General features: G+C 42.2%; 1 long non-coding RNA gene across 1 annotated transcript; it reads right to left on the bottom strand.

The window, feature by feature from the left end:
- Nucleotides 1-41399: 41399 nt before the first annotated feature.
- LOC133369069 (uncharacterized) lies at nucleotides 41400-52540 on the bottom strand. Its single transcript, XR_009758821.1, has 3 exons — nucleotides 52318-52540; nucleotides 51587-51679; nucleotides 41400-41479 (listed from the first exon to the last, which is right to left on the bottom strand). It is a non-coding gene; the product is annotated as an uncharacterized LOC133369069 (long non-coding RNA).
- Between the last annotated feature and the right edge of the window lie 19549 nt (nucleotides 52541-72089).

The following is a 72089-nucleotide window of genomic DNA, read 5'->3' as shown; positions in this document are numbered from 1 at the left end:
TTATATTTCTTGGTCAATAGGTGGCAGCGTCTACAATATAACATTCCTTAGCATAGCTGTTCATGCTGGTAGTTGTCTCAGAGGTTTATTCTTACAACTAGGATGAGAAACATTTGGTTGGTACAGTTCAGCTGGTAACATAGATTAAATCGACCCTTTGTAAAAGAGAGTTAAATTGCTCTATCCTTCATTTGATTGAAGTTCTTCTTTCAGTTTCTCAAAACAAATAGGAAAAAAAGAAAATCTCAGATTATTCTACTTGAGGTTTTTAAACTTTACATTTACCATAGTCCTCATTCAATACACTTAAATCATGTTTACTAAATCACGTTTATCAAGAATATATGAAATATGCCCAACAAATGAACACTTGAGAAGTGTTTAGCCCCCTCCCCATCACAGCTTACTATGAAAATCATTGTGGTTTTTTTAAAAAGCATTCAGTAGGAATAGTTGAGGTTTCCATAGCAACTGATTAAACATGCTGCATACACATATCCAAATCGTAACTGTTCACTGAAGTGACTCCTTCAATTACCAACAGATGAAATAGAGGGTTTTCCTTATATGTAAAGAATTGCTGTTATAAATGACACAGAAAAGATTACTAAAGTTGTTTCTCTTTCTCTTTTTGTATAAACAAAAACATACAACATTTCCACTATTTTCCCAATGAACATGCTGTCTGTAGGAAGCAGTCTAATTTCTGTCTCTGTGTGCAAAGAACATGAGTAACAGCAGACTTCCCCATCCTTGTGCATTCCAGATGTTGTGCAATTCTCATAATCCTTGATCATTGGCCATGCTAACTGGAACTGATGGGATCTGGCATCCAACAACATCTGGAAGACATCAGGTTGTAGAAGATTGAGGTAGACCCAGTTGAAATCTTAAAACTTTATTTACAGGGGAAGAAAATTGAAGTAGTTAGCTTTGGCCTGCTTGTGCTAGGGTAATTCATTAGAAACTATGCCAGAAACTGCAAGTGACTACAGAAGGAACCAACAGAGAGTACCTGGGATTTGGTGCCTGTAGGATTTGTTCATTGCTTTGGTGCCATTTTCCTTCTGGACATACTGTAATGAGAGCTGTCTTGCAAATGTGGAGCCAGAAGACACAGGTTAAAATCCTGATTTGGCTGTTTGCTCTTTGGGTAATCCAGTGAGAACTCATTATAACATGTCTCGTTGTACCACAGATCCAGATATACCATGGGTGTGACCATGTCCCCCAAGTAAAATATTCAGTACAGCAGTTCACACATCTTTTAACTCAGAAAAATGAAAAACATGATAGATTCCTGTCCTTCCAAACAATTTTCCACACTTCATTGCCCATCTAGGAACCAGTCCTGTACTGGCTGGCTTACTTAAGGATGAGCCTGAGCTGAAATGCAACCAGGGGAGGTTTCTTGTTCGGTCTTTTATCAGCCTCACTTTCTACTTTATTTTTTCTGTTTGTTCTGCTTTGTCCATCAACCTCAGTGTTCCTTTCCCTGGTGAATCCTTCCATTTGCTTTCCTGGGTATTTTTGAGCCATTTTTTTCTTGCCAGAGTTCTTTAATTTTTCTCCTGACATCCCCTCCCCCACCCATTTCTCACCCTTTTTCCTTCCTGGAAGCTTTTATCTAGGGGTCATTTATCACTCAGGTCTTCTCAGTTTTGGTTTCTTCTCAAGCCCCTTTGTTATTGTCTGTGGAGTTTAATTTTCTAATCTGTACTTCCCCCAGTGTTACTCTTCCCATTTCTTCCCTTCCCGTTCCATCTCTCAGCTTGAATTTTCTATCTTTTTCTCCTCTGCCATCCCATATCTGTTCCCATTTTTTCTTTTTGCTCCCATTTACTGTTTTTATTAGTTTTGGTTGCTTTTTCTGCTTCTGCCCCAACCTCTCATCCGTTTTATTTTTTAAAAAATCATTATAAGTGTGTTTCAGTGCACTTTTCATTATAATGTGGAAGCCCTATCACGTGGGTGCATACTTTATTCCCCGCATTATAATGAGCTTTCACTGTGTAGGAAAAGTCTGCTACAGATTAAAGAGTCTCTTTAAATGGACACAGCAATATAGATGCAATGTAATCTCCCCCTTTTGCCAAGAAAGGGGCAGGATCATATTCACAGTAATCTCTTTTAAAATTGCTGTTGCATCCACTTTATAGGAGATGATCCACAGCACTATGATTCTTCCCCTCTCTTAGTATCCAGTTTGTGTAGAAAACAGGAGGATCACATTGTACCTCATGATTCACTGGCTCATTTAAAGTAGTAAGAGCCAATTAAAAAGAAGCAATCCATATTGCGATAGCCTATGGGATCCCCACCCATCCTGGCAAATACTCTGCTCCAAATGGATAGCTATAGCCTATTTCACAGCAATAGAAAAACTTCACAGGCATCTAAAAGATGACTAAGATTGTCTGCACTAGCATAAAAAAATACAAGTTTCCCAATCTGATGCACCAGACAGGGGAGGAGGGACAGCCATGGAGATTTCCACAGTGACAACAAAAAGGCATCTGTGGGCAGGCCTTTTGTTCTGAACCAACTGGTCTATCTAGCTCAGTCTTGTCTACACTGACTGGCAGCAGCTCTCCAGTGTTTCAGACAGGGTTCTCTCCCAGTTCTTTCTGGAGATGCCAGGAATTGAATCTGGGATCTTCTGCATACAGAGCAGAAGCTCTGCCACTGAGCAACAGCGCTCCAAGTACAATTGTTTCTCCAGTTGTTATGTGCAAAGAGCTTGGTGCAGTTATAGTAAAGCATATTTAAATCCCTTTATTTTAGGGAAAGAGTTAAAAGCATTTTTGCTGCTAAACATGAATCTTGTAAAAAAATTAGTACATATCTATTTTTATCATTGTAAACCAGTCTTCGATTCTCTGGATCTGTGCATGTACAAGTATGCTCAGTTGGGCTCCCCATTTATTTGTACAAGACAATTATTAATTGCAGCAGTTAATAACCATACACTATTAAGGATGATATTTAGATATTTACTATGTGAACCTTTTTACTATTTGTTATTATCATTTGAAAATTAATTCATAGAGCTATATAATGGGTGAAATATTCAATAATGTATAATTGCCTATTAGAACTTTGCAATGGATTCAAGTCAGAGACAGAAAGCCAATAGTGAGAACAATCTGGTTAATCAGTGCAGGCAATAAGCTGTCATTCCTGCAGAGTGTAAATGAACCCATTGGAGCATTGGAATACACCAGTCTTGCAGTAACTATTGAAGTCTCACTGATCTACTAACTAGTAAGAGATAATGGAACCCCATATATAATTAATTTATACTGACTGTTCTTTTGATGGATGTAGTTGAGCAAAGGCCTGTAAAGTTCTGTAAACAGTGCAAGATGAGAGACAGATGTACTTATGCACAGACTTTGAAACTGATAGGGGATGTTTTGCAATAGATCTAAAATTCTATGTACACATTGCTCCATCAATGTGATCTGGAAAAAACACTTCCAGCTATATTGTGACTGTTTGGACATCATATGAAAATAAACACACACACTCACACTAAATGCTCTTCAAGGAAAATTGCATCCAGTTGAGTCCTACTCTGAGTAGATCCACTGAAATTAATGAACCTAAGTTAAAAATGTCCATTAACTTTAATGGGCCCACTTTAAATAAGACTAGCATTGAATACCACCGTATATATATATATATATATATATATATACTGTATATGAGGTTGTAGTTTAAATTTCAAGAGGAAAACATGATGGTGAGATGCTTCTGTCATTGATGGGTACTGAATAGGTTCACTTTCATATGTATCCTTGATTCTCTTCTCATTTTGAATTAGGAGAACACACCATTTTTACACCCAGCATACCTTCTCTATTTAAGCTGAGTGGTCATATCCAGAATTTCACTTCAAGGAGCTAAGTGATATATTCGACAGAAAGAGGGAGAGTTTTCCATTGTCAGTCATATGTACTAGTCCCTAGTTTCTCAGAACTTTCCCCAAGAGTGAGTAATAAAATGAGAAACAGTTTCCTTAGAGCTTTATTCAGAGGCTTAGCTATTTCTTCTTATATTTTTGGTGTGTGTGTGTGTGTGTGTGTGTGTGTGTGTGTGTGTGTGTGTGTGAATGATTAAAACCATGAAGTGATGGCAAAAACATGTATCAACAACTAGACAAGAAAGACAATTTTCCTGATGGCTTTTCTCCTCAAGCACTCATCTCAGTCTGCCATAGTGTTAATAATGTTGTGTGCTTCCTCCTTCTCTGAACAGTGAGAAGTTCCAGGGGTAGTGCTAGCCAAGCTAGCTCATCATTATGAATGGAAGCTAAATTCAATTCAGTTCACATTTAATTCATACTTTCCTAAACAAAATGTGAATCAAAACACAGCCATCCTTTGAAATTCACATTTCTCATTTTTTTCGGTGTAGTTCTCCAGCCAAGCAGTGTATACAAAAATGAATATATTAGGGAAAATATGCATAAAATGCATGTATTACTGAAAATAGGATACAAAAATGCATTATATTGTGGAAAAGGCTTTGCAAAAATATGTTATCTTAGGCAAAATTGCATACAAACCTGTGTATATTAGTAGAAATTTGCACTAAAATGCAGCAAATTTTCATTAGGACTTTTTTTATTTTATTTTAAAAATCACACTGATGTGAAATGTGGAGAATTGAACTAAAGACTGAAAAAATGAGAAACTGAGAGAAACTAAAACTGGCAGATTCACCCATCTGTTGTCATTATGCTGTAAACTGCCCAGAGAGCTTCAGCTATGGGGCGGTATATAAATGCAATAAATAAATAAATAAATAATAACAATATTACCATACTGTACTAAGTTTGAAAAGAAGCAATGCATATTTTAACAACACATAGAAATATCTGACTGCTGTAATTTACATACATGAAATTGATTAATGTGTTGTTTTTAAGCCACTTATTCTATCGCAAATATCTTAATGTCAATATTTGTGATAGAATAATTCATTCTTGGTTGATTTTTTACAGACCAATCCAGCTCATGGGAAGCCGGTGGAAGGGGTGCTCAGCTGGGGGTCTGTGTAATGTTCCTCCCACTGGCACCACCTGTGGCTCCACCAGGGAGAAACGTAATTTTTATTTTTCTTCAGCTCACCCTAGCACAGATCTCATAAGATCCCACTGCTAGGCAGCACCACCAGCCACTCCCTGTAACAATACTGCTAGAGACTTCGCCTAGTCTCCCTATGGCTTATTGTAACTTTGTGTCTGGGTGCCCTTGCCGTCCACAACCCCCCCCTTGTATCTTTGTCTATAAAGCATACAATCCTGGGTTGCCCTGGATACTTAACGATGTTACAATATCTCCCTTCACCGCTGCCACCATTTATTTGATACTGTTTCCCTCCAGCCTTGGTAATTACCCTGCCCTCCCTTCTGGTCTGTGTATCCCCAGCCAAGGATCAGGCTTTTGGTAAACCAATAAAAGTATTTATTTGATAACACCAGGAAATAACAAGATTACTTTAGGAATGTTCAGCAAGTGTATGGTTTCATATAGTGTCACTCTTTATGTTTCCAGTCATATATATTCTGCCTAAATACCAGCCAAATATAATCCAACCCACAACCAACTCCAATCCACACTCTACAACCAACCAACCACAACTCCCCCACAAAACAGAACCCTGAATCAACTGTCATCCTCTCATTTATACGTTCAGCCACTCAAACGCTCAGCCAATCATCATATGGCATTCTCCAACATTCCAGCCCATGTACTCCCCCCTCTCACTCAGTCACTTACCATATATCGCCTAATAAACCCACACGTACTATATTTACAGATATTAAAATACAGAGACATCACAGTCCGCCATATCCTACTCCCCTCAGCTGGAGTAAATATGAGTTATATTGCACCCTTAAATTGGAAAATACATTATTTCAGTAAATCACTCTAAGGAACACAGGCTGCATTAAGATTCTAAAATGGTCACATATTGATAATATTCCTACTAATTAAAAGTAAGACTATGTAAAACCATAGAATGGATCCTAATATAAGGGAATGGATGAAGTTTACCGAAGGAATGTTTCCTGTTTCTTCTACCTCCTTGCAGCCTCCTGTGACCATCTTTCCAGCCCTCCTGGGCAATGTAAGAATGTGTATGGGAGGCTGCTAGGGGAGGGGGAAATCAATCATCAAAATATCTGTGCTAGTCATTCTTCACAAATACTTGCTTTGATTTTATTGCAACCCTCCACAGGGATCACAAGTAACCTATGTATGACTTTGCAGACAGGATTTTTAAAGATCTAGACTTCCATCAACAGCTTTGGAACACTCCTGCACAAGTATTCTATCAGAAACTCTAGACCCAGCTTCCTGCTGAGCATTTGTTCAATATTCTGTCCAGCAAGTTAGTAAAGCATCTCTTTCCTCTTCTCAGCAAATTATGTTGGGTTTCCAAAAACGTGGACAGTCAGCATTGAAAACAATGTGGCTCACTAGAACTCCCAAGCAGCCCTTCTGGCTCTACTGGGACTATGGGACATGTGAGTGCTTACTTGCCATATGCTATAGCTACGTACAAGTGATGGATTAGTAGAGATCTGAGTCTCCAAGAGGAGGAAATGTACACTGCTTCACTGTCAGAAATTGCAGGCCTGTTTATTTTTTTGTTATGCAAACCACAACAGCAGCTGCAACTCTCAATAAGGGGGAAATTATTCATATTTTTAAATGTCTTGACAGAAAAATACTAGGAGAAGAGGTTGGCTGGTGGACCTCTGAGGCATATAAAGCATGTTGCTTCCATACATCATAAAATAATGGAAGGTCCAAAAATAATTACAAACCAGCATTAAAATAAAACCAGAAACCACTGAATAATATCAGGTAGAAATGAAAATGCAACTATTTAGGAGAAATTAACTTCAGTGGGTCCACTCTGAGTTGGACTAGCATCTAATATCACTCAGAATGCCAAAGATTCCACCTGACCATATCTGCATATTATCTGCACCTTACAAATCCTGAATTATAACCATTTGAAGACTGCAACTCTATACCTGGGAGTACGTCCCATTGAACTCAATTACTTTTTACATGCATATGATTGTGCTGTAAATATGGTTTTAATTCTCATAGAAAGTACATCTGACACATTCCACAAATATTAGAGGCACTGTTAAAATTGTTTTTACAATAGGATTACAATTTTGCAAGAGGTTAATTTTAACCAATCAACTGTCAAATGCAATATAATTTGTATTATTAGGTAATGTGGAAGGGGGAAAAATCAGCACATCCATCTTAATGTTTGTGCAAGCTATAATGGGGTTTGTTGGCAATTATTTTCTGTGCCAAAGCTGTTTATCTAAACAACAGAATACAGAATTACTAGACAGTTGTCTTAGAGGAAGCTTTGATGATGATAGCAGGTTTATACAGTGAAAGGCATTTCCTTCACCTTTTCTCAGTTTTGTATGATTTAAGTACAAGAGTCTGTAAGAACACAATCATTAAGGCTAGGACAGTTATCAAGAGAAATCTGTAATAATAATGTGATGTACTTACAGAAAAGTATAATGATGACTAGCACCTTGAAGACAAACTTAGATAAGCTTATACAGGTAGTGTTTATGGGACTGAGTATAACTATCCTAGGGATTACCAACATGGCACATATGGGTGCAATGGCACCCATGAAGCCTTTGATGCTTCCCCTCACTACCCCCATGGTCATGATGTAATGAGAGTGGTTACTTTTTTTTCTCCACTGACAAGTACATAGTGCTGAAGAGTAAGTTGGAAGAGTAACACTCTTTCCCACTTCCTTTTGCATCTGTATGTGTTTTTCAAAGCTGAGATTAATTCTACAGGATCCAACTTTTACCTAGTGTATATGCATATGCATATGCTCTCTCTCTCTCTCTCTCTCTCTCACACACACACACACACACACACACACACACACACACACACACACACACTCACACACTCGCTCACTCGCTCTCTCGCTCTCTCGCTCTTGCTCTCTTTCTCGGGAGAAGTGACCAGAAGGGCTGATGTCCACTATATTCATTCAAAAATCTGAAAGTGCCTGTGGGCATAAAAAGGTTGACAGCCCCTGATCCAAGGGGGGAAAAGGGCAAGAGGTCAAATACGAGTATGGATGATGATCTCAGGAAACCTCCAGAATGGTGACTGGTTGTATCCAATAGTTGTCCAAGTGGAAGTCAGCTCATGCAATCAATCTTTTCCTTTCACTCCTATCACCAGAAGCCTCCTATAATCCCCAGAAATCTTCTTCAGAGGTTCTTGGAGACCTCCTGAAGAGTGTGGACTGTCTTAACAGAACTGCAGTACAAGAGGGAGGGGGTCATCTGAAATCAGGTGGATCTTACATCAGCAGAGCACCATTCTGTGCAATGCTTTTCATACTGCAGTGCCATATCTATAGAACAGTGAATTACAAAGGGTAAACACACAAATAATGATAAACTTTCAATAGCAAATTAGAACTTGGAAAATAATTTACAAATGGAACTACATTGCTGCAATTAACACATTTGGTTTTGTAGTGCCATAAAACCGGACTATTGTACTTAGTTTAGGTTGAGGCACCACACTTGCTCCTTTCATGCCTAGAGATCTTTTCTGGGCCAGAAGGCATATAATTGCTTAATGACTTCTTATAATACTCATTAAGTGTAGAATATTCTCTGACTGATTGTATTGCCATGTAAGTGATATATACAATGTTCCCTATAACATGCTTAGTATAGCATATTTAGGGAGCTTGAACCCATGCTTGTTAGAAGCTAACCAATGCTAGTAAGTAGAATGCCTTCCTTCAGGAGCTAAAACAGACTTCTTGTAGTTCTTATAGTGCTAGGCCATGAACTGTGAGATCAGCACTTGGCATGAGAAGCTGTGCTGGTCAGGTGGCTTATTAGCCATGTTATAACTTGGGCAATGCGAGAACTTGAGATTGTAGTAAACAACCAGGGAATATCTCCCTTTAATGTAGACTACTTGACACTTTCACAGAGATGAGCTCATTATCTCATGCTCTTTACTGTTGCTTAGAATTGGGGAAACTCACTAGACAGCTGCAGATCTTAGCCACTTTCCATGAGCTATCTGTCCCAGCTGTCTACTAAGTGCTGTCTAATCCTTGTGGAAAACATAAACTTTGTCACAATAACCCAAAAAACAGCAGATCTGGCATATTGGCATTTAAGAGTATAAAAAGCCCTGCAAAACCGTTCCGTATCGGAAATCAATGACAATCCATCCATAGTTAAACACTTTTGAGTCCCACCGATTTCAATGGTACATGCTTAAATCTCTTAACTGAAACAAAAGTGAAAGTGTTTAACTTTGGATGGATCATACCTTGCATGTTCTGTAGAAAAGCTATATATATTGTTTGCTTTGAAATATTGTTTTTGCTTAGGATGCAATGCCTTGCTAGGGAAGTGAGGGTGGAGGAGCATTTGTGTGCTTCTCTATCCTTTTCCAGTGTCATGGGAATGAAAAGATGTCAGATCCTTTGGTTCTATGCTTTCCCCTGGCTCACTTGTGCCATGCTCCCAAATTGCCCCCAGCATGCTCCCTTTCTAACCTACTGACATCAGAGCTCCAGTGTCAGTAGGTCAAGACCTGAACATTTTTTTTCTGGAATGGAGAAAAGACATCTGACATTGGATCTCCTCTTAAAGGTCAGGGCAGTCTCTTTCTGCCCTCAGAGACAGAGATTGGATGTGATGATGCCCTCCCAGGAACTATAGGACTGAAGGGTTAGAAGTCAAACCTGATTTTAAGGATTATTTGCAATGCCAATACTGAGCCAGAAAAACAAATAAACCCTAAATCAATTAAAAGGGAAACTTGTCAGCAAATTGGCTGTGTGATCCAACTGTAGCCTGCTCACATTTTAACTTCCTAATTATATAAAGTCATTTTATATTTCTGACCATGTTACTGTATTTTAAGTAACAAGAACAGCTGGTCATCTACATCCATATATTCTAGATTTCATCCTCTGATCAACTCTGGGGCCCTAAAGATTAAAAGCATTTGCCAACATAGGCTGTAGATGTCTGTCTGATATACTAATGTAACAAACCACTGAGAAGAACCAGAGCCATCTGCAGATAGGGGTGGAAGGATCTGTCAATTTTGATTTTCACTTTTCCCCAATCTTAAATTCAGTTCTTCGTGTTTCTGCAGCAATTTGTGTGTGTATGTGTGTGTGTTTTTTAAAAAAACTCATGAAAATTCTTCAGCGTTTTAGTGTGACTTTCTTCTAATAAACACATTTTTGTATGCAGTTTTAATTCATGTACACGTTTGCAAGCAATTTCTTCTGATATAGTGAATTTTTGTATGTTATTTTCATTAATATATGTATTATAATGTACATTTCCTTCTAAAAATATGCAATTTTGTAAACACTGGTTGGAGAACTGCACCTCAAAATTCAGATAAGTGTGAATTTCTAAGGATGGCTATCTTGTTTCTCATACTGGTTTGGAAAGTTCAAATTTTATAGATTTGGCTTTAAATGTGAACTGAATCAAGTTCCTCCTCCATCTCTGTGTAGATATTATATTGAAGTAAATGCAAACACTGCATGATGTTCTATTTTCTCTTTCAGTTATTCCCCACTCCTGGCAGTGGCTTGAATGCTTGCATTAGCTCTTGCATCAGTTTCAATTTTATAGCTGTATGAGAGAGGTAAATAGAAGAAGATGAGCTCCATTTTCCATATAGGTGTCAGAACATTTTAGAAGAGAGAGAAAAAGAGCCACCACTGCCATTATGGATAGTGCCCCCCCTCTCATACACACACCTGAACCACTTTGGCTTCATTTCTTCCAAATGGTCACCCCTGGGTTTTTTTTTAATGGGGGGGTGAATTCACAACCAGTTTTGGAGGCAAACCGCAACACTGGATGGGAAGGAGTTAGGTAAAGACATCCCTGGTATATATTACGGCTGGGTGAAATGGCAAGGTTTTTGATAACTGTGCAAAACATATCTAGTGATATTTCAGTTAAAATGCTACTATATTGGGAAATTGCAAAAAGGTATTGTATGTGAGAAGATTAGGTGTCTTTCCTCAAGATCCCATCATATGTCTTACTTGGGGTCATCACAGGGCCCTGAATTCTCCCCTCTAGAGCTATTGATTATTTGAGACCCCTGTCTGTTGCATCAGACAGGGGAACCATGAGGTAACTGTGAGTAAGGAGGCCATGTTCAGACTTGCCTCTATGGCCAGCCCCCTGCTGTCTTTTGAAGCTGTGGGAATAAGATGACTCATTCACAAAGTATACTCTTGCCTTTGAAGTCTTAGAAAGAGAGGTCAACTGACCTAGCACCAGCTGTGGCTAGCATGTTGGTCTGCTGACTGACTCACTGCTTGTCAGCTATATTCCAAAGAGGAAGAAAAAAGGAAGACATCGGAAAAAGCCAATGTGGCTACATGGAAAACTGGTGGAGGAGGTAAAAGTAAAAAAGAGCATGTATAAAGAATGGAAGGAAGGACGCATCACCAAGGAAGAGTACCGACGAGCGGCTCGGGCTTGCAGGAATAGCATAAGGAAAGCTAAAACCCAGAATGAGCTGAGGCTGTTGAGGGAAGCGAGGAACAACAAAAAGGGGTTTTTCAGATATGTTCGAAGCAAGAGAAAGACCAAGGAAACGGTGGGACTGCTGCTCAATGAGGATGGCAAAATGTTGACAGATAACAAGGAAAAGGCAGAACTGCTCAACGCCTATTTTGCCTCCGTTTTCTCCCAAAAAGGGAACAGTGTGCAACCTTGCATCGGTAGCAATCTCAGTAAGGGGTCAGGATTGCAGTTCGAGATTGATAAGGAGATAGTCAGGAAATACCTAGTTAACCTAAATGAGTTCAAATCTCCAGGGCCTGATGAACTGCATCCCAGGAAGGAACTTGCTGATGTACTCTCGGAACCTCTTGCCATCATCTTTGAGAAATCCTGGAGAATGGGAGAGGTGCCGGAGGATCGGAGACGGGCAAACGTCATCCCGCTCTTTAAAAAGGGTAAAAAAGAAGATCCGGGGAATTACAGGCCGGTCAGTCTGACTTCAATACCGGGAAAGATATTAGAACGGATAATAAAAGAGTCCATTGGCAACTATCTAGATGACAATGCTGTGATTAGTAGGAGCCAGCATGGATTTGTCAAGAAAAAATCCTGTCAAACTAATCTCATCTCTTTTTTTGATCGGGTCACTAGCCTAGTAGATGGTGGAAATGCTGTAGATGTCATCTATCTAGATTTCAGCAAAGCGTTTGACAAAGTCCCCCACGACCTTTTGATTAGCAAACTCGTCAAATGCGGACTACATGGAAATACTGTCAGGTGGATTCACAGCTGGTTGGAAAACCGTACTCAAAGAGTGGTCGTCAGTGGCTCTGCTTCGGACTGGAAGGAGGTTTCGAGTGGAGTGCCACAGGGTTCTGTCCTGGGGCCGATACTCTTCAACATTTTTATCAATGACTTAGATGATGGGGTGGAGGGAAGCCTTATGAAGTTTGCGGATGATACGAAACTGGGAGGGATAGCTAACACAATGGAAGAAGGAATTAAATCCAAAGGGACCTGGATAGACTAGAAAATTGGGCTGAAATTAATAAAATGACATTCAATAAAGAGAAATGCAGGATTCTACATTTAGGCCACAAAAACAAAATGCACGGGTACAGGATGGGAAATACCCAGCTTAGCAGTAGTGCGTGTGAGAAGGACCTTGGAATTGTAGTGGATCGCAAGTTGAACATGACCCAGCAGTGTGATGCTGCGGCAAAAAAGGCAAATGCGGTTTTGGGCTGCATAAACAGAGCTATAGTTTCCAGGTCGAGGGAAGTAATAGTCCCACTATATTCTGCATTACTCAGGCCTCATCTGGAATACTGCGTTCAGTTCTGGGCGCCTCATTTTAAGAAAGATATAGACAAGTTAGAGCGGGTTCAGAAGAGGGCGACAAGGATGATAGCCGGTATGGAGAACAAGTCTTATGAGGAAAGGTTGAAGGAACTTGGCATGTTCAGTCTGGTGAAGAGAAGGCTGAGGGGTGACATGATTATACTCTTTAAGTACCTGAAGGGCTGTCACATAGAGGAGGGTACAGATTTGTTCACTGCTGCCCCAGAGGGTAGGACTAGGTCTAATGGTTTTAAGTTGCAGGAGTGTAGATTCAGATTGGACATTAGAAGGAACTTCTTGACAGTAAGGGCAGTTCGGCAATGGAACCGACTGCCTGGGGAGGTGGTGGGATCCCCTTCACTGGATGTCTTCAAGCAGAGGCTGGAAAGCTATCTGCAGGAGATGCTCTAGCTGTGGATTTCCTGCTGTGAGCAGGGGGTTGGACTCGATGGCCTACAAGGCCCCTTCCAACTCTATGATTCTATATAGTAAAGCAGAGCCAAGCAACATTCATTCATTGATTTATCAATCTTCTTCTTAGGACAAGGATAAGAGAGAAAGACAGGAAAACCCCAGGCTCAGACTGTAGTCCTGCAAAGCAGTGCTGAGTTGCCAGGGCTCACAACCAGGTTTGGGCTATGTTTGCAGGGGCTTTCCGATAGCCACTGAGACCTGATTTATGGGATGAGTATAAGATCGTGCAGCATGACTGTGTAACTGTTTTACCACCTGTCAGTTAACCTGTATAATTGCATAAGGGCTTATGACTTTATCTGTTTAAGCTCTGAGTAGGCTATGGTGTATATTTCTGCCTGCTGTCTGTTATGCCTGCAATAAAACTCTATTTCTTCAGTCACAATTGTGTTTATTGTCCACAAGATCCAAAAGATTCTCTGCTCAGGCTTAGCTACCCTGGGCAGAATAACTAGACATAGGTGTGATGTTTCACTCATTCAGGGTCTGGAGGCATTGTTAACTCCAAATCGGATTTGTAACATAATCACGTAGCCAAATCTCTTCCATTTCATTGTGTTGGGGTATTTCTCATGCTTACTATGTGATTCCTGATTACATAGGATCACTTTCAAAAAAGATGTCCTGGTTTCAAAGGCTGTGATTTCAAAGAACAGTGCTGAAGAGGTTGCTGTTTGGGTGGTGAATATATGTGACAAAGGCCAGTAGTGAAGATTAGCAAGTAATAATTTCGCTCACACAAACCAGTTATTTTCTTATTTCATTTTTAAATGGCGTCAGTGAAGATCAATTAAGATGTCAGGGTGGTCTTAACTGCACTACTTTCATGTCCAAAGTGTTCATGGGCAAACGTTCAGGGCAGCCCTAATATAAATGTATTAGTATTATGGTTTTAAATTATTGTTATTTTATTATTATTATTTCAATTTATATACCGCCCTTAGCAGAATAGCTCTCAGGGCGGTGAACAAACAAGATAAAATATCATAGTAAAAAAATCACAAAAACATGTACAAACAAACAACAGAAAGCACAACAAAAACGAAATACAACACAAATTAAGGATACATGTTAAAAGTAGAAAGATTAAGAAAATTAAAAGATTAAAATGCCTGGGAGCATAAAAAGGTCTTTACCTGGCGCCGGAAAGATAGAAGTGTAGGCGCCAGGCGTACCTCTTCGGGGAGGCTGTTCCACAACTCAGGGGCATAAACAGGAAAAAAATAATAGATACATAAGATACTCTTTTAAAAATCCTCAGGACAAGATACCATGTTGTGCCTGCTGAAGCAAAGTGATTTCCCTTTCCTCTTCTCTCCCTCCCCCATCCCCCAAATCTGCTTGAGAGGGTATCCCAACCATCCAGAACAGATTGTGGGGATGGATGATGGGCTGCAGGATAGAAAAGATGAAGGTAAAGCATATTGTCCTAGTGGGATAACACAAGTGAATAAGACCTTTCAGTGCTGACAAACTTGATGGAAACAGAAGTTACTTGAGCTGTCTCTAAATAACAGTTTTTCAACTCATTATTTATTGACAAATTCTTATTGTAGGTGTGGTTTGCTACGTATGACATTTAATTAGAGACTTCTAAAAGAAAAAAGAAAAAAAACTTGTGTTCTTGCTATAGAGCAGCTCATTAATTTCAGCCTAGGGAAAAATATTCCAGGTGCCATTAATATTCTTCACTACAAATAAAATATTATGGAATTTGACATTTATCCTCACAGCACCATAGGCGCTTAATGAGAATATCCACCTCATGCCAGACTATTGTGGCGTCTCTCTACCAATGAAGGATGTACCTTTAATAACTGATCACCCAGAGACCTTTCACAAAGTAACAAGCACCTTGTCCTTTGGTGATTCAAAGCTGTCTTTGTGCACTCCAATCAAGTGATCTCTTGCAGGCATTCAGCTCTGAAGTGCACACAGAGTAGCCATGCATGTGGGACAGTGTCTTCCATGGCAGAGGAAAAGGGAACAATGCTGCTGCATCCATTGAAATGAATGGGGATGTTTCCATGTGCATGTTCTCTGTGTGCATACAAGAAAACCAAGCAAAATTATACAGCTACAAGAGTGGCTGTATACTATAGTCAGCATGGATTTTTCGCATTCCGCAATGCTAAATTGAAAATACCTCACCATGCCATTCTGATGCTTCCCATAAGCTCATTTCAAACCAAAACCTTACAAAACATAGTCCTGAACTCAGAAATGGTTGCTTAACCACCCTCCAAATTTTCATGGTGATACACGAAACAGTCAGAGAGAATTGATAGTTCAAAGGGTAAAAAGAGAGAGGAAAAAACCAGACCCCTTTTGGACCCTTTTCTGTCAGTGGTCTCATAATCTGTTGAAATTAATTAAAAAATCAGCCATGTTCACAGAGTGCTGGTAATCCTATTACTGACTTTGCCCCATACACTGACCTTCATCTTCTGCAGTTTAAAAGTTAAAAAATGCCTGGCTGATTTTTAATTAATTTAACAAATTTAGCACTGAACTCTATGATAAGGCTGGGCATAGTCAGTAAGAACCAACTGTCAGTGTTCTAAAAGCCAGGTTTACAGCTGCTGGACTTGGCTAATCAGGGAGGCACACTTATGCTAGACCTTTATTTCACTTTAGATAGTCATGGCTTCCCTCAAAGAATCCTGGGAAGTGTATTTTGTGAAGGGTGCTGAGAGGAGACTCCTATTCCCCTGAGAGAGCTCCAGTGGCCAGAGTGGTTTAACAGTCAGCCACTCTGATTGAAGGTATGTGAGGGGAACAGAACATTTTATAGCAGCTCTCAGCACCCTCACTAACTATACTTCCCAGGATTCTTTGAGAGAAGCCATGAAAATCCAAAGGAAAATAAAGGTCTGGTGAGGATGTGACCAGGGACAGCTTCGGTTTAAATTTGGGTGGGAGGCTATATATGCCTGCAGTAGAATAAAAAGATGGAGAGAACACTGAAAAAGAATTACACTATTCACAATTGAATCATTTCTTCTTGGAAAGGAAAGGGGCTTCTCCTCTACCGAGTGCCTGCCCACCCAATCTCCTCCACTCCCCCTTCCTCCCTCCCCCTCCCCCTCCCCTCCCAGGTCAGTTTCACCTATCCTAAGGATGATTACACAGGAGCAAATCCTACAGAACTCAAAAACATGTAAATGATTGAACCTGCCCTCCCATTCTCCTCCCTCCAATCTCCTTCCTCTTGCCCCTTCCCTCCCCTTACTTCACCTCTCCCCTGCCCTTCCCATTCCCGCCTTCTGTGAGGCATCCTTCCCTGGCTCTCCCTGTCAGGTTCCTACCTGCTCGTGGTTACTGCCTGTCACTAGGCACCACCAGGGACTCCACCAGTCCAGACCGCTCTCTCTTATGGTTTCTCTCCCCGCTCTAGCACAGATCTCAACAGATCCCCCTGCTAGGCAACCACCAGTAACGTCCCAATACTAGTATTCCCAGAGACTCTGAATACTGGTATTGTTATTCTCTTCACCGCTGCCACCATTTGTTACAGTTCCCCTTCAGCCTTGGTCATTACCTTACCCTCCCTTCTGGTCTGTGAAACCCCAGCCAAGGATCAGGTCTTTGGTAAACCAAATTAAGTATTTATTACAGATAACAAAGCTAACAAGATTAACAAGATTTCTTCTTAAGGCACATAAGCATATGGTTTTACTCAATACTAATCCGAACTCCACCTCCCTCCTGGCAAACAACTCTCTAAACCCCACCAAGCAATCCACTCTTTCTCTTCTCCCCCCCAGATTCCACTCTCACTCTTCCTTTTAAACATTCAGCCATTTTAAACACTCAGCCAATCATCTCGCATTCTACTGCCCATTCACTCCCCCTCTTTCACTCCACTTACCATGTATCTTCTAAAACAACAACACTTACCATATATACATTAATATAGGAACATCACATTTCCCCCCCCTTAAACAACAGCAGAGTATTATTCCTGTTCCAGGATTTATACGTCGCGTTAACAAATAAAAGTCTCTATGGGGAAAATGTCTTTTTTGTTCCTCTGTCTGGTCACGTCACTGCAGTCCCAGCCACTTGCCTGGAAAGTCCATCGGCCAGTACATTGTCCTTGCCTTTGATGAACTGGAAGTCCACTTGATAGTCCTGTAGGGCCCAGGACCACCTCTGCAGCATAGTGTTATGGTTTTTCATAGTCTGCAACCATAACAAGGCCCGATGATCCGTAGTCACTGTGAATCTTCGTCCCCACACGTATGGGCGCAACTTGTTCAGTCCCCACACGACCGCTAGGCACTCCTTCTGGACCGACAAATAGTTTTTCTCCCTCGGCGTCAGCTTGCGACTCAGGTACGCCACAGGATGTCTGGTGCCTTCTCTCTCCTGTAGCAAGACGACTCCCAGCGCGAGGTCCGACGCATCTGTAGCCACGATGAATGGTTTCTCATAGTCTGGTGCTATTAATATGGGTCCTTGGCACAAGGCTTGCTTCAGTAGATCAAAAGCCTTCTGACATTCATCCGTCCATACCACATGCTCAGAACACTTCTTCTTTGTTAATTCATGCAAGGGGGTTGCTATTTCCCCAAAATTTCTCACAAACTTCTTATAAAATCCAGCCACACCTAGAAATGCCCTCACTTGCTTTTTGGTTAAGGGGATCGGCCACGCTTGTATTGCCTCCACCTTGCTCCATAAGGGGGTGATTTTCCCACTCCCCACCTTATGTCCTAAATAGATTACTTCCTTTAGTCCAAACTGGCATTTCTTAGCTTTTATTGTGAGGCCTGCTTTTCTTAAGGCCTCCAATACTGTTGTCAGGTGTTGGACATGCTCAGGCACCGACTTGCTAAAAATGGCCACGTCATCGATATAGGCCACTGCAAAATCTGACATGCCTCGCAACACAGTATTGATTAGCCTCTGAAATGAACTTGGTGAGTTCCTTAGTCCCATGGGTAAGGTCACAAACTCATATAACCCATCTGGTGTACTGAAGGCAGTTTTGGCTCTGGATTGCTCGTCTAGTTCCATTTGCCAAAATCCTTTACAGAGATCTAGTGTAGAGATAATGGTTGCTGCCCCCAATAACTCTAACATTGCGTCTACCCTAGGCATAGGATATGCATCTGGGACAGTAATTTTATTGATTAGCCGATAATCAATGCAAAACCTTGTCGTTCCATCTTTTTTCGGAACCAGGACAATACTTGAGGCCCAGGGACTGATGGATTCCCTGATCACTCCTAATTCCAGCATATCTTCCACCTCCTTTTTGATCTCATTCAAAACTTTCCCATTCACACGGTACGGAACAGATCTGATTGGGGCATGATCTCCAGTATCAATGGAATGTATAACAATACTGGTTCGGCCAGGTTTGTTGCTAAAGAGATTCCTATAGGTTTTCAAAACTCTCAGAATCTCCTCTTTTACTTCCTCCTTCACCTCCTCTGACCATTCCACTTGATCAACCCCCCCTTTGTCTTTGCTTTCCTGTACCAAATCTGGAAGTTCAGGCCCACTTCCCTCAGGGAATAAGGTAACTTGCAACACCTGTGCATCCCTGGTATGGTAAGGCTTCAACATATTTACATGAACCACTTTGCTTTTGTTTAATTGGTCTGCGGTAATTACATACGTCACTGTGTCAAGCCTTTCTCTGATGGTATATGGTCCTTCCCAGTTAGCCTGTAATTTGTCATGTTTCCTGGGTATGAACGCCATAACCATATCTCCCACATCATACACACGTTCTCTGGCTGTTCTGTCATACCAGTAACTTTGCTTCTCCTGTGCATGACTCAAATTCTCTTTCACTACTTCCATCATTGATGTTAATTTATTGCGGAATTCCAATACAAAATCTACTACAGAAGTTTTGTACTCTCCCAGAGTTCCTTCCCATGATTTTTTTAGCAGTTCCAAAGGTCCCCTCACTTTTCTAGTAAACATTAGTTCAAAGGGTGAGAAGCCTGTTGACTCCTGAGGGACTTCTCTGTATGCAAATAAGAAGCATCCCAAACGTTCATCCCAGTCTTGTGGGTGATCTTGAACATAGCTTCTGATCATGCCCTTCAAAACTCCATTGAATCTCTCAGTTAGCCCATTAGTGGCGGGATGGTAAGTAGTGGTCTTTAGATGTTTTAGACCACAACATTTCCACATACATTGCATCACTTCTCCCATGAATACACTGCCTTGATCCATCAGCACTTCATGAGGGAAACCCAGACTCATAAAGGTTTTTAATAAAGCCTCTGCCACTACAGGGGCTTCTACAGATCTCAGTGCTTCTGCGTCTGGGTACCTGGTGGCAAAATCCACCACCACCACTAGATATTTCTTGCCATGCCTTGTGGGTTTGGAAAAAGGGCCCACCAAATCTATTCCCACTCTATAAAAGGGTTGTCCAATTATAGGAAGGGGCTTTAAGGGTGCCTTGGTCTTTACCCCACTCTTTCCCACCTTTTGGCATATTCCACAAGATAGACAATGTTGTTTTACATCCTTGGAGATATTTGGCCAATAATAATGTGCAGCCAATCTCCTCTTGGTCTTTTTTATTCCCAGATGTCCTGGACATGGGACATCGTGGGCTACCTCTAGCAATCTGGTTCTGTATTTGCTAGGTACTATCAATTGCTTCACTGGTTCACATTCATCCTTTCTCTCAGCAGGCATCCACAGTCTATATAAAATCCCATTCTCACACACAACTTGATTCCTCAGTTTGTCAGTGAAAGGAATCTGTCGGGTCAGGGCTTGTTTCTTTATCTGCTTCAAACTGATATCTTTATGCAGCTCTTCCCTGAATTGATCTGCTTCTTCCCCAGAGACCACTTGATACATTTTGTCTTCTTCAGCAGGTCTGCTAGTGGTTGCTATGGTGACCTGAGGCTGGTTAACAGATTCCACCCTGTTTGTTTCAGCCCCCCTTAATATGGCTTCTTTTTCTCTGCCAATTTGCTGTCTGGTCACTACATAGATCTTTCCTTGGGCGCCCATTACATCCCTTCCCAGTATTACTGGTTCTTGTTGCTGGGCATTAATGCCTACTTTATATCGGCCCTCTCGGCCTCTCCAAGTCATATCCACCAGGGCCACAGGCAAACTCTCTGGTTGACCTCTCACTCCTTGGATAGTCACAGTTTCCTGAGGTAATATTACCTCAGATTTTATTAAATCTGGCCTCAGTAATGTCTGAGCGGCACCAGTATCAAGCAATGCCCAATAATTTGCCCCTTGTACACTCACTTCCTCTCTCAGACTTGAATCAAGGTCTGTTACTTCTGTCCAGTTTATCTGGCAGAACTGAACCTTTTTCGCTGTTTCTAAAGCCTTGGGCTCTGTTTTCACTGCCCTTGTCTGAGCAGGATTACTAATGGGGTTGGCAACCTCACATTGAAAACGTAGGTGCCCCGGTCTACCACATTTGTAGCATAATTTCTCCTCACTTTTAGGGTACACAGATCCACTCTGGGGTGTCCTGTGCCCTTCAGATTTTACTGGAGGACTCACTCGCTGTGGTACCACATCCCTTCTGCCAGCACTATATGGTCTGGGTTTAAACTCTCTTGATGTTTTCCCCACCCAGCCAGTTCTATTGGAGGTGAAGTGATCCGCCATCTCTGTGGCCTCCTGCACAGATGTAGGGGAACGGTCTTTGACCAGGAGCCTTATTTCTGGTGTTGGCTTTTCACCTCTTCCACTGACTGAGCTTTGGCACTACTCATCCACTTTCCAAATATATCCATCAACTTTGCTCCCAGTTCCACAAAAGACCTCCCTGTCTGTATCTGGCAGTTTCTGAAAAGCTTTCTAAAATAATCAGGCCTCAGTCTGAATCTTTTAAACACTGCTTCTTTGAATTCAGCATAGGTGATGGGCCTGTCTGAGGGGAAATATTGGTATACCTCAGCCAATTCCCCTTTAATCAGGTTTGATAAATACTGCATGTATTTATCTTCAGGTAGCCCCCACAACTGAGCTGCTTTTTCAAAGGTGCTGAGGTAAATTTGAGGATCTTGACCAGGCTCATAGATAGCAAAGTCCTTTGGAGTAATTTTTATTTTTGCTCCATCTCTGTCTTTCCTTGTCTCCTCAGAGTGAAATTTCTCTCTATCAAATTTTAACTTTTCTACTTGTAATTCAGCATCCACTGCTCGTTGCTTCTCCCTCTCCTCAAACCCAATTCTCATTCTCTCAGTTTCCATCTTCAACTTCTCAGCTTCCATCCTCAATATCTCAGCTTCCAACTCTCGCTGTTTATCTTTTTCCTCAGCCTCAAAGACCCGCTGCTTTTCTTTCTCATCAGCCTCCCATCTTAACTTCTCTCTCAAGTACTCTATATAAGCGGGATTGCTTAAATATCCTTCTGGGGTCTCTTCCCTGACAGGTTGTTTTTGCTGGGCAGTTGCAAATCCTATAAGTGCTACCCTCAATTCATCTACCCCTTTACCCCCGTGAGGTAAATTGAATGTTATGCACTTCTCCACCAGCTCCTCTCTTTTCATTTTTATGTATTCAGCCATGGTATTTGAGTTCACTCACTCTTTGCCACACACTCTTTTCCAGTCACTCTCACAAGTAATCTTGTTTTGTTATTTCTGTTTGCCACACCACTGTTAGGGATTTTCTGTTGTTCGTATCCCACCACTGTGCTACCACATGTGAGGCGTCCTTCCCTGGCTCTCCCTGTCAGGTTCCTACCTGCTCGTGGTTACTGCCTGTCTCTAGGCACCACCAGGGACTCCACCAGTCCAGACCGCTCTCTCTTATGGTTTCTCTCCCAGCTCTAGCACAGATCTCAACAGATCCCCCTGCTAGGCAACCACCAGTAACGTCCCAATACTAGTATTCCCAGAGACTCTGAATACTGGTATTGTTATTCTCTTCACCGCTGCCACCATTTGTTACAGTTCCCCTTCAGCCTTGGTCATTACCTTACCCTCCCTTCTGGTCTGTGAAACCCCAGCCAAGGATCAGGCCTTTGGTAAACCAAATTAAGTATTTATTACAGATAACAAAGCTAACAAGATTAACCAGATTTCTTCTTAAGGCACATAAGCATATGGTTTTACTCAATACTAATCCGAACTCCACCTCCCTCCTGGCAAACAACTCTCTAAACCCCACCAAGCAATCCACTCTTTCTCTTCTCCCCCCCAGATTCCACTCTCACTCTTCCTTTTATACATTCAGCCATTTTAAACACTCAGCCAATCATCTCGCATTCTACTGCCCATTCACTCCCCCTCTTTCACTCCACTTACCATGTATCTTCTAAAACAACAACACTTACCATATATACATTAATATAGGAACATCAGACCTTCCCTTCCACCTCATTCTGCTCCTTTCTCCCCCCTTCCTCCTTCCCTTTACTGTCCCCTCCCCCTCCTCCTCCCCCATGGTCAGTTGTACCTATCCTAGCCTTGATTGCATGGTAGTAAATCTCACTGGACTCAGTAAGCATGCTAATAATCAGACCTGCCTTTCCCCTCCTTCCCCTCTCCCTTCCTTCTTCCTTCTCTTCCTGCCCTCCCTCCCCATTGTCAGTTTTACCTATCCTAAGCATGATTGCACAGGAGTATATCCCACTGAACTCAATAAACCTGCAAATGATCAAACCTACCCTCCCCCTCCCCCTCTGGCCTGCTCCCCTTCCTCTCCTTCGTTCCTCATCCCCTGTGGTCAATTTCACCTATCCTAAGCATGATTGCAGGGGAGTAAATCCCACTGAACTCAATAAGCACACAACTGATCAATGCATTCTAAGCAAACTTGGATCCCATTTCTTACCTCCCAGATTAAAAAGCAGAGAAATTCACTAATAGGCAAAAAAACCCCTTGCGGTTTAAGGATGTACCTATAACCAACAAATATTTCTATCAAACTTTAAAAAGCAGGGAAATTGGGCAGCTCTAGTGAATGCACCAGGGGAGCAGGAGACCTGACCTCCTCTCTGAGATATTGTATTGCCCTGCAAATTTGTCAAAATGCAAAGATAATTTCACAGTCCAATCCACTTCCTGTGTAGCTTGGAAGAATTTGTGCCTCTGAGCATATGGTGAGTGGTGGCAACACCTGCCATCTCCAAAGATGGAGAATCATATTTTTGTATGTGTGTTACTTCTTAGTTTGCTTCTTTTATGTGTTACTACTGTTTCTACATGTCTTGTTTCTGTTATTTTTGTTGATTGCAGGTGTTGCCACCACTCACCATATGCTCAGAGGCACATGTTACCAAATTCTTCCAAATATAATTTTCTAGGTTAGATTGTCAGTAGAAATTTTGAATACATTTTGTATGGCAGCCATTTTGGAGCACATTTTGCTCCGTGTAGGCAGCCATTTTGAACACATTTGGAATGGGGGCCATTTTGGAGCACATTTTGCTCCTTCGTGTGGGCAGCCATTTTGAATAATTTTCTGCTTTGTGCAGCAGCTGTTTTGGGATGGTACATTGAATTACCTGTTATGCCTCCCGAGAAGGGCACAAAAGGGAAGGGGAAGGCCGTGAAGTATCCAGCTCCGAGGCCGGCAATGCCACCTCAGGAATCCTCATACTTGGAGGATGAGGGCCTTGATATGGCTTCCATATTGGCTCGCATTGAGTCGCTGGAGAGGTGGAATAAGTGGCCTCAGGAAGTTAGTGGGGCAAGAGTTAAAGCAGCTAAGGGGCCGCAGAATAAGAAAAGTCAGTATGGCACTGATTGGGATTCTGTTTTAGGCTGATTGGTGGCATTGGAGGGCCCCTCATGTTGGTTTGCACCTCCTTGTTCGGCACCTGAGGTGGAGGCGGCAGCTCCTGAGAGTGCTGTGGTGGAGAAGGCTGTGGTTCATCCACATTATGGTGAGTCTACACCTGCAGGTAATGTGTGGGGAATGCCTGGGTGCCCTGGGATGGGGCCTGGGGGCATGCCTTGGGGAATGCATCGGGGGTGGCCTTATTCCCCTTATGCAGGTGCAGTGGTTTCTGGGTATGGAAGGGGGATGTCTCATCCAGTCCAACAGCAGCCTGCGAGTGAGGCTTACAAGCAGGTTTGGACTTCTGTGGGCGGCACTACCATGGGGCCGCCTCAGATGCCTGCTGATCCTTTGGCTTATGTTCAGGCTGGCTCTTTGCTGTTTGGGGAGGCATCCTCTCCCCTGGGGGCTCATTTGTTGCTTGCAACAAAGGAGCATATATGGAAAGGGGAATACTTTGACGTGTTTTCCTTATTATATCGAGAGCCTGAACAGAAGAAGGATAGGTAGGAAGAACGGGATAATGAGAAACTTAAAAGGAAGAAGGTAGACAGGATTTGGGGCAATTGGTTGGCAGCGTTTTTGATCTATATAGGGGTAGCAATCCAGCGCCAGCCTATGGGGGTGGTAGCCTTGGTGAAGTACCTTGATATAGTTTTTATAGCACATAGAGAATTCATGGGGTCACCATGGCTGGCCTATGATGAATTCTTTATGATGAGGGCAGCAATGGATCGTCACCTGCAGTGGGACAGGAAGGACCCAGAGTTGTGGCTGCAGTTCATGACTGCAGCTCAACCCATGCAGGTGTATAGGGCAGATAGCGGGCATTTGCTTGGTAAGTCTGCCAGTGTGGATCCTCCCTGTGGGTCCATGGGGCAGGGGATTCTACTCTGCCTGCTCTGTTAGGAGTTTAGTGCCAAGGGCTTTTGTAACAGGAACCTGTGTAAATTTAGGCATGAGTGTTCCATCTGTGCTGGCTCCCATCCCTTCACCAGTTGCCTTAGAGCTCAGGGATTTAAGGGTTTTAAAAAGGGGGGAAACCAGGGGCTGGAGGACAGCCTTCAGGAAAGGGGCCCCACACTGATTAGAATTCTGCAGCTTATGCATTTGCTCTGGTATTATCCTCGAAGGGCAGATGCAGCTTGTTTGGGGGACGGGTTTTCATTCTGGTTTCAGGATTCCAGTTGTTGGGGAGCATAGGCCTTATATGTCAGGGAATCTTAAGTCTGTAGTGGAAATGGAGTTGGTGGTGCAGGAGAAAATTAACAAGGAAGTGGCTGAGGGTCTTGGTCCCTTTTGATCACCCTCCCATGCCCACGCTAAGGGTTTCCCCTTTGGGCATCATTCCTAAGAAAGATCCTGGACAGTTTAGGCTCATTCATCACCTGTCATACCCGAGGGGGCAGTCGGTGAATGACGCTATTCCCGACCATTTGTGTTTGGTGCATTATGTTTCCTTTGATAACACAGTTTTGATGGTCCAGCATTTTGGCCAGGGCACTCTCATGAGTGAATGTGATATTAAGTTAGCATTTCACCTCTTGCCAGTCCATCCTTTGGACTTTGATCTGTAGGGATTTTCTTTCAGGGGTTTGTTTTATGTGGATCGAGCTTTACCCATGGGGTGTTCTATTGTGTGTTCAGCTTTTGAACGGTTTAGTACATTTCTGGAGTGGGCTCTCAGGAGGCGAGCTGCCTGTGATGCAGTAGTGCATTATTTAGATGATTTTCAGTTTGCTGGTGCTGCTGGTTCACAGCAGTGCAGCCAGCTGATGGGGACATTTGAGCAGTTGGCAGAGGAGCTACGTGTGCCTTTGGTAGGGTTGCCATATTGCCCGGATAGCAGGGTTTTACCCGGATTCTATGCATGCCACCTGGCGCCCGGCTAGCCCCTTACGTGGCCCAGATTCTCAGCTTTAATTTTTAAAAAAATTAAGTTTCTAGGTGGTCTGGTTCTCGAGATATACATAAAAACGTCAGCCACCCCCCTCAACTGTTAAATCTTTCTTTAAACAGTACTGTACTATAGCACTTTGTAGCTTTAATCCCGCCCGTTCAGCATTGCAGCCAATCAGGGATTGTGCTTCAATTTCATTGACCTCAGGCAGTGTCTAGAAAACAAAATGGTGGTTTCAATCCCCCCCCCCGTTTATCTGAAAATCTCATAAATTGGGTAAGTATATACATTTCAGTTTTTTTTCCTCTTGTGTGCAGGAGTCAGAGCTTGGGCAGTGTTTTGAAAACCTTCCCAATACTTGCTTTTTGTAAAAGCAATGCTAATCCCATATGCCCAAAGTAAATCCCATTTAATTCAATAGGACTTACTTTGAGTAGACATGGTTATGAAAGTCAATGGGACTTTGGAGTGAATGTAAAAAAGAATTATGTTTGTGTTCTAACTCTTTCTGTCTCCAGTCCAATTTTAAAGCAAGTAGGCAGGGCTTACTTAGGTATTACAGTTTTTATTCTTTAGGAAAGTAATACTGATTTTTTAAAAACTAATACTGATTTTTCTGCAATGACCAACTGGTTTGACAATAAAGTATTATATGGGCTGTATGTATTTATACATCTGCTGTGTGTGCGTGTGCGTGTATGGAGTCTTTCCAACACCCCTGTGAGGTAGGATTGGAAACCAATGCAGCTCACAACAAGAAATAAAGCCATTTAAAATCCAATGACCATAAAACAAGTATAAACAGTTGCAAAACAGCGTGAAGTGGCATGATTCAGAATTTTGGGTTGTGTGAATGAAGTTGCTTATCACTTGAGGTTGCATTTCTGTCCCTGTTTGAGTAAGCCCCACTGAATACGCTGGGACTTGCTTCTGAATAAACTTAGGATTGCACTATAAATATCTTTACAGTTTGTGTAAATAATAAATTTATTTGATAGTCATGCTTATATACATATTTCTTCATTTATCATATTTTTGGTTTTTGGTTAGGAATCCTGACTGGTTGTGAGATGCTTAGTTTTTTGCCTTACTCATAGGAATCTTGTTGTGGTTGGTATGGTATTACATTTAGGAAAGTGTTACTGCCTTCTGTGTTTTTTTTTCCTATTTGCATTTCACTTATCTTTAACCTCACTCCGTTACAGCCATAGAAGCAACAGCAGCATATGCAAGATAGTTAACTCCCATTAGTGATAAGAACAAGAATTTATAATTATTATTTCAATTAAAACAAGAGGCTTATCAATACTTTGAAGAGGACCAGATATTTATTTTCTTTCTGAGCCCAGGACTGGGTCTTTCATGATGCCAGGGAGCAGGAGAGTAGTCCATAAGACAGACATCCTGGCATTGGTAATCTAATTAGCAAGGTATGTGTGGGGTTGTTGCACACTTCCAGGCCCAGTTTCATTTTGAGTATGGAGGTGGAACCTGTATAGATGTGGTTGAGAAATTTTGAGTTAAGCAAAGCTCTGCTTTTATAAAACCTAAGAAAGATACAGATACTTTGAATGTCTGAGTGCCTGCACCAGTGGAATACTGGAGGAACTTGTAAAACTTGCTGCAACAGTATTTAGAACTGAGCATGTGGTGTGAAAGACTCCTTTTCCTAACATTTTGGCTTGTTTTTCTCCACCCACCACATCTCTGAAATATATTATATATGTTATGGTTAACCTTGCTGCTGCCCTGACTTACTTTATGTTTGTTGCTATTTTGTGTTTTTATTATGTTTTTATATTGATTGTGTATTTTTATTGTTTTTATTATATTTGTAAGCTGTGCTGAGCTCTGTTTTTCACAGCAAAAGGGCAGGATATAAATTCTGTTAATCAATCAATAAATACTCCATAGTGTTGGAAACTAGTCTAGGCATTTAAGGCTGAAAATGTTGCTTAAAAAAAAAGATTTCTCACATCTTTCCCCAGTTTTTGGTGGTAATTCCTTGGCACAAAAACAAAACAACTGGACAATCCAAATATTAGCATAATATGCAAATAATATGCAAATAATTTGCATAATATGCAAATTAACCTGCCCGGATTTGTGGAACTGGAATATGGCAACCCTAGCCTTTGGCAGGGGAAAACCAAGGGCCCGTCTCCTGTGCTCACCTTTTTTGGTATTGAGTTTGACTTGGTGGTGCAGGCTTGTCTTTTGCCAGCAGCCAAGCTAGGGGATTTGAAGAGCAGGGTCGATAGCATGTGGGAAGCAAGGAAGCAGGGAGCTTCAGGAGTTGGTGGGGCATTTGACCTTTGAGTGCAGAGTCATAGCACCTGGCAGAACATTTCTGTGCAGGATTTGTGACCTCATGAAGGGCCTCTACAGGCCTCATCATCTGGTCAGAGTTACTAGGGACATGAGGGAGGATTTGCTAGTTTGGTCCATTTTTTAGAGCAGTTTAACAGGGTTTCCTTTTGGCGTAGGGATTCGCTGTTGGAGGCGGAGTTGCAAGTTCACTTGGATGCCTCTGGGGCTTTAGGCTTTTGGGTTGTTTTATTTAGATGGTGTGCTAAGGCATGGCATGTGGCATGGGCAAAAGCTGGCATCACTAGGGAGTTGACAGGGATGGTCATCTTCCAGATTGGTATTAGGAGTAGCAAACATCCCTGAGAAGTGCGACAGGTGGACTTCACACATGGTGCAATGTGTCCAAGACTGTGGTGGCCAGGCTTTCTTAGTGATCATTTCATCATTTTAAGGAAGGCATAGTCCTGAAGGCACATGGGGCCATCGTGTTGCTGATGCTAAGCGGGTCTGGGTCTGGTCAGTGCCGGGATGGGGACTGCCTGGGAACCACATGTAGGCTGCCTTGGGTTTCTTGAGGAAAGAAAGGCAGGATATTTAGTCTACATTTGGGATATACCATATCTAATCCCAACTGCTTTAATGTTATACTGAGCCAGTAAAAGCTGCTCTGATAATAAAGTAGCAGATTACCCACTATGGGACGTTATCAAGCTGCTATTCACATTAAAATAAAGCAGAGCTTGGAAAAGTTACTTTTTTGAACTACAACTCCCATCAGCCCAATCCAGTGGCCATGCTGGCTGGGGCTGATGGGAGTTGTAGTTTTAAAAAGTAACTTTTCCAATCTCTGCAATAAAGTGCAGTGATCGCTCTCTGCCTTTGACAGGCTGACCATAGATTATAATTACTGTCAAGTTTGGGGTTGGATCTCAACCAGTTCAGTACTCACTCTTTCAAGATTGGTGTGGCTTCTACAGCAGCTATGTTTGGTTTGGGAGCACAGCCATGCAGGCAGTGGAGCGCTGGCAACTGGGTGCTTCCCAGGCTTGTGTCAGGCCAATCAAGGGCCCACGTGGACCGTTGCGCTAAAGAGTGTACTGTTAATTGTTGTTTCTGTTTTAACATGTTGGAGGGTGCTGGAGAGAGTCAAGGTACTCATGCGTGGCCACAGATGGAGTTCTGGGCCAAGAGGAGGGTGTCGCAGATCAGGTACAAAACCCAGTTGGGGCTCAGCCATTGCGCTTTGGTCCAGTGGCTGGGTAGACATGGCATGCTGTGGGAACACCTGCTACCAATGCTGATGCATCATTGGTGGAACACCCTCCACATGTTTTGGTTATCCATTAGGGAGGCAATGACCTGGGAGTGTTGAAGGGGAAAAGCCCTTATCATTCAGGTTTGCCTGGACTTCAAAGCCGTACTCCAGGAGCCTGAACAAGGCTAGTCGAAAGGTAAATAGGGAAGTCCAGCTTGCCCTTGCTGATAAGCAGGGTGAGGGAATACATCATCCGGAGGTGAAGTGTGGCAGGGCTGATCTTTTCTGGTCAGACTGTGTCCATATGTCTGACCTGGGTAATGATCTGTTTCTTTCTGATCTGCAGAGTGCCCTGTGTGAAATAATTTTCCACAAATGGGGGAAGAGGGACTAAGCTGAGGCTTGTTCTCTTCTGTGATGGATATGTGTGGAATTTTACAAGGTAGGCTTTGGTGACCAACCTTAGGCACGCTTTAAGATGATCGGTGGGTTCTGAGGCCTGCCTTCCAGGTTGTGCAGCCTGTTGGCAGGATAAGGCTCACCTTTGGGGCTAACCTGTAACACCCATTCAGAGTTGTGTGGACTTGAGGGGGGGTGGAGCAGAAAGGCCTCAATAACCACCCCACAGGGATGGGGGCCAGAGAAGGGGAATGGGCTTGGACCACCCCCTTTCCCATGGCAGGGTGTCCTCGCCCAATTGGGTATGAGTTAGGTTCTGCACTTGTCTCTGCAGATAATTTTATTATGCAATCAAACATGTAACTAGCTTTATTCCAATAAATGTGGCCTTTGATTTACCCACACCTCATCTTGTCTTGCCTCTTCATTTCCTGGCTATGCACTACAATTTTAACAACTCTAATGCCAGAAAGTAACAAGCAAGCTGAGTAGAAACTTGAAGGGCCAAACTACATGATGCCATTCACATATTTAGAAATGAATGGTTTTAAAATATAAATTGCAGATGTGGGAGAGGGTAATCCAAATCAGGACCCCAACATGGCTGGTAGGTGATTTTAACCCTTTGCTGTAACTGCTGTCCCAGTCCAGATCAGTCCCCCTGCATTGCAATTTGCACTAGGAAAAAGCTGTAATTTGCTCTAACATGCAAGCAACGGGTGGCAAAGGATTAAAGCTCCCCTAAACCCCACACCAATGTCCCAACATAGACAGAGTCCTCATGTCTACAAATGTACTTTTTAAAAGTCACTCACAATTGCAGATTGTGTCAATTATGTCTTTGTGTCCTTTACACTAAACTTTCCCACAATTCCATACACACACATGCACAGACATACAAGGTTACCAGTCCCATGATGCACTGTAACATAGAGGCAAACAGTCCTGCATGGAAACATTCTGGACCTATAAATGAAGTGAGCAGCTGCTTATATTTAAAAAATCACAGTTCAAAGGGAATTTGCTGAAATTCAGATAGGCAGATGTCTGGATCAAACATGCACAGCAAGAGCATAAACAAAATAAGAAATAGTCTGCAGTGGATGGGTTTGTAAAACAAGTTATCTGCATAGACTTGTCACTCTTTTACGTATTGCAGCTGCTTTAACTTATGATACATTTGTGCACTTTACATTTATAATCAAAGGGAAGGGTTGATGGCAGATTTGTCAAGATCAAAGTAAGGGGCTTGAGGTCTTTGGTCAATAGGAGTATGCACAAACTGTGTATGGCGGGCTCAGGGAAGGCTGAGAAATAAGTGAAGGTCAATAATATTCCTCATCTGGGCCACTAACACCATGATCCTGTACATGTATGTATGTATGGACTTGCCTTCAAGTCGATTCTGTCTTATGGAGACCCTCTGAATAGGGTTTTCATGGTAAATGGTATTCAGAGGTGGTTTTACTATTGCCTTCCTCTGAGGCTGAGAGGCAGTGACTGGCCCAAGGTCACCCAGCGAGCTTCATGGCTGTGTGGAGATTCAAACCCTGGTCTCCCACGTTGTAGTCCAACACTCTAACCACTACACCACACTGGCTCTCTACTCAGATGTAAGTCCTACTAGGTTCATTGCAGCTTATTCCTGGGTAAGAAGGTATAGGATTGCAGCCTGTCAAAGCAAGCCCAACTGTAGGAAGCCAGTGTAATTTATGCTGGCCTAAATTTAGGCAGCATAAATTACTCCTATTCTGAACTCCATTTAGGAGCAGAGCAACTGTAATGTAATGTAATGTTTTATTTCTAGGCTGCCTTTCAGTCAAATAGGCCCCCAAGGCAGCTTACACACAAATAAAAATACAAATACAAAATACAAATAAAAACAATAGAATTTACAAGAAAAAAAAATCAAACTAACAAAGTCCTAACATCTCTAAAAAAACAGGAGCAGCAAGTCGTCTGCCAGCTGCCGGCTGAGCCAGCCCTGAAGCCTGGCAGAGGGTAAAGAAGCCTTTAAAATAGAGTTTGACTTGTACCAACCTTTTTACCAGTGCAACTTCCACTGTGTCATATGACTCAGCTGAAAGGAATTTGGAATAAGGGTAAGTCTGCCATGCCTCATCACACTCCCTTTTCAGTTGAGCTGGCTTCAGCTGAGCTGGTTGAGTCCTTGCTGAGCCAGGATGGAAGATTTATACCAGTATCTCTCCAGCTGAGCCAGAATGGAAGACTTCAGCTGATGTATCTCCAGCATAGCCCAGGCAGTGCCAGAGATCCACCTATTTCAATGTCCCCGCATCCCAGCAGATCTTGGGTTTGGATTGCTCTCTAAATCTCAGATGATGGTGCTAACCATACTTTACTGTCCCTGTTATTCCAGTCATGTAATGGAACAACCGGGTTTGTGGTGGATAATGCATTCGGAATTGAAAATAAACACCTATCATTAAAACTGTTGATTAATTGGAAGTTGTTTTTAGGGGAATTTTTTTTTCTATGGTACAACAGCACCAGAGCAGCAGATGAATGTTTCTGACAGCAGGCAGCTCAGTTAGTATCCACTTTATGTTTAATTTCCTATGCAAACTAATTCCTGTATGTGCCATCTTAGCTTGTTCCCTTGCTTTGATTTCCTCCTCTTATTTGTATTTAGAACACTTCATTTATTGCTGCATTGTCTGTCAGATATTAAACTCAAACTTCCCATTAGTATATTTAAATAATAGTCTTTATTTAATCATCATCTGCTTGTTAATGTTTTAGTAAGGAAATACAGCAATGAGAAATGTCTTACAGCAAATCATGTGAGGTGGAAAAATAATAGAGAAAAACACAACACAATGGATCTTTCACTGAAAAAGAGTTCACTGCTAGGATTCTTGCAGATCTGTGACTACACAGAATCATATTCCATGATTTCTATCCTTTAAAAATCATCATATGGTGATACTAGTTTCCTGAAGGATTTAGTTGGTGTACAGATTCATCCAAAGGTTACTTCAAACTACTATCTTCTCAACTGATGACAGAAAATACCAGTAAACACAATACACAAATATCAGACAATAAACTGACAGCTAAAAAGAATCTGATTAACAAAGATTAAAGGTTGAGTTCACAGCATTTTCCATGGGATATTTCTTGTCACATCCAATGCTATCGTCAGATACAGTCATGTTACATGTAGGTACCAGCAAATATTATTTATGTATTTATTACTGCATTTATATCCTCCCTTTTCTCCAAGGAGCCCAAGATGGTGTACAGATATAGTTCTCCCCTTCCTCATAACAATCCTGTGAGGTAGGTTAGGCTGAGAGGCAGTGACTGGCCCAAGATTACCCAGTGAGCTTCATGGCTGCATGGGGATTTGAAACCTGGTCTCCCAAGTCCTAGTCTGACATTTAATTGGAAAACAGCAGGAAAGAGGAGGTTACTATGCCTCCCCCAGGACCTCCATGGTTTCTATGAGTATACACCCCCGATAGATTTGTTGTGTATCATTTCTAACTTGGCCCTAAGACTTGAGAGATCTGTCCTCTAACACTGTCTTCTAACAGTGGCAACATTTTTAAAGGACATTGCTTCCAAGAATGGGTGCTTAGAAAGCTGCTTTTTCAGTGGAAAAGCAAGACAAAAATGCTTTCATTAAATAAATACAAATAATATGGTATAATATGTCCAATAATACTTCCAATGTGTAGAGAATACTTATTTAAAGGCAGAAGGTTGCACTTGCTGTACTTGTTCTTCCAGACCTTATTATTCCATATCTTAGTGCCCCTTCATCCTCTCAGCTTGTAGCATAGTTCTGGCTATTCCCCTTTCTCCAGAAGCTAGTGAGTGTACTTGTTCTGCGCTTTCCCATCCTGGTGCCCTCAAGATAGAGCTGGGTGAATCCATTTTTTTTCAGTTTGCCATTTTTCCATTCTTAAGTTCAGTTCTCCACATTTCCACGTAAGTTTTCATTTTTAAAAAAAGTTCTCATGAAAATTCATCATTAAATATCACACAATTTGAAAAGGTGTTGTTGGAAAATGGTCATAAAGGAAAAGGATTGGTATCCAGAGTGTATAAAATACTACTGGAAATTGACATGGGAAACCTAGCAGGATTTAAAAAATCAAAGGGAAAAAGATTTGGGATATGTCTTGGAGGTATCTGATTGGACTTCAATATTTGTATCTAAATACAATAAAACTATTTCAGCCATACACAAAGAGACCTTTCTGAAAACGCTGCATAGATAGTACTCCACACCAGTTCAGCTTTCACATATTTCTTCTTCAATGTCCCCCTTATGTTGGAGGGGATGTAACCAAAATGTCGTTCCTAATTAGGGGCGTATTTGCCTCCACCATAATTACAGGGAAGACTTGGGAACATTCTCGAATCAAGTGCTAGGAGCCACGTGAGATCAATCATCCTATCAGGGAGGGCACTGAGCAGCAGATATAAGGCTGCTCCGTTCTTCCCGCTCTTGCCTTTTTCGCCTCGCGGCAGCTGCGTTTAATCCTCATTCCACGTTGCTCTGTTGGCGGCTTTGGCGTTCGTTCGGAGATTTTTCATCGCTTGTGATTCCTTTGCCTCTCGTTTTCCTTTTCGAGCCTTTACTTGCTATTATCGGATCTCCGACGATCAGCTGGGCGGCGGGAGTCCGCCTATGCGCCCCGCAGCGGCGGGGCGGCAAGCCGGCTTCCTTTTTTCCTGGTTTAGTTCCCTTTAGTGTTATTGCCTTTTAAGTTTCAGTTACGAGGGTTTGAGTTGGTTGGCTGTTTGTTCCTGTTTTAGTTTGTGTGTCTTAAATTAATTCTGCCTTTGCTTTAGTTAACGTTGAGATATTTGCCCCCCCCCAGTTATTCTTGTTGCGTAATTCCATTTAGATTGTTAATCCTTTTGGTTACTTTGGTAGTTACCTAATTATTTTTAGAGCAAAGGTTTAAAGATATAATAAGTATTGTTTCTGTTAATTTAATAACTAAGGTATTCCATTACTTTAAAATTCATTTACTAGTCGTTATTTATTCAGTTTATTAGTGTTAAAAATATAAATTACCACCCCCCCTTCCCACTTCCCTTTACCTTCAATCCTTTTTCCACTTTCCCTTTGTATATAATAAATAAATAAATGTATAAGTAAATAAGTAAATAAATAAAATATATAAATAACCAAAGAGGTTGGGTTAATTTATTAGCTGTAGTGTTATAGGCACTTGGTGTATGCTAATTATTATTATAATTTGCTGACTCCATAATTAGATTATAATAGCATTTTGGTCTTTTGTATAATTATTGTTGTTTATTGTTTCTTACAAAATGCCTCCCAGGAAGGCTCAGCAGGAAAAAGGGGTGCGGGTGGTCAAGCAAACTACAAAGTGCCCTCCACCACAGCAGAACCTGTCTTCTGACGAAGAGGAGGATTTTGGGACCATCCGTACCTTGGTGGCTAGGGTGGAGGCGTTGGAAAAGGAACGCAGACAGCCCCTGGATGCTGAGGCTGGCACAAGTACCGCTCCAGCAGGTAAGAAATCTGCACGGTTGGCTTCCAAAAAGCCTAAAAATCGTATTCTTGCTGATTTAGTTTCTAGAATCGGGGTTCTGGAAGCTGCGGTACCCAGTGAGGAGCCAGCAACCCGTACGCATACTGCATGTTTACCAGCTGCTCAAGCACCTATTTCTGCTGTCACGGCTTCAGTTCCGTCAGCTGCTGGGCATATGTGAAGTCAGCAGCCAGTTCCGCATGATGCTGCAGCGTTTACTCCAATGGTTTCTGGGTTTGCAGCACCTTCTGTGATTGCCTCTCCTTTGGCGTATACAGGTGAGCAAATCATGCACTCACAAGCTCGCAATACACATCCACAGGATTCCACTGCCCTTAACAGGGATACACAAACAGCTGATTCTCCTTCGTTGGGAGAAGCTGCCCACCCACTAGTGTTTATGGGAGGGGTGTTGGTACCCCAGCACCCACAGCTTCCTTGGCCAGCGGCTGCAGTGAGTCCTTGGCAGCCGCCTTCGATTTCCTCTTCTCAATCACCTGTTTCTTTGCCCCTTCCATATGGGGTTTATCCTCAAGGCGATACCTCCATTCCGTTAGGTGATCATTTATTGTTAGGAACAAAAGAAAAAATTTGGAGGGGAGAGTATATTGACTTGTTTACTCTCCTGTTTCGTGAGCATGAGGCTAAGCCCAAGGACGGTCAGGAAGGGAAAGAGTGTGAGGCAGTGATCAAAAGGAAGGTGGATAGGGTGTGGCCTAATTGGTTGAACGCCTATACGATTTATATGGGTGTTATGACACAGGCTTATCCGTCTAGGGCTTTATCCATGATAAAATATCAGGATATAGTGCATCGGGCCTTCCGAGAATTCTCTGGAACAGCTTGGCTTAGGTATGATCAGAATTTTAGACAAAGAGCAGCATTAGATCCCACCCTTCATTGGGACATTGAACATACTGGACTGTGGCTACGTTCTATGACCTCCGCCAGGCCCTGTCTTGGAGATAGGGCCAATAGTGGGCATTTATTGGCACGTGCGCAGACTTCCGCCTCTGGCTACAGCCAAGGCGGGCAGTGGGTTCAATCCCAACAAGTCTGCTGGACATTTAATAGCAATGGCCGATGCTCTAGACATCCCTGTAGGTTCCGACATGTTTGTGAACTGTGCGGAGGCAACCACTCTAGTTCCTCTTGCCAGAGGGCACGTACAGCTCGGCAGGGTACAGGGGAGCACCCACAGCCAAAACGCGGGTCTGGCAATAGCGGCTGTACGTCGCAAGACCAGTAGCCCGATCAAGCTGGCTCCCTTGGCGAAGCTGTTAGAGCATTATCCCAATCGGCAGGCTGCTAGTTTTATACTCCAGGGTTTTACGGATGGTTTTCGTAACCCTTATGAGGGTCCTAGGATTGCTACATCGCTAGTCAATCAGCCCTCATAGTAATTTAGCACCTGTAGTTTTGGCCAAGCTTCATAAGGAGATACTTGCTGATCGGATATCAGGCCCCTTCCGTTTTCCTCCTTTGGAAAATTTGAGGATTTCCCCTTTAGGTATTATCCCTAAGAAGCAGGCTGGAGAATATTGCCTGATTCATAATTTGTCATTCCCAAAAAGGGCCTCTGTCAATGATGGCATTTCCCCATTATTTGCATCAGTTAGATATACTTCTTTTGACGAGGCGGTTAGAGTAGTTAGAAAAGCTGGAAGGGGTGCTTTAATGGCAAAGTGTGATATAAAATCTGCTTTTCGCCTTTTGCCAGTACACCCTGAGGATGTGGATTTGCTTGGTTTTAAATTTCAAGATCAGTTTTACATCGACAGAGCTATGCCAATGGGCTGTTCTGTGTCGTGTGCTGCTTTTGAAGCATTTAGCACATTTCTAGAATGGGCATTGAGGAGGAAAGCATCGTCCTCCTTTTCTGCTCATTATCTTGATGATTTTTTTTATTTGTGGGGCCGGCCGGGTCTTCTCATTGCCTTCATTTGATGCAATCTTTTGACACTTTAACTGACGAATTGGGAGTTCCGTTAGCTCCCGAAAAGTCAGAGGGCCCTACTACTTCCCTTATTTTGTTAGGGATTCAGTTAGATACTGTGACTCAGTCCTCACGTTTGCCGCTTGAGAAGTTGGTAGTACTGCGTCAACTGCTCTGTTCAGTAATAGGGTTGAAAAAGATCACATTGGCCAGGTTACAGGAACTTGTCGGCCACTTAGTTTTTGCTTCCAAAGTTATTTCCCCTGGTCATGCGTTCCTCAGGCGTTTATGTGACGCCATGAAGGGAGTTCACTCTCGCTTCCATTTCATAAGGATCACGTCAGGGATGAGAGAGGATTTGTACATGTGGCTTGAATTCCTGAAGGATTTCAATGGCCTTTCCTTTTGGAGGGAGGAATTACTCTTAGAAGCGGAATTACAAGTGCATTCTGATGCTGCCGGAGGCATTGGCTTTGGGGTCATCTTTAGAGCCCAGTGGTGTGCTGAGCGATGGCCTGACAGTTGGCGAGATATCGGACTTACTTCCAATTTGACATTTTTGGAATTTTTTCCAATTGTGGTCGCTGTTTATATCTGGCCAAAGGCATTTACAAACCGCACAGTGCGCTTCTGGTGCGATAATATTTCCATAGTTAGCGTGATTAATGCCCAAACTTCTAAGTCTCCTCGTGTCATGCGCTTGGTGCGTGCTTTTGTGATGCAATGCTTGCGCTTTAATATTTTATTTCTGGCCAGACATGTTCCAGGTTTGCAGAATACAGTAGCTGATGCACTTTCACGCTTACAGATGGCGCGCTTTCGGGAGCTTGCACCTGGAGCGGCTCTGGATCCTGTACCAATCCCACCTTTCCTGTGGAACCTTGGCAACTAGAAGTTGGGTTGCGATTGCTGCCGCTCTGGCTACCAGTACTCAAAATGCGTATGAGCGTTCATTCGCTAAGTTCCAGACTTTCCGTATAGGCACGGAGCTGCCTTTGGAGTGGCCTATTCCTGTGGAGCATTTATTGCAGTTTATGATACATTTAAAAGGGCACAATAATTCTGTTTCTACTATCACTGGTCACCTCTCGGCACTAGCCTTTATTTCCAAGGCAAGGGGGCTGCCGGATCATTCTGTAGATTTTAGGGTCAGAAAGGTCCTTGAGGGTTGGTCGCGTTCCGCTCCCAGGGCCGCTGACCGGAGGAGGCCAATCACGCCCAATGTCCTGCTCCAGATCCTGGCACTATTTAAGTCTTTATGCTCATCTCAGTATGAGTCGCACCTGTTCGCCGCAGTAACTCTGACGATGTTTTATGGTGCTTTTCGCCCTAGCGAAGTATTGCCCCCTTCTAAGTGCGATGTGACTTATCGAGCCTTATGCTTTGGCGATTGCACATTAGGTGCAGATATAGTGAGGTTTTCACTGCAGGTCTCTAAGACCGATCAAAAGGGCCATGGCAGTATTGTGCTTTTACGAAGTCGCCAGGTCCAGGTATTGTGCCCTGTGTCTGCAATGCGACAATTCTTATCCATTTGGCCAGCGGGCCAGCATTATTTGTTCATACATGTGGATGGTACTGCCCTGACTCAATTTCAATTTTGGGCCATTGTTCAGCAGGCCTTGTTGGCCAGTGGTCACGATGCTGGAGTCTATGGGCTGCATTCTTTCTGGATTGGTGCAGCTACAGCTGCGGCCCTTGTGGGCATGAGTATCAGCGAGATACAGGCGATCGGAAGGTGGTGTTCCGATGCATTTAAGTCTTACGTCAGGTTTTAACAGATGACTTTGTTTTTGTTTCCTGTAGGTTTGACAAACATCCCAATTCCCGTCAGGATCGTCTTGTGTGGCCACTCAATTGTGTTTTGGGCTCACCGGAGGGCATCCTTGTCTGTTTATGGAACACAGCTACAGCTTTCTGCCACAGCTACGATTCAGTGGGAAGCCCGGAGGGGCATATTATGGGATGTGTTGCTGCCTGCTGTGTGCCAGATCATGTCATTGGCTGACAGGCCGCACATATTGTTAATTCATTTGGGTGAAAATGATTTGGTGCAGCGTCCTGGGTTGGATTTGCTGCTAAAAGTTACGCGTGATCTCACGTGGCTTATTAGATCATATCCCCATCTTCTGCTTGTATGGTTTGAAATGCTGGTTAGAAGGGTTTGGAGGGGTGCTGTTCACCCCAATAAGATAGATAGAGCTAGGAAATGGGTCAATAGGAAGGTTAGAGATTTAGTTTTGTCTTTGGGTGGGGCAGTTATTCCTCATGATAGGATTAGGTTCCATCCCCCACATCTATTTCGAGATGATGGTGTTCATCTTTCTGAGCAAGGGTGTGACCTGTTTTTGGAGGATCTTATGGGGGGATTAAGGGGATTGTTATCCTCATTGGGATGAGGGGACCAACCTTAAGCTGATCCCCTCTTGTGGCATAGAATTCGGGCAGGTGAGGTATATGGGGGTTAAAATTAGGTGGTTAAGGCATCATGAAAAAGGGGCACTTCCTAGGGAACCATCAGGGCTTTGTGTCCAGTGGGGATCTGTGTTGTGTCCTTGTGGGACCTGCTTGCGCATCATGGTGAACGCCTGTACGGCGGGGCCATGGTGTGGAGGTTGGAACCACACAGCTGGCTCCAAGAGCAAGGAGGGAGGAATTCACCCACGTCCTTGACTATGGAGTCACGTGATGATGAGAAGTGATGCCTTAAGAAGGTGAGGGTGTAATCCCTCGTTGTTAGGTTTAGCCTCACCTGCCCGAAAAGATATAGATTTTAATAATTGGCTGTATTGCATTGGATTTAGGATGTTATATTTTAATAAATATAACATTATACCAGTTTGGTGTCACGAGTCTTCTTTGTGTGGGGGCAATGTTGTTCCTAATTAGGGGCGTATTTGCCTCCACCATAATTACAGGGAAGACTTGGGAACATTCTCGAATCAAGTGCTAGGAGCCACGTGAGATCCTATCAGGGAGGGCACTGAGCAGCAGATATAAGGCTGCTCCGTTCTTCCCGCTCTTGCCTTTTTCGCCTCGCGGCACCCACCCTCCCTCCCTTGTCAGTATGGGCTTTGCTGGTCGCCTGAATGGGGCCGAGTAGGAATTTTTTGGGGGGGATCCTGATTTCAGAATCCCTTTGGTTTTGCCTACTCCATACTGCTTGGGTTTAATTCAATTGGCTTCTCGGTTGGGTGGGATGCGTCTGCTTTGGCTGGCATAGAATTCGGGCAGGTGAGGTATATGGGGGTTAAAATTAGGTGGTTAAGGCATCATGAAAAAGGGGCACTTCCTAGGGAACCATCAGCGCTTTGTGTCCGGTGGGGATCTGTGTTGTGTCCTTGTGGGACCTGCTTGCGCATCATGGTGAATGCCTGTACGGCGGGGCCATGGTGTGGAGGTTGGAACCACACAGCTGGCTCCAAGAGCAAGGAGGGAGGAATTCACCCATGTCCTTGACTATGGAGTCACGTGATGATGAGAAGTGATGCCTTAAGAAGGTGAGGGTGTAATCCCTCGTTGTTAGGTTTAGCCTCACCTGCCCGAAAAGATATAGATTTTAATAATTGGCTGTATTGCATTGGATTTAGGATGTTATATTTTAATAAATATAACATTATACCAGTTTGGTGTCACGAGTCTTCTTTGTGTGGGGGCAAAGGAACCTACTTTCATCTCTGGTGGACTTGTGCCAAGACCAATAGATTTTGGATTTCAATTCAAGATGAACTAAATAAAATTATAAAAGAAACGGTACACTTACAACCAGAATTATTCTTACCATTTTTATTCAAAGGTGACAATAAAAAGTTAAAATCAAAACATCTGATATCCAAATTAATACTGGCAGCAAGAATATCGATATTGCAACACTGGAAACATTTAGATGAGCTGAACATACAGATCTAGTACAGCAAAATCTGGACAATAGCAATCTTGGACAAAATCACACTGCATCTTCAATTCCTGAGAGGAGCTGCAAAACCAGAAACATTCATGTCAATATGGTGGAGATCTATGGATTATACTTCACAGCAAGATCTACATAAACAACTTTCTTCATCAGCAAAACCTATCTGGTTTTACTAAACAACTAACTGGATCCATATAGTTTTATATCTCCCATTAAGTTATACTAGATAACCAAACTTCACAATACTCACCTGTTTATTAGCACTTATCTATGTACTCTTACACTTTTACATATCTGCTATATCAAGATAAGTATGGGCTCTGGGGAGGGAATTAGGGACATACTTATGTTACTGTATTATTTATGATACATTTTTGTATAACAAAAGGTTAAAATAAAAATAAAATAAATTTTTTTTTAGTGTGAATGTATCTTAATTTACACATTTTTTATTATTTATTTATTTATTTGATTTATATCCCACCCTTCCTCCCAGTAGGAGCCCAGGGCAAAAATGTATATAATGTTCTGTAACATTTACATTTTTTGCAAAGCAGCTTTCCCTAATATAACGCATTTTTGTATGTTATTTTCAATAGCATATGCTTGTTCTGCACACTTTATCTCAGCATTTGCATTTTTTGTGCACATTACTTGGCTAGGGAACTGCATTGCAAAATTTGGACAAGTGCAAATTTCAAAGAATGGCTCTGGTTTGGATATTGTTTTGAAAAGCATGAATTTGGTAGGTTTGCCTTTAAATGTGAACTGAATCAAATTTCTCCTCCATCCCTATCTCCAGATGTTTTGGACTATACCTCCCATCAGCCCACCCAGTATGGCCAATGATCAGAGATTATGGTAGTTGTAGTCTAATAACATCTGGAGGGTGCCAGTTTGGGCAAGGCTGTTCCACAAAAATACCATGCATTCAGATGGGATGTGGGATTTTGCAAGGGACTGGAACAGCAGAGGAGATGGGAAAAGAGGAAGTGTTGTACTAGCACTGAACCTAATCAGCCACTACTGAAATAGAATAACTAATAGAATAGAACAAAAAACACAAAAGGCTTCTTTCTAAAGAGAGCTGGCCTTCCAAATGTGTGCATGTGTTTAATTAAAATATGACAAGCAAGCACGTAGGTGGGAGAAAAGGAGTGACAACACCACAATTTAGGTGAATCCTAAGTTCATCAGAATCTGGATACTGATGAACATGCACAGAACTGCTTGTTGCTATTTGTCCCACTTCTCTTAACACTTCATCAGCATGCTTTCTTCCTTATGTTCAAGAAAAAAGGGGGAGAAGGTCTAGGTCATTGTTAAACACAAGCCCCAGTTTGGGATTGACAGAAAATCGTTACCGTCTGACAGCTCTTCTGTGGTCCATGTTAAATGAGCTTCAGATTTCAGATAGGGATGGATGAACTGGGTTAGAAAAATAAATGACAAGCCCTGAGTCTTAACTCGTTCTCCAAATTGCAGCTTGACAGAAATTTCAATCCAATTTTAAGCATAGCTGTTTTCTCTCACAAATATACCTGCAAACCTACCCCAATGTGATAGATATTCCAGTTCATAACAACCAGAAATAAGGTATATGGAACAATAATTCACACAATGTCCCCCTTTTAAATATGACACTTGGTAAGTTTCCCTAAAATTATATACAGTTTGTTGTTGATTCATCCATTGTTTTAATTATTATTGTTTCATTGTATGTCTATGCAAAATGTGTGTGTGGGGGGGACTTCAATAAAACCAATGAGGAAATAAATGCCACCCACATCCCTCACTTAACACAGATACTCACCAGAAATAACACAGACATAAACACAGGGGCCAGACCTTGCAATAAACCCAGATGCCAACCCTACTTCTATTTAGGCAACATTGTTACAGGACTTAATGATGTCAACCACAGCAACAAGGGTTATTTTACCAGCTCATCTTCCAATGTGAGGTATACCATCTTTTGCCAGCAGTGCTTCTCTGTGTGCTACATAGAGCAAGAAGGCCAGTTTCCAAGCAAAAGATTAAATGGACACAAATCTGGCATCAGGAAAGGATGATATTCTGAAAATAGTAGGAGAATATTTCAACCTTCCAGAACATTCTAATACTAACCTTAAAGTGGACATTCTTTAAAAAAAGAAATTTCCATGGTAGGTGCTAATATTAAGACACTGACTTATCAAGAAGTTACGTTCCCTCATATATGGCCTGAATTTAAATAATGGGTTTTAATTCCACTACATTGTTAATTTGCTCCTAATATCAGGATGTTTGTGTCAGTTTCATAAATTTCTTAATCTTTAAGGTTCCACAAGACTCTTTGTTGTTTTTCCTGCAACAGGTTGACACAGATATGCCTCTGAAACATAGAAACATTTACTTAATGAAGTATTATCAGTGGTATTATGTTCATTTTTTCCTAATAAGTGAGTTGTATTTTAAAGAGTGGGAGTAGAAATACAATAGAAAAAAGTTGAAGAATTGCATTACAATATTCAAATAATCTTCATTTAAGCAAGATACCAACGGACATTCAAAGGCACTGAAATGTAGAAGCCATCTTAAATAATCCATAAAATTACATGTTATGCACAACTAACCTAGTTTGTCTTATCAAAAATAGTCAGTTGCAATGGCTTGTGCACAAATGCTTTGGGTAAGGCCATCATGGAGGATAAGGCTATCAATGGCTACTAATCATGATGGCTATGCTCTACTTCTGCTGTCAGAGGCAGTTTCCTACTGGAAACTGCAGGAGGGGAAAGTGCTGTTGCACTCAGGTCCTGATTGTGGGCTTCCCATAGGCATCTGGTTGGCCACTGAGAGACAAGGATGCTGGATTACATGAGCCATTGGCTGGTCCAGCAGGTTCTTATGTTCTTGTGTTCATTTTTCCCTAATAATAAAATTTGTGCAGGTAATTCTTTGCAAGTGAAAAATGACAGTAACCTAACTATTTAAAATTAAAATAAGTGGTTTGCTTCAGGCTATCAAAAACATACTTGGAATGGATATAAGGCTACAATAATGGCTGTGACATAAATTATGTCGGCAGTTTCTTAAGACAGTATTGATCTTCAGTACTAAGTAGACATGTTGTTGGGTCAGCACCCCAAATAATCATCAAACTGCCTTAGAACATATATAGCAAAGCTATAAAGGTCAGGTATGAAGTAGCATAAACAGAATAAACTAGATAAATCTATGTAAGAGAAAGTCTCACCCTAGAGCTCCAGGTGAAGTATGAAGTAGCAAAGAGAGAATAAACTAGATAAGTCAGTATAAAGTGAATCTCACCCTAGAGCTGCATACTATAGGGGGGAAATCAGAATTAAGGTCCTCATTTGAATCTGGGCTATGGGGTTACACATAGTTTCTGTTTAAGGAAACTGATTTACTGTCCATACCCTCAAACAACACCTAACACTAACCTCCTTATTTAGCCTCCAGTTTGTTATCTTTAACAGCTATCTAGTTCATACAGAGTCTCATCCCTTGCAATCACCAATATATTATTTTTGCTAGCCCAAGGTTAGGTACTAACCAGATTGACTCAAAAGCAACACAGACTCAGAACACAGTTCAAGCTTTATTAATACACATAACCAAATATATATTACACACACCAGTACATTATTTTCCTAAATAACAGTCTAAAATCAACAGATAAACAAAAATGTTAGTTCACCAGGTCCCAGTGCCACTCTTTTATTTATTAAAAGAGTGGCTGGTGTTAAGGGGTAGAAGGTACAGTATGTTCTTGATGTGTGAACTTCCTTGAAATCTGTAGAAATCTCCCTCATGATTTTTTTGGGGGGGGGTGAGTGGGAGATTATACACTTTTGGCACAAGTTGACAAAGAGTAACCTGTAACCCTTCAGATGCTGAATTACATCATCTGTGACCATTGGCCATGCTGGCTGGGGTTGATGAGAACTGAAGGGCTACAGATTCCCCACCCTGCACCGCATCACACATTGTTTAGGACTCGGAGAGGCCCTCAACCCTCCAGAGAGGCTTTTCAGTGTTGTAGGTGGCTGCAGGGGGAAGGAGGAGACAGGAAACGTCTGTGAACTTCTTGAAGCTAACTTATGGTAGGAAATAACTGTATGCCGGTATTCCATCCCAGTTTTTGTCACTTTACTCCTGTGGTTTTGGCAGGCTAATGGATTTTTTCTGGAAGCAATTAACACAGAAATGAGCTCTCCACTTCCACTATATTGTGCTAGATTTCCAGAAGTGACTTTTATGTCATGTGATAGATTGAATAAAATGTGGAAATTATCAGGTAAGGAAACGATGGGAAAACGGAATTAACTACCATCTGAATGCTCTATGTAATCTCTGTGCAAGCAAATCACGATGAATGATCAATAAACAGGTGATCTGGAGGAGTCATAAATAGTTTTAGCTTGGCATAAATTCATACTCTCAACCCTGATCAAAGTATGTCTCAAGTGGCAAATTTGGGGTGCAATTTTGAAGGGATATTTGAACATTCCTTCCGTCTTTTCTCCAAACACCCTCTTACACAAAATATGGAGAAGCTCATACAAATCTCCAACTAAAACATGCCAGACAACTAAGCATTTTTACCATATTCACATTCACTGCAGTTGGTCTACAGATACAAATTATGAACACATTTAAATGCAAAAAAGAGGAAAACAAACAGCTGTTTAAATCCAACTGCTTAGTAAATCAGGTATTTCCAAAACAAAACATTGTAATTGGCTCCTTAAGCACATTTGTGTGACAGCCTTTGTTCCTCATACATAGCAGTCTCTGGCTTCTTAATACTATTATCTGTTTATAATATTTTTATAATGTTTTGAGTAGAAAAAGTATATCTTACTGCTTTAGGAGGAAAAACATGCAAGTATTTCCAAACCATAGCATGGAACCCTTCCCACTTTCTTATAGCAGCATTATGATTAGGTGCTAAAATTCTGGAAGTCACAGCAAGTCGTTAAACTCCAGCAGCCACTATAGCCCAGGCATTTTAAACTTAAATTTAATTTTATTTTAAACTTAACTGTAACTGTATTTTTATTTTATTCGTATTTTAATTTTGTTTTTAAATATGTTTTATATTGTATGTTTTAATCCACACTTGTTTGTTTTTAAATGTGGTTTTATTTTGCTGTACACCGCCCTGAGAGCTTGTTGCTATAGGGCGGTTTAAAAGCGTAATTAAATAAATAAATAAAATAAATATATTAAAATGTCAAATGCCATGTTTCACATAAAACGTTGCAAAGTGTGAAAATGGCACTGCCTAGAATGGGCCTTTATAAACAGGAGCGAAAACAAGGCGAATCTCAAGTACGAAGATTTTGCGTCATTTGCAAAATGAAGCCATGGCAAGTTAGCTGACCTGAAATGAGAGGGCTAAAAACCCTGATTACGAAAAGTTTCTGTCATGGAATAGTCACAAAAATCAATCATAATTAAAAAAAAAACTAGTTCTAACAAAAATTATGAACTCTGATAGGTAATAAGTTCAGTCATGGAAACAAAGACTCAAGTCCCACCTGCAATATACATTTAAAGCAATATGATACTGTGATGCCCTTCTCTGGCTCTCCCTGTCAGGTTCCTACCTGCTCGTGGTTACTGCCTGTCTCTAGGCACCACCAGGGACTCCACCAGTCCAGACTGTCCTTTTTTATGGTTTCTCTCCCCGCTCTAGCACAGATCTCAACAGATCCCCCTGCTAGGCAGCACCACCAGTCACGTCCTATAACCAGTATTCCCAGAGACTCTGCCTGAGTCTCCCTCAATTAGGTTACCTCTGTGACTGCGTGCTTAAGCTGTCCCAATCCCTTTGATTTACTCAGACTGCTTATAATTCTGGTTTGCTCTGAATATTTATGGTGTTATATTTCCCTTCCCCGCTGCCACCATTTGCCACTCTTCAGCCTTGGTTATTTACCTCACCCTCCCTTCTGGTCTGTGAAACCCCAACCAAGGATCAGGCCTCTGGTAAACCAAATTAAGTATTTATTAAATAACACAGAGAACCAGATTAACAAGATTTCTTCATAAGGCACATAAGCATATGGTTTTATCTAATACTAATCCGAACTCCACCCCCTCCTTCTCCACGCTCTCCTGACAAACAACTCTCTCAAACCCACCAACATCCACACCACATCCACCTGACATTCTTCCTTTTATACTGTCAGCCATTTTAAACATTCAGCCAATCATCCAGCATTCTACTGCCCATTCACTCCCCCTTCCTCTTTCATTCTACTTACCATGTATCTCCTATACAACCAGCACTTACCCTATTTACACTAATATAGGAACATCACAGATACCACTTTGAACAGTCATGCCTTACCCCAGTGAATCCTGAGAATTGTAGTTTGTTAAGGGTGCTGAGCGTTGTTGGGAGACTCCTATCCCCCCCCCAAGCTACAATTCTCAGAGTTCCCTGGGAAGAGAGATTAACTGCTAAACTATTCTGAGAATTGTAGCTCCATGAGAACAAGGTCTCCTCACAACTCTCAGCATCCTTAACAAACTACAGTTCAAAGGATTCTTTGGATGAAGCCATGACTGTTTAAAGTGGCATAATACTATTTTAAATATATCATGCAGAACAGGCCTTAGATCCACAAATGCCAAAAGGCAGCATTGTCTATATATCAGTCTGTCCCCCTTATCTTGGACTAGGGTGGTCATGTATCTTCCTTTACAGAGGAGGACCATCTATTTTGAAGGAGTGTGGCTTAGTGGTTAGAGTGTTGGACTAGAACCTGGGAGACCAGGGTTCAAATCCCTACATAGCCATGAAGCTCACTGGGTGACCTTGGGCCAGTCACTGCTCTCAGCCTCAACCACTTCTGAATACCGCTTATCATGAAAACCTTATTCATAGGGTTGGCATAAGTCAGAATCTACTTGAAGGCAGTCCATTTCCATTTGAAGGCTATCTGAAAGGCGTAGATAGCATGGTAACGAGGTGCCATAGAGCAGCCCTCCTGACAGTGGTGTCACTGCCACTTACCTGGGCAACGTGGGTTCAGGGCAGGTTGTGGTAAGGTCCAGGCTGCACGGATATGTTGGTGGAGCCAATGTGGCACTCTCACCAGTGCACCTCCACAATCCCAACCTCACCACTGTCTTGCCCCACCCCCTGCAGTGTCCTGGTAAGTAGCAGTGACTCTGCTGTCCAGTAGAGAGGTCCATGGCACTATCCTACCATGCTGGCTGCTCCTGCTATCTGGTCCAAATCTTAAACATAAAGAAACATCAGAAAAGAGAGCAGGGGCCTTGACATTATCCATCCACAGTTAGCACCAGGACTGCAAGGTCACACAGGCCACCTGGTAACAGTCTTCCTCACTATGGTGAGACATACTGTGTTTCTGTTTAAACTAGGGTAATGATTTCCAAATTTGTATCTGTTTGTATCAGTAGGCACATGACAATTGTGTGCAATTCCATTTCCTCTTTTGTTCTCTTTTTCTAGTGAAGCATAAGTGGCCACCTTCTCTTGGGTCTGCAGTCAGCAAGCCACTTTGCCTTAGACACCACCATCAATAATGATGAAAAAGTTGCCTGAGTCACCTTTAGTTTCTTTCCCAGTTCTGCAAAACACACTATACCGACAGGGGAGAATTGTAAATTAGGAAAGATCACAATGTGAAACCACCCAATTCAGAATAACTCATCCCAATACAGAGGTTGCCAGCCTTTTAAACTGCAGAAACAAAAGGGAACAGCACCAAACAAAGGGCATCAAAGAGAGACAAGCTCTGGTGCTAGATAAAATGTATTGTGAGCTCGACGTGTCGAGCTCACAATACATTTCATCTAGCACCAGAGCTTGTCTCTCTTTCCTAGTGTTTTAAATTGCTAACATTCTAAATTCTGGTCTGGGCTCAGATGGCTTCATATTAGCCTTCAGGATTCCCCTCCCCCCACTGTCACATTCCTTTCCTTCACCCAAACTTACCTGCTGGAACAGTGGAACCTGCAGCAGCAGTGAAGTCTTCCTCTCTTCTTCCCCCACTCCATTAGGGTGCTTAGAGTGCTGCAACTACAGTGCCCCAAGTTCAACATGAACACAGACCCAGGAGCCCTGGAAAACTTTGTTTCCCAAGGTACTTGTCTCTGAGACATTGTTCTGTCATTCTGTCTGCCCTGAGAGATTATTGTAATTACTGCTGCTCCATCACCAGGCAATCTTGGGAAGAGAGATGGGGTGGTATTTGAGATCTAGTGGTTCACTGTGGTTGGGGATGGTAGGGAGGCAAACTGTCTAAATCACTTACCTTCTTAGATTTTTCCTTGTGAGTGTTCATAAATATTCACCACCACCACCCCAAGCCCTTGAAAGATTTCAAAAAGGGAATGGAAATCATGGCTAGCCAAGGAGAGTTCATATATCATTACAACATAAACACTGATTGGTTAGCAGTTATCCACACTCTTGCAATCCTGTTCTAGAAGTGTAAAAACTTTTCAGAAGTTCCAGAACTAGAGAAACAGTGGGCACTCCAACCCAGATTTGCATGCCAAAACATCAAAAAGTGTTACATTGTCTGCTGTGTCATCAATACATGTGATTGTAGTGCCAGAAAATGTCAATGCTCAGAAAAATATAACAGGGTGGTGGTGGGATATCCTCAGTCTTCTTCCTTTTTCTTCGCCATTTCCCATTTGTATGTCTCATTCCACGATACATATTTTTCTTTGTGTCCTTTTAAATTCTAAACCTGTGGCTTGCCTTACCTTATGGTTTCATTTTTGTAAACTAATATTTTAGGCACTATATAAATATGATACTTAGAAGAATGAAATACACTCAATATCCATGGTTTCCTGTGTCTGGGACACTTCTGTCATGGGCCCCAAAGAGAACCTGTGGCAGAAATGGGAGGAAGGGGTACAGAACCTAGAAATGGGATTCAGTTCTGCTGAAGGGAATCAGGATGACACAGGTAAAGGATTTTCAGAATCCTCTGAGCCTGCTAGTAGAATTACTGAGAACAGCCCAGAAGTCCCCCCCTTCTCCTCCCAGAGCCATTTGAAGATAAAGGTATCTTGGCATCCAGCCCAGATCTAGATGAGGAGCAAAGTGAAAGTGGCCAGACAGAGTTACTGACTTCTACCTCCCCAAGGTGAAGGGAAAAGGCCAGATAGCAGCTTCAGCTCTAGCAGCTACTATCAGCTCCTTGACAGAGCTTGCACTTAGCAACAAAGGCTAGAATGACCAAGAATTAACCCACAGAGTACACTCTCCTCTGCTCTGTCATATATAAGTTTAACAATGCTTGTGATTCTCTGTTGAGACAATTTGCCTTTGCTGCCTCCACCTTGCCTATTTTATATATTGAGATAAGTCCACTGTGTTCCTGTATCCTGATTTGTGCCTAGAGTGTGATGCTGTGTTCCTGTATTGATTTATTAAATAAAGCTTCATGCAGAAAAACCCAGTTTCCCGAGTCTTGAGTCTCCTTCTTTGTTGGGAGCCAGCACAACTTCTTTTTAAAAAATCAAAACCTCCCATTCCCCCTTTCATCCAGTCTCCTGCCCAGTGTCCTTGTGGAAGGTGTCTATAGGGGCTTATGTCGGCGAGAAGAATGGAGGACTGTTTTCACATGTGGGCATACCCACCTATTCAAGCCTGAATTTTGCTGAGTTTTCTGTATCATACATAGGGTTAAGTTGAAATTCTTCACTCAAACTGTTTTGAGTAAAACCAGGAGAATTCAAAGGCAAATTGTATTTTGGGTAGCCCTTCTTTTCTGCACCTTCTCCTATGCCTGCACATGGAGAACTACAGCCTGTTGAGGAGCCAGAAGGTTGAGCTAGGTATCCCCACCCTAGAAAGCAACTCTGAGAACTTTGCCACAGCTGTAATTGCTTCCAGGGAAAAGCTTATTGTCTGGGTTATTGTTTTGCAGATGCTAGTTATGTTTGTGGTGAGAGCACAAATGCAATCATGAATGTTTAAGTGTGCCTGGGTTTTTGTTATTTTATATTTTTATTGATTTATTGTATTGTACTTTTGAATTTGTGTTTACTGTAATTACATCATATGTTCTGTATTATTCTGTTCATCATTTGGGGGGCCTTGCCCCTGAAGCAGTATAGAAGTAAACTTATGGTAATGATGCTGATGAGGGTTCTGCTTACTTTTTTTCACTGCTGTTTTGGGGCTTTAGATGTGCCAACACTCCCAGACACCCCAGCAACTTGTCACCACCATTTCTTCTTCTTCTCAACAGGCTGCAGAGTAAGGACAGGAAGAGTTATTCTGACTCTAAATGCCAACTCTACCTTATCACGTAATGTCAACATGAAACTAATTAGAGCATAGAGATGGGGGAGAAATTCAGTTCAATTTGCATTGTAATGGGTATCTCCCTAATTTGCCTTCCCAGAACAATATGCAAACCAAAGCACAACTATTCTTCAACGTTCACACTTTGCTTAATTTTGTAATGCAGTTTCCCAACTCCATCCCAACTCTCATTGTGGACACTAGAGAAGCATGTGTGTAAAAATACATAAATTAGTGAAGATAACATACAAAATGCAATATATTAGTTGAAATGTCATACAAAAATGTGTATAAGGAGAAATACATACTAAAATTCCAACCAATTTTAGAAATGTGGCAAAATGAAAAGATTGGCCAAATGAGAAACAGAAATGGTCAGATTTATCCATTCCTATCAGAGTGAGATACTTCCTTTCCCCACTCAGTAAACTCCTGAGAAGAAGAAAAATGGTGACCGCTTGCCTCTGGGACCTCAGCATGGTGCTTTGTGCCCTTTGTCACTGAAATGCCACCCCAACTTTACAGCCTAATAAAAGAGACATTTTGGCTCAGCCCTAATATTCAAAGAGCCACAAAAACTCACCAGGAACTGTCCAGATTTCAGAAGTATAACTCAGAGCTTGGATAAAAATATCCTCAGCAGTTCTTTCTTTTTTTACACTGGCAGGTTTTTTTTCTCCTACCCATTCTGTTTGCAGGGCCAGATGAAAACACTTTGCTGCCTGAGGCATATGCCTTCCCCCAGTCAAGGTACATTACCCAAGGCCAGTCAAATTATTTAGCCCCTGAGGCAGAAAATCCCACAAGTACTTCTTCCCTTCTCCTGGAGTAAGATTATAGTAATAATAAATAACAACTAACCATTTGCTATCCTTTTATGACATCCAAAGCCAGCAGCCTGAGGCAGCTGCCTTAACTTTCCTAATCTGCCTGCTTGTAACTCTTTGGCTAAATTTACAATTTTTGCTTGACTTGCCTTTGCTTCTTTGGCTTGAGAACCACTTCCAAGACTTTGATATTTTCTTCAAGGCTGTTCTGAGGATCAAGGTAGTCATGAGATGCAATTGTGTGTAATTTACTTTCTCACCACCTGCAACATTTTTACAACAAAAAAAGCTTTAAAGCTTCAGATTTTAATGGAGGGATGGGGAAGAGGTATAGTTAACTCTTGCCCCTCAGGCTATTTTTCCACCATGGGGAGAAGAACAGCTGTGGAACAATTCTAAGAAGAAAAGTAGAAAGAGGAGGGAAGGGTTCAGGGCCGGTGCCAGGCATGACTGGACTCTTGGGCACCAGCCTGCCTCTGGCCCATGGTGCACACTCATGTGTCCCACCTACCTCTCACATCATCTCACATGAATGATGTGCACACATAGTGCATAGGCCTTCCATCAGCCAACATGGGGGGGTTCAGCCCCTTAGGGAAGCCAGGGCCCAACCCTAGGCCAGGGCCTGACCTGGCCACCTTCTGGCACCAGACCTGAAAGGGTTAATCAACCATTAACGCAATCGCACACCCCACCTTCATCCCCAGAATCATATGTTTTGCCTGGACAGAAACTTCCAGTTTGGGTGTGAATTCTATTATTTTGTAAAATCTGATAAAACCAAAGTTGATTCCACATAAAATGAAGTTCACACCCAAACTGGAAATGTTTGTCCAGATAAGCATTAGGTTCACCTCATGTCAATGTTTTTTGGTGGGCGGGGCTTGATGCTCTGTTGCACTAGTGCAACAAATCCACTTTTAAAAAATGAATTTTCCAACATTAGGAAAGTGGCGGGGAAATACACTGACAAGCGTGGAATGCACAAATTATTGATGAGATGATGGAAAACACCGTACAAGCAAATCTAGATGAATATTCATTGTTGCAAAGCCTCCCCACCGATGAATCAGAACAAATGTTCATTAAATACTAGGCATAGTCTAACTTCTGCGAAGGGATGGGGGGGATTTCTATTCAGTTTGCACTGGAAGGCGAACCTACCTAATTCTCACTTTCTAAAACAATACAAGAACTGAAAGAAAGCTATCCTTTGAAACTCACACTTCTCAGGATATTGCAGTCAAGTAATGTGTAATACTGGAGAAACGTGTCCACAAAAATATATATATTTGTAAACATAACATGCACAATGCATACAAAATGTGTATACTTGGCAAAATTAAAACTAAACAATGGTCCACAGACTGGAAGCGTTCAATATACATCCCAATTCCAAAGAAAGGGGATCCCAGGGAATGCAGTAATTATCTAACTATTGCCTTAATATCCCATGAAAGTAAAGTAATGCTCAAGATTCTACAACAAAGGCTCTTACCATATATGGAGCAAGAAATGCCAGACGTCCAAGCTGGATTTAGAAAGGGAAGAGGCACCAGAGATCATATCACATACATACGTTGGATAATGGAATGGACCAAGGAATTTCAGAAGGAAATCACCCTGTGCTTTATAGATTACAGGAAAGCCTTTGACTGTGTAGATCATGAAAAACTATGGAATGCTTTAAAAGAAATGGGGGTGCCACAGTATGTGATTGTCCTGATGTGCAAGCTATACTCTGGAGAAGAGGCCACTGTAAGGATAGAATATGGAGAAACCAATTGGTTCTCCATTGGAAAGGGTGTGAGACAGGAGTGTATTTTATCACCCTATTTGTTTAATCTATACACAGAACATATCATACCAAAAGCAGGATTGGACCAAGATGAAGGAGGTGTGAAAATTGGAGAGAGAAGTATCAATAATTTAAGATGTGCAGATGATACCATACTACTAGCAGAAACCAGTAATGATTTGAAATGAATGCTGATGAAAGTTAAAGAGGAAAGCACAAATGCAGAACTACAGGTGAGCGTCAAAAAGACTAAAGTAATGACAACAGAAGATTTATGTAACTTTAAAGTTGACAACGATGACATTGAACTTGTCAAGGATTATCAATACCTCGGCACAGTCATTAACCAAAATGGAGACAATAGTCAAGAAATCTGAAGAAGGCTAGGACTGGGGAGCGCAGCTATGAGAGAACTAGTAGAGGTCCTCAAATGGAAAGATATATCACTGAACACTAAAGTCAGGATCATTCAGACCATGGTATTCCTGATCTCTATGTATGGATGTGAAAGTTGGGCAGTGAAAAAGTGGATAAGAGAAAAATCAACTCATTTGAAATGTGGTGTTGGAGGAGAACTTTGCGCATACCATGGACTGCGAAAAAAAACAAATAATTGGGTGTTAGAACAAATTAAAGCAGAACTACCATTAGAAGCTAAAATGATGAAACTGAGGTTATCATACTTTGGACACATCATGACAAGATCTGATTCACTAGAAAAGACAATAATGCTGGGAAAAACAGAAGGGAGTAGAAAAAGAGGAAGGCAAAACAAGAGATGGATTGATTTCATAAATAAGCCACAGACCTGAACTTACAAGATCTGAACAGGATGGTTCACAACAGATGTTCTTGGAGATTGCTGATTTATAGAGTCACCATAAGTCGTAGTCGACTTGAAGGCACATAACAACAAGAAGAAGCATACAAACAGATGCATATTAAGAGAAATTTGCAATAAAATGCTCATGAATTTTCATGAGCACTTCTTTAATTTTTAAAAAATTGCCATCTGATGTGGAAATATGCAGAATTGAACTTGACTGGAAACATAAAAAACTGAAACCAAAGTTGACAGATTCACCCATCCCCACCACTCCACAAGATTTGTGGAAGCAAATCAATATGAATGTTCAATAGTCAGATTATCTGGAAGAGCCCTACAAGAAGACTGCAGAATATTTTGCACAACCCTAATTTAAATCCTGCTTATGAGCAGTTCATGAAAATATGTAATAGTAACATGGAGTTGCTCCAAAGTTTTTTGGTTTATTTATTTATTTGTGGCATTGTCACATAACCTCATGGCAGCTTACAATAAAGGTAAAAAAATACAAATGAGATTGGTTTCCCTCAAGATATCTCAGACATTTTGCTGGATCAAGAACCTCCAAATTTTCTTCAGAATTTACTCTTGGCAGACTTTATGGTAACTATCTAAAGTGATGTTTAGCCACTCCAGAATAGAATAGTTTATTTAGTTATTATCTTATCCAAATTATCTGACTGCACTCCATTGTTGCCTTGACATCAAAGGCATTCTCCTACTATGTACTGGCCTACATTAATTAGTTACAGAGTGATCCAAGTCATACAAAGCTGGCGGGAGGGGGTGGCTGAGGAATAGCTAGTGGGAAGCTCTGTGGCATCCATTCACCATTTGGGAGGCACTGGACCAGCTGAGTGTCGGCTTAGTCATGAGTTACGCGTGTGGGCCGGAAGGTTAAAGCTGGCTCCCATGAATACTCCTATCAGGGGGTAAGTGTTCCCCTTTGACCAGTGTAAATATTGGCCAGATTGGGACCCACAGGAAGCTTCAAAGGAGAGTTGGATGCTGTGGAAGCCCCCCCTCTGCTCCTCCACCACGCCCCCAGAATGCCCCATTTTGGGGCTCAGCTGGGACGAAGGGCTTCTGCCGGTGGAGTCCGACTGAGCCCAGCAGCGTTGCAAGCCTGCCGGCTCTTCAGGAGGTCCACCACACCCTATTTCCCTCCAACCCAGCACAAATACAAATTGGATTGCATCCTTTGACTCCAGTGAATATTTATGTTTGAAGGTATTTATAATGGATGCTAATACAGCGGGCTGGACTGGAACAGCACTGGTAAAAATACATATTATAATACAAGATACATATGGGTGATGGGGGAAAGGAGATAAGCTAAAAATAAATAATATGAAGATAAGCAATGAAACAAAAGGAACTCTGATAAAAACCTATATGGCAAGATCAACACAATATGGTTTTAATGAGCTATATAAATAGTGAAAGAGGAATAATCACTCTCATTGCTGTCAGTTTAATTAGATAACTTACCATATATGGCTTGCCCATGTAGGTCATTGGGAGGGGGATACCTTAGTTTGTTCTGTGAAATTTAAATTAAGTTTAACAACTGGAATTAGATAGAATAGAAAAGCTCCTTTGTTTATCACACAAGAACAAATGAATCACTTGGATCTTTTGTACTAGTACTTTAAAGGATATTAAAGAAATAAGGACTATCCTACAGAACAGTGCATGGCAATTTTGTTTTAACTACATAGAAGTCAGTACAATACTTTTTTTGCCTATTTCTTAAACTCTATTTACATGATGTATTGGATTCATTAGAATTTAATGGGAGTCTATCTGATAGAAAGCGGGGGGGGCATACCTTTTCCAAGTATTCCTTATCAGAGAATATTGATTTAAAATTACAAAGGGGAAAAAGTCAATGATGGTGTAAAAATTATGGTGTTTGGAGTAGTTTTAAAAACCGACTGAAATAAGATTTTTGCATCCAGATCCTTTCAAGTTTGAGCCTGGTTTACAAACGGCTTGTTGCACAGAACAACCCCACTAGGTTCTGGGGAAAAATTGATTTTTTCAGTGGACCAACCTAATTTGTATGTCTCAGACTTCTATGCAGATTGGAACACAGCTTTCAATCAGATTATGCAGTTCTCCAGATTTTGCAGTGAAGACAGTCCAAAAACTATGCACAAAAATATGAAGGTTATGTCAAAAATGTGTACAAAAATACCTATTTTAGGAGGAAAACATTGAAAAACATAGAAAAAATGTATTTTAGAGGAAGTATGTATACAAAATTCCACCTTGGGCTCTTTTGGGAGGAAGGGTGGAATATAAAGAAATAAAGAAATAAATAATGTGTACAAAATGCACACAATTTAAAGGAGGATTTCTTTGTATTTAAAACACACACCAAAAAATGAGAAAGAACACACCTTGGACAGCGTGCATGTGACACTGACATGAAATGGATATAAGGTGATCCATTCATCCCTAAACTAGCAGTGGCTGGTGGAGCAGCACAGGCAGGGCTGCATTGCTGACCTGGCCCACCAATGTCACATGCTGCTGGTGGTCACCAAAAGGGAGAGTGGGAGGGGCAACATGATGCAGACTCAGTGCAGCACAGGCACAGTTGTGGGCAAATCAGATTTGCTGTGCCATTGTGCCTGCAGTGCACTCCGTGGTCCTGCCTCTTCTCCTTCTCAGTAAAACAGCAGCAACACACAGCGTTGGGAAGCCAGGTCAGCAATGCAGCCTTTCCTCTCCAGCCACTACAGCCTAAACCCTCCCCACTGCCAGTGCTACTGCCACAATTGCAGTCCCTTTTCCTGATTTATACTTCTTTCTTTCCTATAGTGGTGTAAGCCATAGTAGTTGGGAAGGTAGCAGTAGCCCAGTGGCATCACTAGGGTTGGTGTCACCCAGTGCGGTAACTCATGGTGTCACCCCCATGGACTTCCTCCCGTACCAGACCATACAGAATCCTTAGTAATGTTTTTTGTACTAATGTTACTCATAAATCGTAATTTCCGTATATCACTGAATGTAATGGCAATAGTAGTGATATAAACAACTAGCAAAATTAAAATTACACCTTTAAATTACAATATCATACGCACAGCCTAAATGTATTTACATTTATACATAGTTTCATGTGGTTAAAGTGAAAATTCGGTAAGAAAACAATAGAATTCCAAGTAAAAATGTTTAAGAACTACATCAAAATTATGTTCATTTTAACATTAAACTTTACCGTTACATGAGATACATTAATGGAATAGGTTTGCATAATCAATAATGGCCCAAATAATGTAGAAGTTGTAGACAAATGCATATAGAAATATACTCATAAATGAAATAATACCAAAAAAATAAACAGGAACAAATACACAAGCATTTCAGCACTTAGTGAACATCTCAACTAAATCAAAACTTTCCTTTCCTGGCCTTCAAAGCTGCAAACTTGTGAATCACTTCATCGAAATCAATGCCTTTCACCAGCTCACTTTCAATTGATAATATCGCAAGATCGGAAAGCCTTGACTGTCCCATGGTAGATCGCAAATAGTTCTTTATAAGTTTCAGCTTTGAAAAGCTCCTCTCACATGAAGCCACAGACACACAAATCGTCAGAAATAATTTTAGGCTTAGTGAAAGGGTTGGGAGAGATTCTACGAAGTCCCATTCAGCTATGAATGTCAAAACGTCTAATATTGCCCAATCTTTGGCTTCTTCCAGATCAATCTCTGCTGCTTTCAGGTGCCTTCTCAGCCTTGGTATTTCTATTAAAAGCTCACTCTCGGATACCTCATCATAGAAAGTGGTTAATTTTGGAATGGACACCTTTAACTCTTCTTCAGTGGCAGATATGAGACTCTTCACTTGAACAGCCTCAAACATGGCTGCTACTTCCTTGATGGCTCTTGATCTGATCTGGAGTTCAGAATGAAAGTGATCAATGCACTCAAGCATCACCCTCTTATTCTTCTTGCAGAGTGAGTCCAGCATCGCTTGCTTGCTCCCCTGCCATCCTCTTCTTGAACCTGGCTCTTCTCTCTACTGCAATTCCATATTCGTCTGATTTTAAAAGCGCCTGTTCAGTTGCATGCTCCACTAGGTGACTGCACTCCTCGTGCAGAAAAAGTCTTAGCGCCTCTAGCTTTGTCACCACCTTGTCGAGAGTTAAGCTCTTAGTCTGCAGGTACTGCTGTGTAAGATTAACTTCCTGAAGTACATCACACCAGAAGTACAGGTAGCACAGAAAAGTGAAATCACATACAGCAGGCAAAAGACCTTGTGCTGCACCTCTTGTGGCCAAATTTTCATGTGGATCACAAAGAGCTTCAATCACCACCACAAACTTATTGAACTTTTCTTTAACTGGCTTAACTACAGCATGATGAGTACTCCAGGGTGTTGTTGATAGCCTTTTCACTGACACTCCAGTATGGTCAGTTAACACATCCCATCAATGGGTGGAAGCAGCAAAAAAAGAAAACATTGTCTCAAGCGTTCCAAAAAATGTCACACACGATGCATTTTCAGCAAAAGAGTGCTGACCGCACAAGTTAAGCAAATGGTCCACACATCCATTAAAAATAGCTTTCTTGTTCTTTCCCTTAAGAATGGCTTGTACACCTCCATGGATTCCAGCCATAGCGGCAGCATTATCGTAACCTTGAGCATGGCACATAATTATGTCCAGTCCATCACTTTCCAGATTTTTAAGAATGTCAGAACTGAGGTCAGCAGCTTTTTTCCCCTTTAAAGGGAAAAATCCTAGAAATACTTCTTTTACTTCAACTTTCCTATTGTTGATTTTTACATATCTGATCACTTCCTCTGCGACTCCCCGCCCACTTTTAAATCAGAACAAAGCCAGCAGCTCTGATGGAAAACTGGCAAAACAAAAGGGTCATTTAGGAGGAACCACTCTGTAGTCTGAGAAGCCCCAAATAACGTGACACCTGGAAACAGGTATTTTCTTGGAGGTTATCGATCAATTCTGAACAACAAAATATTTACTTGAATGGGCTTCCTGAATTCACTTTTCAACACTTTAGGGCTATTCACCGCTTTAGGTTTGTGAATGAGGACAGTGCGTTTCCTGCACATTGATTAAGGCATGCTTGCTAAACAAAGTTGGCCCCTAGAGAAGCAATGAAGCCAGAGTGCAACTATTGGATCCCACCCAAACATTTGGGGCATAGGGAGAGGTCACTTGTGCACCTCCAAAATGGAAGACCAATGGAGGCACACATTTGCATAATATTTGCATGTAATAATTTATCTGTACAGATACACATTTAGAAATCATTGCTGCAATTTAAATAGACATACATCGCATCACACCATGGTTTTGAGATTGTTATAACCCACCCTGGGACCTTCGGGTGAAGGGCGGGTAATAAATGCTAATAATAATAGTCCTACTCAGAGAAGACCCTTTGAAATAAATGGACATGACCCTGGTTGATTAACAATGGGTCTACTCTGAGTAGGATTTAGTTGGCAACAACCCTCACAGATTTGCCTTGCTATTTCCTCAACTAGTTTGGACTTGGTGCTTTTAAATAACAGGAACAGATGCCAAAGAGGAGAAATTTCTTGTACCTTTATTTAGGAGTTATACAGAAGAGAGGAAGTGGGTCGGTGTACAGCCTCATGTGAAAAACAGCCCCAAACTGTTAAATTCTCTCTTCAATGCATTTATTTATTTATTTATTTTATTTATTGTACTTATATACCACCCCATAACCGAAGCTCTCTGGGTGGTTTACAGCAGCTAAAAACATTAAAACAAATATACAAATTTAAAAATACATCTTTTAAAAACAATTTAAAACACAATTAAAAAATTTAAAACACATGCTAAAATGCCTGGGAGAAGAGAAAAGTCTTGACCTGGCACCAGAAAGATAATAGTGTTGGTGCCAGGTGCTCCTCATCAGGGAGATAATTCCATAAACACAGTCTGATCTGCTTTTTTATTTGGTGGCAAGCGTCACCGTGCTTGGATCTTTTAAAATCTGTATTACAGCAGAATCTGCATGTTTGTGCAGAATGCAGCAGCTAGACTCCTGATTGGGGGGGGCAGACAGCCAACAACACGTGACATCCCTGCAAAAGCATCTGCACTGGCACCCACTTTGCTACCAGGCCCCATTCAAGATTCTTGTGCTGATATACAAAGCCCTGAATAACCTGGGATCCAGGATACCTTAAGGACCCTCTGCGCTCTGAGACCATCCGGAGGAGTATTATCAGTTGTCCCCTGTGTTTCATCCAGAAGTCAGGTATTTAGTGTCACTGGTCCCAAGCTGTTCTCTTCCAGCATAGATGCGACAGGCACCCTACTTTTGACTTCCAATAGTCTCTTGAAGATCTTTTAATGCCAACAGACCCAAGCAGTTGTCTAAAACTGATCAGCCAGTCACTGTATTGTTTTTTTAAAAAATGTTGTTGTATGTTTTATATAGTTGTGGTTTTACTATACAGCAGTACACAAATACTTTTATAGATAAATATTTATTACATTTATATCCCACCTTTCCTTTAATGAGCTCAAGGTGGTATACAAACGTTCTCCCACTCCCCATTTTAGCCTCACATCACCTCTGTGAGGTAGGTTAGGCTGAGAGACAGCAATTGACCCAGTGAGCTTCATGGTCCAGTGGGGGATTTGGACCCTGGTCTCCCAGGTCCCAGTCCAACACTAACCACGAACTTTATAAACACATCTTTGTTTATTTACAAATAAAGGCCCCAAATGGCTTAGAAGCCACTTTTAAACAATGGGTAAGTGATATATAAATATAATCATTATTATTCTTTTTATTTATTTGGTATGACTTGATGCATTCATTATAAAATTCATGGAATTTATATTCCGTCCCTAAGGGAGACCAGGGTGGCAAACACAAAACACAAGAATTCTGCAAGAAAAAAAAATACCAGAAGCAGTTAAAAACAGTCCAAAACAACAAGCACATTGTAAAGCATGGTTAAAAATATTGTAAAACACAGTTAAAAACTTAACTTTCATAAATGTATTTGATGATGATGGTGATAAATACATAAGTGCCCACTCAGAACCAAGTCCCAATGAGTCAAGTAAGGTCTGGGCCCCCTCCCCAGGTTGGCAGCTGCAGCAGTAGTGGCAGGCAAGGCGGACAAAGGGTGAGTGCAAGCCAGAGCGCGCGTGTGCCCCTGCCTCTCCAATGGCCGTGTGCTCCGTGGCGTTTATTTATTTATTTATTTTATTACATTTTTAGACCGCCCTATAGCAACAAGCTCTCAGGGCAGTGTACAACAGGGTAAAAACAGATTAAAATACATGTGGGTATGAGTACAATACAATAGAAAACATTTTTAAAAACAAAATTAAGACAAAAGATTAAAATTAAAATAAATGAAAATTAAATTTAAAATTTAAATTTAAAATGCCTGGGCAAAGAGGTAGGTCTTTACCTGGCGCTGAAAAGATAACAAAGAAGGCACCAGGCGTATCTCGTCAGGGAGGGCGTTCCATACTTCGGGGGCCACCACTGAGAAGGCCCTAGCTCTAGTTATTGCTCTCCGGGCCTACCTATGCATTGGAACCCGGAGAAGGGCCTTCGACGTCAAGCGCAGTGACCAGGTAGGTACATAGCGGGAGAGGCGTTCCGCCAGGTATTGTGGTTCGATGCCATTAAGGGCTTTATAGGTAAGAACCAACACTTTAAATCTGGCCCGGAAACATATTGGTAGCCAGTGCAGCTGGGCCAGGACAGGTGTTATATGATCAGATTTTTTAGTCCAAGTAAGAACTCTGGCCGCAGCATTCTGCACCAGCTGAAGTTTCCGAACCGTCTTCAAAGGTAACCCCACGTAGAGTGCATTACAGTAGTCCAATCTAGAGGTTACCAGAGCATGCATAACTGTGGCGAGGTTCTCCCTGTCCAGATAGGGTTGTAGTTGGGCTACCAGCCGAAGCTGGTAGAATGCATTCCGTGCCACTGAGGCTACTTGAGCCTCCAGTGACAGGAGCGGATCTAATAAGACCCCCAAACTACGGACTGTTGATTTGTGCGGTGTACGTTGTAAGCTCAGTTACATTAGAGTATAAGTTGGTCAATAAATCCAAGTACACGACATAGTATTAAGAGTCCATTTACTCAGGACATTAAGGCTTGTAGCAGTTACAAGTAGCTTCCCCCCCTCTAGACAGAACATCTCTCTCCGAAAGCAAAACTTAGACAGACACAAACAGAAGGCTGTTGGAACTTTTCCCAGCTGATATCTCCCTGGTTGCCATGACTACATTACTGGTCTTGGCTGTCCGTTCCCAGGCTGGGCAAAGACTTAACTCCTGATAACGCTCCTGCTAGCTTCAAACTTTCAGCCTTTCAGACTTGATGAAAAACAACCTGTGGCAGTAAAGCCTAATGGGTCAACATGTCCCCCTTTTTTCATCATGTCTTTTTATAACAATAACAATGGCATTTCAGGAATACATTTTCTACTATATACAGGTAATACATTTCAGTACATTGCATCATACATTACATGTCAGTTTACATGTCACACATATCCAAACTTTATTAATCAAACTTAGGCTGTACGCAAGTCAGATATAACGTTTCTGCATCCATCTCCACGACTTTGTGCATACCAGGGCTGCTGACTAAACCCACAGTAAATCTGTCAGCAGGTTTCCCAATGTTAGCTCTCTCAGAGCGCCTTAAAAGAATTGGAGCTTCTGCTCCCACTGCACCCCCTCCTGAACTTGTTCCTGGCATGGCTTGCTCAGGATCTGTCATCTCGTCAGCTTTACGTTTCTTTGTCTTACGTTTGCCCCATATCAGTTCATTTAATGCATCCTTCAGTGGAATATCTGTTCCTTCCACTTTCACATCTTGTTTTGGTGTAAATACTTGTGCTTGTGTTTCATCTGATCCTGTAAGTATGACTGTTTGCTTTTGATCCCAAGGCTTTTCTGAGACTTTAATGCTTCTGCTCAGAACTAATTGCTGTGTTTGTGGTATCCATATTCTGTAATATGCATTCTGAAAACCCAGCACAAATCCTTCCTGTGCTCTAGGTGCAAGTTTGCCACGTCTTTTACTTTGTGGAATGTGGACCCAGCAACGGGCTCCAAATCTCTCAATGTGCTACATCCTCGGTTTTCTCCCAGTGAGTTTCTCGTAGGGTGACATTCCAATGGCACTGTGTAACACCCTGTTGTGAATGTAATTCGCATACATAATAGCTTCTCCTCAGAAAGAATGTGAAAGACTAGAATCCTCTAACATGGCTCTCAAAGCTTCCTGAAACACCCTGTTTTTTCTCTCCACGGTCCCATTAGAAAACGGAGAAAATGGAGCTGTGAAATTCTGGTTTATTCCCTTACTCTCGAGGAAGTCACTCAATGCTTTGCTTGTGAATTCCCCTCCCTGGTCTGAGTGTATCGCCTTCACTGTGACATTATGTTGTGTTTGGATTCTCTTAATGAACAGTCTCAGCTTCTGCTCTGCTTCATCTTTCCTCTTGAGCAAATAAACATGAGTGAATCTGGAGAAATCATCGACCACTACCATAAAATACCTTGCACCTCCTCGTGAACTGTTTATTGGCCCTGATATATCAACATGAACTAGCTGGTAGGGAGCTGTTGTCGTGCTTTCAGCCTCCCGGTTTATGGGTGCAATAGTCATTTTAGCTTTATGGCAGGCATCACAATCCATTATTTGACCACAATCTGTCAAACGCATGTTTTCACTCAGACTCGGGGTTCTCTTAATTGTTTCATAATTTGCATGCCCCAGCCTTCTGTGCCAATCATGCACACAGCCTTTATGTGTCTGTGCTTCAGCACCAAACGCAACACACCCTGCCTGATTGCCTTTTATTACAAACTGTGAATCCTTCAGGCTCCCTTGCATGCAAATTTCACCCCCTCTTTTCACAAAACATTTGTCTCTGTCAAACACCACTGAAAACCCAATGCTGGTCAGTTTTCGAACAGACAAAATATTACTAGACAAGTCAGGGACATACAATACATCAGAAATTATGCCAATCTTATCCAATCTCACCATTCCTCGCGCTTTGACAGTTCGTCTCGATCCATCAGCCAGTAAAACATAGTCCTGCACTTCTTTTGATGTGTGCAATAAACATAAGTCCTTTACGAGACTATGGGACGCTCCACTGTCCAAAGTCCAGTCTGTATCCATAAACTGAGGCTTTTCTGCGCTGACAAAGTTCACACTGCCCTGTTTCCAGCCTCCATCTCTGTTTCTTTGCTTGACTGCACAGTCTCATTGAAGATGCCCACGTGCTCCGCAAAAGTAACAAGTTTTCAGCTGTTGCTGCTCCTGCTTGCCATCCTGCTTGCTTCTGACTGCCTCCTTCAGCTCAGCACTTTTCGCCTCTTGTCTCCGCTGCCACTCCTGGGTCAGTTTTTCCTCAATAAAAGCTACATTCAGGCCGCCATCTGGCATAGCTTCCATCGCCATCACGAAATTATTCCAACTCCCATCGAGTGATGCCAGGATCATATAGGTCTTCTGAAGGATGCTGTGTTCAACCCCTCGATCCTCTAACTCAGCAAACAAATGCCTGAACTCAGTGAGATGCTCACTCATGGTGCACTCACCCGTGAAGCGCATCTGGTACAGCTTCCTTGCCAGACACAGCTTGGATCCCGCTGTCTGTTGCACATGTAAAGCCTGCAACACATCCCAAATCCGTCTGGCTGTGGGTTCATCTCTCACGTACAGCAATTGTGAATCGGATAGAGCCAAGGTAATAAAAGCCTGCGCCTTCTCATCTCTGCGCGTCCAGGCCGCTGTTGGTGGTACCGGTGGGGTCCCTTCAATCACATCAAATAAATCTTCTTTTATTAGGAAAGCACGCATCCTCATCTTCCAGCTGGCGTAATTCTTTTCATTAAGTCTTTCCATGGGCATGCCTCCAGACATGTTTACAGCCATGTTCGCTCACCTCTGTCTGGCACAATCAATCACACTGCTCTCTGGAACTCAGTCTGCAGCTCAGACCACTTACTCACTCTGTAACGTACGCTGGATCTGGGCCCATAACCCTGTTGATGTGTGCGGTGTGCGCTGTAAGCACAGTTACATTAGAGTATAAGCTGGTCAATAAATCCAAGTACACGACATAGTATTAAGAGTCCATTTACTCAGGACATTAAGGCTTGTAGCAGTTACAAGTAGCTTCCCCCCCTCTAGACAGAACATCTCTCTCCAAAAGCAAAACTTGACAGACACAAACAGAAGGCTGTTGGAACTTTTCCCAGCTGATATCTCCCTGGTTGCCATGACTACATTACTGGCCTTGGCTGTCCGTTCCCAGGCTGGGCAAAGACTTAACTCCTGATAACGCTCCTGCTAGCTTCAAACTTTCAGCCTTTCAGACTTGATGAAAAACAACCTGTGGCAGTAAAGCCTAATGGGTCAACATGGACCTGCTCCTTTAGGGGGAGTGTAACCCCATCTAGGGCAGGTCAGACATCACCCATCTGGGCAGAGAGCCCCCCCACCAACAGCATCTCAGTCTTGTCAGGATTGAGTCTCAGTTTATTAGCTCTCATCCAGTCCATTATCGCGGCCAGGCAGTGGTTTAGTACATTAACCGCCTCACCTGAAGAAGATGAAAAGGAGAAGTAGAGCTGCGTATCATCAGCATATTGCTGGAAACGCACTCCAAATCTCCTAATGACCTCAACCCATGGCTTCATATAGATATTAAAGAGCATGGGGGACAAAACTGAAACCTGCGGGACCCCATATTGGAGTACCCAGGGACTCGAGTAATGTTCCCCAAGCACCAGCTTCTGGAGATGATTCTCGAGGTAGGAGCACAGCCACTGCCAAGCAGAGCCTCCAACTCCTAAATCTGCAAGTCGCCCCAGAAGTATACCATGGTCGATGGTATCAAAAGCCGCTGAGAGATCAAGGAGAACCAACAGAGTTACACTCCCTCTGTCTTTCTCCCGACAGAGGTCATCATACAGGGCAACCAAGGCTGTTTCTGTACCAAACCCCAGCCGAAAGCCTGATTGAAATGGATCCAGATAATAAGTTTCATCCAATAGAGCCTGGAGCTGGCGAGTGACCGCACGCTCTAAAACCTTGCCCAGGAATGGAACATTTGCCACCGGTCTATAGTTGTCAAGGTTTTCAGGGTCTAAGGAGGGTTTTTTTTAGGAGCGGTCTCACCACTGCCTGTTTCAGGCAGAGTGGTACCACTCCCTCTTGTAAAGAGGCATTAATCACCTCCTTGGCCCATCCGGCTGTTCCATTCCTGCTAGCTTTTATTAGCCATGAAGGGCAAGGATCCAGAGCAGAAGTGGTCGCCCGCACCTGTCCAAGCACCTTGTCCACATCCTCGAGCTGTACCAACTGGAATTCATCCAATAAAACAGGACAAGACTGTGCTCCGGACACCTCATTAGGTTCAACTGTTACAATATTGGAGTCAAGGTCCCGGCGGATGTTTGTGATCTTATCTTGAAAGTGTCTCGCAAACTCATTACAGCAGGCTGTTGATGGTATTATTGCATTCTGAGGACCAGAGTGTAGAAGTCCCCGAACAACTTTATAAAGTTCCGCTGGGCGGTTAGAAGATGACTGAATGGAGGCAGCAAAGTACTGGTTCTTTGCTGCCCTCACCGCCTTCACATAGAACTTGGTAGAGACCTTCACAAGTGCAAGATTACAGCCGTCGGGAGTTCATCTCCATTTGCACTCAAGCCGTCTCCTTTCTTGCTTCATCACTCTTAGCTCCAGGGTAAACCACGGAGCCAATTGAGCTCTGCACAGGAGAGGGCGCACCGGGGCAATCGTGTCAACTGCCTGGGTCATTTCCGTATTCCACAGATTGACCAGGGTTTCGACAGGAGCATCAGTTTTATCAGCCGGAAAACTCCCCAGAGCCTTCTGAAAACCCTCAGGATTCATTAGTCTCCAGGGACGGACCATCTTAATTGGTCCTCCACCCTTGCAGAGGGGAGAAAACATTGTGAGTCTACACCTCAATAGGCGATGATCTGTCTCATGACAAAGGAATAGATGTAAAATCCCTCACTCCCAGATCACCATCCCCTAATCCAGTGGCAAAAATCAGGTCTAGAGTGTGCCCTGAGATATGCATAGGGCCAGTAACAAATTGAGACAGCCCCATGGCTGTCATGGAGGCCATGAAGTCCTGAGCCGCCCCAGACAAAGTGGTCTCGGCATGAATGTTGAGATCCCCCAATACCAGAAATTTGGGGGATTGCAACATTAAACCCGCGACCACCTCTGTCAGCTCAGTTAGGGAGGCTTTTGGGCAGCAGGGTGGACGGTAAACCAACAGTATTCCCAGTCTGTCTCGCTGACCCAACGCAATGTGGAGACACTCCAGACCATTAGTCACCTGGATAGGGTGCCTAACAAGAGGGATGGAACTTCTATAGACCACAGCGATTCCCCCTCCCCGACCCTCGGATCTACCCAGATGCTGAACCGAGTACCCAGGTGGGCATAGCTGGGAGAGATTAATGCCTCCCAGATCGCTCACCCAGGTCTCAGTAATAAACGCCAGATCGGCCAGCTCATCCACAATTAAATCATGGATGAGGGAGGTTTTATTGTTTACCGATCTGGCATTAAGAAGCAGCAACTGGAGATCCGAGAGTTGGCTGATAGAACTACCAGCAATCCTGTGGCTGTGGGGAGGACCGGAACACGGCACAGCCACCAGTTGTCTGGGCCGAGTTCCCCTAGACTGGCATGTCCTCCTCACAACGCCATACCTCCCATTACCCGTCACTACGCTAACCGGGGCCCCCTCTGGTCCTCCCTCCCAATACCCTATCCTCTCGCCCAGGCACATAGACAGAGCCGCCTGGCTCCAGGGGTGCATGCGCCATGCTGCACTGGGTCGCTGGCTCTGCCCAGCCCTGGCCAGCAGGCATGGTTTGAGCAAGGAGGACCTGAGGCAGCGGCGGGCATTCCCTGCTATTTCACCATGACTCGTGTTAGCACGGGCAGGGCAGTTCTCTGCCTGCCCCACTTCCTGGTGCCTAGGGGCAGCTCTGGATGTCACCCCCCTCTCATGGTGTCACCCGGTGCAGTCCGCACCCCCCGCACCCACCTAGTGACACCGCTGCAGTAGCCTGCATTAGGCTCTCTGGGCATGTCAGGAATGTCATGAAACACAGGAACTAAAATTCTCATTGTTTCTCAATATACTGCTATTTATGTTTCACAGACTGCCATTGATTCAGGGTGCATATGTGCAACTCATGTAACTGGAGAGTGTCCCTGGTAGCAGACACAAGCACATATATATTTTCCCTTTCCCTGTTTGCTCATCAGGGAAGGGGGTAGGATCATGTGTTTTGCTGCACTTTCTTTGAGCCCAGTTTCCACTGTATAATTATTGTCTTTCACGGATGAAGCCTGAGCCAGTTTAGCCTTCCACAGCTCCACAAAATTGTCATGAGCTGGGGGAAGGGGGAATTAGATTCCATGTGTTTCTTATTTTGTTTCTCCTGCCACTTGAGAGGAGGAAATACCTTCCAGCCGGCTCTAGTAAGGAACAGTGTTTACTTTTTCCTGAGGCTGCAGAGGAGATTGTCCTTCTTTCTCATAGTACCTGATTCCAGCCTTTTCTTCCCTCCTAATGAGAATTTTGATTCAGTTTGCATTTCAAGCCAAATTTATCAAATTTGCACTTTCCGAAACAATATGAGAACTGAAACACAGCCATCCTTTGAAATTTGCAGATTCAATTTTTGGAGTGCAGTTTGCAAAGCAATACTTACAAAAATATTAGGGGGAAGTGTGCATAAAAATGAACATATGAATGAAAAATGTATTATCTGATGAGAAATGGCTTGCAAGAATGTGTACATTAGTCAAAACTGCCTACAAAAATGTGGGCTTTAAAAAAAAGAAATTCACATTAAAATGCTGGAGAATTTTCACAAGGATTTTTTTTTTAAAAAAATCACAAATTGGTGCAGAAATGTGGAGAACTGAATTTAAGACTGGAAAAAGGAGAAGCAGAGAGAACTGAAACTGACCATTCTTTCTATCTCTACTCCTAATAGTAGATACCTCCACTTACCCTTATTCTAAAGCCTAAGAATAAACACTTTTGCCCTCCCTCTAACCCCAACTTTGCTCTCATTCTAATCCCAGCTCACACTTTGCCATATTCTACTACTGGAATCCACTTGTTCCTTTCTCTCCTAGACACATTATCACTAAGGCTGGATTTGAGTCCCTGGAGCAGTTCCCAAAAAAGCCCCTCCCCCTTCCCTCAAAAATGAATGCATGAAATAAGGTACCACCAAACATGTCTTGTGGTATTTTCAAGCCTAGCAAATATATTGTGTCCTAAGCTTTCATGGACTATAAAAAAATGTGAATTTTAAGCTCACTTAACTCATCATTGTTTTTGCTCACTTTCTGTCCTGGACCACCACCAATTCTCTGCCTAACAACATAGCTGTTGTGTATAAAAGGAGGTATGAAATGGGAACGTACAGTGTAATCCTATACATATCTACTCAGAAGCAAGTCCTCTGAGTTCAATGGGGCTTACTCCCAGGTAGGTGAGTATAGGATTGAAGCCTCTGTGCTTGCATTACAGGAATCAGATGTTGGTCCTTTTAACCAGAGCGATGCATCTTTGTACTATAAAGGGCTATGTTTTTCTGCCCCCATTCCACAAATTCAAGCCTTGAACCAATCTTAATCTGGTTTGATTATTGCATTTTTAAATTTATTTATTTATTTATTTTATTGCATTTATATACCGCCCCATAGCCAAAGCTCTCTGGGAGGTTTACAGTACCTAAAAACATTAAAAACACATATACAAATTTAAAACACATCTTTTAAAAACAATTTAAAACACAATTTAAACATTTAAAACAATTTAAAAACACATGCTAAAATGCCTTGGAGAAAAAGAAAGTCTTGACCTGACGCCGAAAAGATAACAGTGATGGCGCCAGGCACACCTCATCAGGAAGATCATTCCATAATTTGGGGGCAACAACTGAGAAGGCCCTCTCCTTTGTTGCCACCCTCCAAGCTTCCCTTGGAGTAGGCACCCGGAGGAGGGCCTTAGATGTTGAGGGTAGTGTACAGGTTGGTTCGTATCAGGAGAGGCGTTCCATCAGGTATTGTGGTCCCATTTATTCAATGTGTTCAATTTTTTTTTAATTTGCTCCCTGATTAGTGTGCACAGGGGATTGATTCCTAAGAGGAGTTATCTTAGGTCTGTAGCCACTGGGGTGCAGGACTGTATAAAGCAGAGTAATCTGCTTTGATATATTTTTATTTTATGTTACTTTTTACTGTTTTACTTTCCCATATAAAATAGTAAGGGAAAACATACAGTCAGTTTTCTTCCTAACTGCTAATTTCTAATGTGCTGTCCCAATGGCAAAACCACTGAAAGAGCTAACAGGGTTTTTAAATGTTATAGAATAATTGGTATTCTATTAATAATATTTGAATTGTGTTAAAATATTATTTGATTTTATACTCTTTTATACAACAGTTTTAAACATAGTGAGCTGCCTATATTTATGTTCTGTTTGTTTTGGATAGATATGGACCCCCTCACCAACCTACTGCTCCTTCCTCACAAGACAACCAAGACTTGTCTGTGGGAACTTATCTATGGGAAAGCCCCAATAAACACAAAGAAATTTACTTCTGCATATGAATGTATATGATTGCACTATAAGTTAACTATGCAGTGAATTCTTAATTAGTGCCTGGACAGGTACAGCTTCTATGCCTTAGCCTGTTTAAAGTTCTTTCATTTTGCATTTGCAAATTGAAAGGGGTGTACTACACATTGTATATTAATATTTGCAGAAAATAAATTCTAGGGATAACCTGAACTCAGATTAATCTGTT

The sequence above is a fragment of the Rhineura floridana genome, chromosome 1 (assembly GCF_030035675.1).
Source record: "Rhineura floridana isolate rRhiFlo1 chromosome 1, rRhiFlo1.hap2, whole genome shotgun sequence".
In the NCBI taxonomy this organism is placed as follows: domain Eukaryota; kingdom Metazoa; phylum Chordata; class Lepidosauria; order Squamata; family Rhineuridae; genus Rhineura; species Rhineura floridana.
Note: the sequence above shows the minus strand (reverse complement) of the source record. Positions and strands in the feature narration are given on the sequence as shown.